At 46.1% G+C, this 71794-nt stretch overlaps 1 protein-coding gene across 1 annotated transcript; it reads left to right on the top strand.

The window, feature by feature from the left end:
- The first annotated feature begins 27111 nt into the window (after window positions 1-27111).
- HIVEP3 (HIVEP zinc finger 3) lies at window positions 27112-49427 on the top strand. Its single transcript, XM_036746583.1, has 3 exons — window positions 27112-32742; window positions 43528-43673; window positions 49055-49427. The coding sequence occupies exons 1-3, from the start codon at window positions 27523-27525 to the stop codon at window positions 49242-49244; spliced, it is 5556 nt and encodes a 1851-aa protein (XP_036602478.1). The 5' UTR covers window positions 27112-27522; the 3' UTR covers window positions 49245-49427.
- Window positions 49428-71794: the final 22367 nt, after the last annotated feature.

A 71794-nucleotide genomic window follows, 5' to 3' on the forward strand; every position in this document is an offset into this window, starting at 1 on the left:
GGGAAAACTCAGGCAGGTCCCTACCTTTTTTCCACTGTCTTGGTGGGCCTCTCACCATAAACCCATCTTGAGAAAGGTATTACAGCTGCCTGATGCCCGCCATTGGATATCCTTCCCTAGGCATGATTTAATCAACTTAGATCTAGAAGGAACCATGGAGGCTAGCTAGTCCAACGGATGAGGAAACCGAAGCTTGGGAGGTAAAGTGACTTACCTTGGGTCACACAGGTAGCAGGTGTTAAAAGCGAGGATTTGAACCCAGTCAACAAACATTTAGCTCCCACTATGTGCCAGGAAACATGTTAAGGTCTGGAGATACAAAGAGAGGCAAAAACACCAAAACGAAGTAATCAGTCCCTGCCCTCAAGGAGCTCCCAGTCTAATGGGGGAGAACAACATGCAAACAGCCACATACAAGCAAGCTATAGACAAGACAAATTGGGGATAATCAACAGAGGGAAGGGGCTAGCATTAGGGGGATCAGGAAAAGCTCCCTGTAAAAGGCAGAATTTTATCTGGTATTTGGAAGAAGCTAGGAAGAGCAGGAGGTGAAGGTAAGGGAAAGGGTTCCAGGTGTGGGGAATGGCCAGTGGAAATTCCCGGATGCCCAGAGGCAGAAAATCATGGGTTATAGGGTACAGAGTGTAAGCTATAAGACTGGGAACATAGAAGGGGCCTGGGTTATAATGGGCTTTAAATGTCACAACAAAGGTTTCCCTAGTTGTTCCCAGAGGTGAGTCACTAGAGCTGATTGAATAAGGGCTTAACATGGTCAGCCTGAAAGCTGAGTGGAGGATGAACTGGAGTGGGGAGAGACCTGAGGCAGGGAGGCCAACCTGGGCCTTCTCCCTCCAGAGCCAGAGATGGTTCCTTCCCTAACAAGACCTCCCATTTCTGCCTTACCTAATGCTTTACAAGGGCACCATTGATACCGGCAGCCCCCAACTGGAAGCTAAAGCTGACCGGAGCTGTCCAGCAATGCTTTCCTTCTCTAATTAGAGAGGAGAGGGTTAAGAGAAGTCTGGAGCAGCAGGAGCCCAGAGTGCCTAGCACAATGCTATGCACATAGCAGGCACCACTGTATACTTGGTTGATTATGACTACAACTTGCCCCACAGCATTCCAGACAACAGCAAACACCCCTATGTATCACAGTGACAACAGGAGCAGAGGAACCTCAGGATCAAAGTCAGTTCAGTTCCCCTCAACAGTCATTTTTTAACTGAGTGCCAAGCATTGTGCCCTCACTGTATCTAGAAAGGGATTTATGGTTTTCATTCATAGAGAGAACTCCTAAGTGAGAAACTCACTCTACCAGTGTAGGTCACCATCTTCTTGGCAACTCATAGTCTTAGAGAGTTCCCTAGAGACTGGAGAAGGTAAGTGACTTACCCAGGGTCAAACAAGCCATTCTGTGTCAAAGGCAGAACTTGAATGTGGCTCTTTCTAGCTTGGAGGCCATCTTGCTATCGGCTAAGTAACACTGCCCCCTGGAGATACAAAGCCAAAGCCAAAAGCATCCCTACCACCAAGGAGCTTACATTCTACTGGGCAGAAACACTGCATTGAGGGAAAAGTAACCACAGAATAAGGAATTGCAAAGTACAGTGATCCCTTCCACATCACTGGGGTTAGGAGCCTGGTGCCTCCAGCCATCTGGAACACCCATGTAAACTTTTTTGGCCTTCCCTTTGTACCGAAGAAGAAGTCTGAGTTTTTTCTTTTTCTTTATGGGTTGTTTCCAGTACCTTATTGTAAAATTTGGGCTTATATGATATAATACTGTACATATACTTTATGCATTTCTGAGTTTCTAAACTTTTTCTTTGTTGTCTGGTGGCCTTCGCGTGTCATCTGTGGCTTCTGTAAAACTCCCTCAAAATTCCCATTTAATTTCTCATGCTGACCCATAATATATCAAAACTGCGATGGGGAAAGTCATGATGTGGAAGGGGTAACTGTAATTTGAGATGGGCTGAGGATAGCACTGACCCCAGAGGGGATCAGGAAAAGGCTCACCTAGGAAGAGGCAGAGGATTCCAAAAGGCAAAGGTGAGGAAAGAGGATATTCCAGGCTTGGGAGACAGCCAGGGCAAGGTAGAGGCAGAATACTGTATATGGTAGAGTTTAAAGAGTCTCGTTGTTGTCGCTCTTCAGTTGTTTCTGATTCTTTGTGACCCCATTTGGGGGTTTCTTGGCAAAGACACTGGAGAGGTTTGCCATTTCTTTCTCCAGCTCATTTTACAGATGAGGAAACTGAGGCAAATAGGGTGAAGTGACTTGCCCAGGGTCACACAGCCAGTAAGTGTCTGAGGCTGGATCTGAACTTAGGAAGATGAGTCTTCTTGACTCCAGGTCTGGTGCACTAGCTGTGCACTATGGTGCCACAGCTTCCCCAAAGAGCTGTGAGGAATCATTCAAATTCCACTTCTATTTTACATATGGGAAAACTGAGAGAAAGGGACTTGGTGTCCTCCTGGCTTACATGCCTAACATAAATGCTTACGTTACTTACTGGGGTCTTCCTGCTGCATGCCCTGGCCTTCTCAAATTGGGATTTTTTTGGTTGTCTTTTTTGCAGGGGGGTAGACAGGGCAATTGGGGTTAAGTGACTTGCCCAAGGTCACACAGCTAGGAAGTGTGTCAAGTGTCTGAGGTTGGATTTGAACTCAAGTCCTTCTGGCTCCAGGGCCAGTGCTCTATTCACTGCGCCACCTAGCTGCCCCTCGATTGTTTTTTACAACGGGGGTATCCCTGGTTACGAACAAGCCAGGGGATGAGGAGTGTGTGAAAGCAGCACTGAACCCCAAACATGGGTGACTGGGCAGCTGCCAGGGCCCTGGCTCCTCTCAAGGTCCGGCCCACAGCCCCAAGGCTCCTAAATTTGCCTTCCTCTTGGTCTAATCTGAGGCTTCCTGAATGCTTTGTCTCTGGGTCTTTCTGACTCTTGAGCTCAGAGATCTGCTGACCCCAAGCCCTGATCCCTCTTATGGTTCTTTGGCTCCCACTGGATGCTCTGGCAAATGGCCCCTGTTCCCCTTCTCCTTTCCTTCCTGTCACCAATACTCCACATCATGAGGGTGTATTTTATTTACAAGGGAAAAGAGACTATACATTCAGAAACGGCTGGCATTTATATGGCACTGCAAGGTTGGCAAAGAGCTTTGCAAATGTGATCCCGTTTGATCCTCAGAATGAGCCTAGGAGGTGGGTGCTCTTATTATCCCCATTTTACACTTGAGGATACTGAGGCAGGCAAAGGTGAAGTGATGTGGAGTGACTTGCCCAGGGTCACACAGCTAAGTAAGTGTCTGAAGCTGGATTTGAACTCAGGGCTTTCTGACTCCAGGTCTAGTGTTCTATCCATTGCACAAGTATAAGTTAATGAAACACGCAAATAAAAAGAAAACTGCTCGTCCAAGACCAGATGTTATTTAACTTCTAAACTGGTCTGTGTAGTTACTGTTTTCCAGGCCTAGCTCAGGGGAGGGTTCGTTGCCAACAGGTAGATCATGGCATTATTAGACATGCTGCAGGCCAGCTGACTTTGTTGTTCCTCACGTTCACTATGTGCTACAACAAAACAAAACAGAAAAACCTCTGTCTGCCTCACTTTACCTCACTGTAAAATGGGCATCATCACAGTACCTACCTCCTAAGGTTGTTAGGAGGATCAAATGGGATAATAGTTGCAAAGCACTTAGCACAGTGCCTGGCACATAGGCACTTAATAAATGCTTCCTTCCTTCCTTTCTCCCTTCCTCTCTCCCTCCCTCCCTCCCTTCCTTCCCTTTTTCTGTACCTTCCTTCCTTCCCTTTTCTTTGTTTCTTCCTCCCTCCCCTCCCTCCCTCCCTTCCTTCCTTTCTTCCTTCCTTCCTTCCTTCTTTCCTTCCTTCCTTCCTTCCTTCTTTCCTACACAAAATCTCCTCTCTCCATACCCTTGCCCTAGGCTATACCCCCTATCTCAAATGCCCCACCTCATCCCCTCTGCTTCTTGGAATACTTGGTTGCCTTTAAGACTCAGCTCAAGCATCACCTCCTAAAATGAAGACTTTCCCATTTCACCTCCCCCAGCCACTAGGGCCTTTTCCTCCCAATATTTACCATGTGTATTTGGCAAATAACCCATATATTTGTTCATGTCTCCCCTGACAGAATATAAATTCCTTGAGCTCAAAGCCTGTTTCATTTTTGTTTTATGTGCCTGGAACGTCTAATGGTACTTAGTAGGTGCTTAATAAATGCTTATTGACTGTTTAGGAGACTGCTTGGTACAGTGGGAGAGAGTGCTGCATTTGGAGTCAGAGGGGCAGAGTTTGAATCCCTGCTGTGTGACCTTGGATAAGTCATTCCCCTCTCTGTGGGCCTCAGTATCCTCCTTGTAAAATGGGATAGGGGTTAGACTAGATTGATGGCCTCTAGTTCCCTTCCACCTCTCAATCTATAACTGATTGATGGACTGATGGATAAGTATAAGTTTTATGGCATTTGGGTTAAATATTAAAAGCTATGAGAAATTCCCTAGGCAGGGGTACATGCTGTTATGGGGATTTCAGGTTTTCACTCCTAAACCCACTGCTTCTTAATGGTATGGCCAAGTCACTTGATTCCTGCCAGGTGCCCCCCAGCTCCCATCTTTCAGGGGTATTGTGAGGAAAGGACTTTGTAAACTGGAAAACACTCTGGAAATAGGAACAACAGTTAGTTATTAACACTTTTGTTCTAAATCCCTGCTCCCATTAATGATATTTTGTGAACTCATGGGTCTTCCCTTTACCAATGGAGATCATAGCCCCCTATGCCTTCCCATCCAGTGGGATCTTTATATATATTTTAACCTAAAGAAATCAGTCTCTAATGGTAGAATTCTTCATTTCATGGGGGGTCTTTGGAAGGCGGTTGAGGAGGGAGTGGGAGTTGTAGTTCTTCAACCCTCTCTAAACTCCTCCTCTAATATCTCATCATGGTGTGGAGGTGACCCTGATTCTCAAAGGCTTGGCCAGTGGACCATAAACCTTGGCTGAAAAGGCTTTAAGTATGGGCCTGGTGGGGCTGTGAATGAATGAATGAATGAATGAATGAATGAATGAATGGAGTTATTCATTAATTCAGGGTGAGGATTATTATCCTCAACTGATAATGGAGAAGTTAAATAAATGAATGAAAAAACATTCGTCCGTTCATTCATCCATCCATTCTTTCATTCATTTGGCCTCAAGGTTATCATCTTTATTTGATGGTAGAGAAACTGAATAAATAAATGAATGGATATAAAAAGTATCATTCATTCATTCTTTCTTTCATACATTCAGGATGGGGGGGGTCATTATTCCCATTTGATGATGGAGAAGCTGGGTTGTGGAGAAGCACAAATGTGCCTGCCCAGGGTCACATAGCTGATGAGGAGTTGAAGCCAGACTAGGAATGCCCCTCTCCCCACCCTACCCCCACCTGTCTCTTGACTTCCAGGCCAGAGCTGGGTCCCCTCCATAGCTTGTTCTCTGACATCTTGGGCACAGGAAATGAACTTGGGTTTGGTCCACTCCGCTGAGGGGTTGGATGTCTGCCCACGAGGCCAGGGATAATTCTCTGCCTGGGACCGTGGCTGAGACTTGTTCTCCAAGATCAACAGACCTTCCCCACCCCCGCTTCTTTTTTTTTCTTGCAGGAGGGAAGGCAGGACAATTGGGGTTAAGTGACTTGCCCAAGGTCACACAGCTAGTAAGCATGTCAAGTGTCTCAGGTCAGATTTGAACTCAGGTCCTCCTGACTCCAGGGCCAGTGGTCTCTACTCATTGTGCCACCTAGCTACCCCACCCTCCCTGCCCCCACTTCTGCCATCCACTAAGGTATATGCCCCTCCCACAAAGCTCCAGTGTGGACCAATGTGCAGCACACACACACACACACACACACACACACACACTCTCTCACACACATACGTGCGAGCACGTGCGCGTGTGCGAACATGCTCACACAATGTCAGAACAAGGCATGCCTACCCTCTCTCTAGCAGGTCAATGATAGGAATCCTCACTTTGGACCTAAAGAAAGGGTAGTAAAGGGTTAAGTAATGTGTAATCAGACTTGCCCAAGGTCACACAGCCAGTATGTGTCAGAGGCAGCATTTAAACCCAGGTCTTTCTAGGCTCTCCTTCCAGCCGGCCATCCTGCTTATTGTTATTATCACCTCGAAGGCCCCTCCTTACTCCAGTATTCTGAGACTTGCTGTAGTAGAGATCCTTGTCCCATGTCTTTGCACAGATGTCAATGTTGACTCTTGACAAATGGGCAGTCTCTTGACAAATGGCCCCACCCTCTGTCCTGACTCAGAGGAGCAGTTTCTCCTGACTCGGCCAGACCATTTCTCATAGCAGAAATAGCACCTCATTCGCCTTCCCAGCCAAGGTCTATTCGTGACCTTGCTCAGCTTGCTGGTTGGTCACTTGGGAGTGTGGGTTGGAAGGGAGGTGACAGGGAGGGACTCCCTTATAAACAGGCCAGAGGGAGAAGTCTCCTCTATGGCCTCCACCTGGCTCTCCAGGAGATGGGGCAGACACTACATCGTAGGCACCATGGGCAGTGGACTCATGAGTTTGATGAGCTGTGCTAGCTGAGTATGGTGCAAAGGGAAAACATGAGAGGTAAGAATCAGAGGATCCTAATCCTAGTAACACTTAAGGGAGGAAGTGAGTCTAACTACCCTCATTTTACAAATAAAGAAACTGAGACCCAGAGAGAGGGAAAGGTTTTGTCCAAGGACACACTGATAGGAAGTGGTGCAGCTGCACATTGAACCAAGGCCCTTGGAGGCTCTCCTGGTATTTACCTGATCCTTTGATGTTGTCAGACCCCAACCCCAGACTCCTGAATATAAACTGAGTTTCCACTCCCTTGTGATTCATTCTCAAGTCTTTATCTTAAAAGTGGAACTGTAAACTGTATCTGACTTGCAGCTGGGTTCCTCTGTTCTTACTGCCTTCTGCCCCACCCTACTTCACTTTCTTGTTTTCTATAGCAGTGATTTCAAAATGCATGGTCAGTAAGGTGTACTGGGAACAGCTCTGGCTCTGGAACTGGAGGACCTGGGTTTGAACATCAATTTATCTGCTTCCTGGAGTCAGGAAGATTTGGGTTGGGATCGTACCTTTGACACTTACTGGCTGTGTGATCCCAAGGGAGTCATTTAATCTGTCTGAGCTTCAGTTTCTTATTTGTAGAAAGGGGATGATGAGAACACCTCCCATACATAGTCCTTGTCCTAAGAATCTACTCAGATGATGTAGATAAAGGGCTTTGCAGGGGTCAGTTATTATAATTATCGTCATCACCATCATCAGTACCATCATCCTTATAAATGTCATTCTCATCTTTTTCAATGGAGTTCAAATGGAAATGGTCCTGGGACAAGTTACTATCCTGCTATTATTTGTGTTTGTCTAATGTGTGCAGGTGGATAAAATAAATGCTTTTTGTCATTGAAGTAAAGATAGAAGGTTATCTTCTCTCTGCAGGCTCACTGAAAGCACCAGGGAAAAATCTTTAGTAGCAGCCAGAGTGATAAGAGTGATGTGACCCTCCTCCCGTGCCCATAGAAATTGGATCCCCTTGACTGGGTCTCTATATTTTGAAAGCTTTTCATTTCATATAGTTTGGAGATTGAGTATTTGGCATAGTGACATCTGTTTTTTAAAAAAATCATTTAAACATTTTTGTGCATAAAAGTTTTGACAGGAGATTGGGGGCTATATTTCTATCTGTGATAATGGTCTGTTTCCTACACAATTTATTGGTTGAGTTCTCTGAGATGTTTTGAAGCTTTCTGTAATATAGGGGTTCAATGGCTATTAGTTTGTGAAGGATAGTGAAGTTCTGCTTTATAACTCTAGGCTCCAGGCAGTAATTCTAGCCAGATCAGGGAGAGGAAGAGAACGAGCATTTATTAAGCTTCTACTATATGCCAGGCACTGTGCTTACAACAACCCTGGGAAGTAGGTGCTATTATTATCCTCATTTTGCAGTTGAGGAAACTGAGGCAGGCAGTGGTTAAGTGATTTACACAGAGTCACTCAGCTAGTGTTTGATAAGTATTCAGTAGGTGCTACATTTTTGCATTCCCAGCCTAAAGTACTTTCTCCTTCCCATGGACGTTTATTGCACACTTTTCACAACTCTCATGAAATTATCATGTCCTATTTCATCTTCTAGTTATTAGCATCTGTGAATTATCTAGCCAAGGCAGAGAGAAGTAGTCAGGTATTATGGGTCCAGCCAGACAAGAAATCCAGAATCCAAAGATGCCAGGCAGGAGCAATGAAGGTCTGGGATAGGCAACGGAATGGAGGGCTGAATACCAAAGAAGAGGGTGGGCAATCTAGGAATAGGAACTGGGGCCAAAATAAATCACCCCAGAGGAGAGTTCTCTTAGTAATTAACTGGCCAGATCAAGATGGCCACATGGAAGAAAGGCTCCAGCCAAACCTAGCTCCCTCTAGAGTCCCTCAGACACAATGGAAGACAATACCAAATGAAGCAGAGAATCCAGTATGGGAGATGAACTAAGAAAAAGGCCTTTGATGTAATCCCCTATACATACAAAAAGACCAAACAGCAGACCACTGGAAGTTCTGGTTTAGAGCCAATGCCAAGATACTCCTATCTGTCCTTCATAGTCCCTTTTATAGCCCCACTCGTGGACAGGAGAGATCAGCTCCTGGCTTCTCCAACCAGTCGCAGGACTTTACCCTAGTGGTGAACAGTATGAAAAGAAAAGAATGGAACAAACAGAGCTCAGAAATGAAATGATGCAACAAAACATATTAGAACCATATAATAATATCTAGCATTTTCACAGTATTTTAAGATTTGCAAATCACTTTATAAATATTATTTGATTCTCCTAACAATACTTTGAGGTAGGTTCTGTTATTATCCTTATTTTACAAATGAAGAAACAAGAGAAGAGAAATTATGTGACTTCCCCGGGGGTCACATAGTTAGTAAGTTTCCATGACTGTATTTAAACTTAGTTCTTCTCGGTTGTAAGTATACGACTCTATCTACTGTGCCACCTAGAAGAACCCATATGGTACCTAATGTGAGAAACAACTGACCAACAAAACAGGATAGGAAGAGAGAATATAATCACTGGGCTCCCTGAAAGCCATGTAAGACAAAAAACCTGGCTACCATAGTAGAAATTATAAAAGAAAATCACCCAGAACTACTGGACATAAAGAGTAAAGTGAAAGCAAGACAGAGCTCACAGGTGGCCACCTGAAAGTAATGAGAAAAGAAACTTTGGAGGCAGGTGCTCCTTCTGGGCTCCTTGCTTAGCCTCGGAGGGGCGGGCAGCAGAGCCTAACAGGGAAGGTGGGTGATGTACTGCTGGCCGGCCCAGGGGCCAAGGGTGCTGGGAGAGGAACTGACACCTCAGTCCTTCTGCCCACACAACCCAGCACCAAGGAGCCCACAGGATGTACCCTATTAATGCATGCTGATGGGTTGATTTAAATCAATAAAAATGAGAAGCATTCATTATCACTGCAGGAGATTGTCCAGGGAAGGCTATAAACAAACCTGAGAGGCAGACAGGGCAGAGTTGGCCCACAGTTGGGCTGGAAATGAGGAAAAGCAGCATCGCAAGGGAAACAGACATCAGAGGTCCATCAGTCCTAGGGAATCTTTAGACATCATCCCTGACAGGCACACCAGCGAAGTGAAACTCACTGCTTCTCAAGGCAATCTGCTCCATGTTTAAAGAACTATAATGGTTAGGAAGTTTTTCCTTATGTTTGCTGTCTGCAACTTGTACCCACTGTTCCTATTTCTGCCCTTTCAGGCCAATCAGAAAAACTAGCCAGTAAGTCAATAAACAAGTATTTATCACACGTACTGTGTGAGGCATTGGAAACACAAAGACAAAAATAAACCAGTGCCACAGGACTTCTTACAGTCTAACCTGTTCTTCCTGACAACCCTTCAATGAAGACAGTTACAGGTAGGATTATAAGCAAGATAATCCATCTCCGAACTCTGTACATTTTGCTGAGTATCCCACATGCCTAGAAATGCTTTCCGTCCTTATCTCTTCCTCCTGGCTTCCTTGGCTTCACATAGAGTTCCGCCTTCTACAAGAAGTCTCTCTTAGTCTCTCAATTCTACTGCCTTCCCTCTATCGATTTTCTCCAATTAAGTGACTTGGGAGACATGAAAGAAAGGCTCCAGCCAAACCTAGCTCCCTCTAGAGCCCCTCAGACACAATGGAAGACAATACCAAATGAAGCAGAGAATCCAGTATGGGAGATGAACTAAGAAAAAGGCCTTTGATGTAATCCCCTATACATACAAAAAGACCAAACAACAGACCACTGGAAGTTCTGGATTAGAGCCAATGCCAAGTTGCCCCTATCCATCCTTCATAGTCCGTTTTATAGCCCCATTTGTGGAAGGGGGCAGGACATAGGGAATATGACAGTTTATCTTGTGTATCCCTTGTTTATACATTTGTGTTTTGTTGTCTCCACCATTAGACTGGGAGCCCTTTAAGGGCAGGGATTGCTTTTCGCCTTTCTTTGTAGCCTCAGTGCTTGGCATCATGCCTGGCACATAGTAAGTGCTTAATAAATGCTTGTTACCTGACTGATTCTATAGAGTTGGTAAGAAAAGCCATTTAGACCAGCCTTTCATTTTGCAGATGAGGAAACTGAGGCCCACAGAAGTTAAGTGACTTGACCAAGGTCATTCAGGTGTTAAATGACAGAGCCAATATTTTTAACTCACATCTTCTCTCTCTGAAGTTCTTTCCACTACACTCCTCCTTTTTAGAAAACCCAACGAGGAGCCATGGGTGAAAGAAGTCGCAGAGGGGCAGATATTGGCCCAGTGTACATACAGCAGTGGTGTGGGAGGGATTGGGTGGCCAAAGGAGGAAATGCCAAGTTACTCCCCCTGGCTGACCCCTATGTTCCTGTGGATTGGGCCACTTCTTCCTAAGCATTCCTCTGTCTTACCCTTTGGGCATGATGTTCTCTCTAGTCATTCCCTCAGGAAGGAGGGTTTCCCTTTCCCTCACAACCCCCTGGGAAGACAATGAGAAGGAGAAATGGTTGAGGGGTCACTTCTCATAGCCTCTCCAGCTCATCATAGCCTCTCCCCCAAGTAGCCCATTTGTCTAAGATCTGAATCCAAGCTTTCCTACTATTCTGGGATGTTATGTAAAATGAATCAATAATTCTCTTTTTGGTTCATTCTGAGGGTCCATGCCAGGAAATGCCCTCATATCCAAAAGAATCTCTTTCCTCTCTCTCTCTCTCTCTCTCTCTCTCTCTCTCTCTCTCTCTCTCTCTCTCTCTCTCTCTCTCTCTCTCTGTGTGTGTGTGTGTGTGTGTGTGTGTGTGTGTGTGTCTCTGTATCTTTCTGTCTCTCTCTCTCTCTCCCTTCGTTGGCTACATATTTCTTCTCCCTTTGGCACATTTGCGCGATACACATAGACAGTAATGCAATGGTTAACCACATTTATCTTAAGAGAAATCAGCTTTAAAACAATAGCAAAACAGAAAGCTCACAAACTCTTAGGAAATAAAGATTGGGGAACAGGATCATCAACAGAGAAAAGAAGAAGGAGGAGGAGGAAGAAAAGCATGGAGGAAGTGAGGAATCACCCATTCTGTTCTCAGCAGGAACAGTTCCAACAACCCTGAGTCTGTTTCAAGTGGTTTCTTCATAGCCTGGTCCTTGCCTTGGTGACTCAGTGTATGCTCATCATAGCTCCTGGGCTGGCCCTTCTCATGCTGAGCTGATCCAGTGGCAGCTGTGTCCGCTCCCTTCCCCCAACCCACCATCCTCTCTTGTCCTGCTCCACCATGATCCTCCTTGCTCATTCTCCCCCATTAGGACTGGAAGGCCACATCAGTCCTAAGGTAGAACTCACCCTCTGGCAGGGGGTGGAGGGTGGGGTTAAGGATAGGAACACAGGGAGGGTTTCAGTCCTTACCAGCATCCATATATCCTCGGCAATCTTAAGGTGTTACATTAGGAAAGGTTTCTTAACAGTTAAAAGTACCCCCAAGGTGGAATGGACTGCTGGAGAAGTAATGAGTTTCCCCATCACTGAGATCTTCAAGTGGAGGCTGGCTGACTGCTTCCCAGGAGCATTTTAAAGAGAATCCTTGCTTAGGGACTAGAGGTTGGACTATGCAGTGTTTCTTAAAGTGTGGGTTACAACCTACAGTTTAAGAAGCATTGAAGGGGTCACAGTGGAAAAAGTTTAAGAAACCCTGGAGGCCCTCTGAGGTCATTTCTACCTCCTTAAAGAGAATTTCCACTAGTGTGCCATTTCATATAAAATTACTTTGAGATATGTACATATATATATGTGTATGTGTGTGTATATATGTATGTGTGTATTTATGCGTGTATACAGACACACACATATACATACACACACCAATGATATGGGTCACGTCTTTTGTCTTTTGCCAAATGTACGCTTGCCAAAAAGGTTATTTTAGAAGAAGCAATACAAGGATACTCTCAAGGTCTCTTAAAGAACTTTGGAATTGATTGTATGACATGGGAGACACTACAGGTCCGCTCAGCATGGTGTGACCGCATCAGAGAAGGTGCTGTGCTCTATGAACAAAGCAGAATCGAAACAGCTCAAAGGAAATGTGAGATGTGCAGATTTAGAGAATCCGACCGAAATGTCCATGTGGACTATTTGTGTCCGACCTGTGGTAGAGCATTCCGAGCTTGTGTTGGTCTGATCAGCTGCAGACTGGACACACTGTAACTTGACTCTAACATAGTGGGGTCATTTTGGTCCTTATTGAGAAGGAAGGACAACAACCAACCAACCAACCAATATGCACCAATATTGATACATGTATGTATGTATATATTAATATCAATGTATGTACAAATAAACCCACATGTATACATGTACATATCCATGTATATGTGCACATGTGCTTATATGTGTGTATATATGTATTTGCTTGTATGTGAATATGCTGTTTCCCCATTTGGATGCAAACATCTTGAGGACAGGGACCATCTTGCTTTTGTGTTTGTGCCCCCAGCACCTCACACATGGTAAGTGTTTAATAACTGCTGGTCGATTGATGGGTTGATTGATCCCATGTGTTATGGGCAGATGTTCTATAATGTTCTAGACAGAGCCTGTGTGTGAGAAGAGCTGGTCTAGTGTGTTTGCAGATACACTGCTGTCTGCTTTAATACATGGCAGCTGGTAATGGTGATTACATCATTATTATGATTGCAGGGTTGGAACTACATTGTTGAGACCACAGGTCTTCCCCAGTCCTTGCCATAGTGTGAGTCTGTGGAAAGCAGCGGGGTGAAGGGAGAGCCTTCCTTCCTCACTCCCTGCACCTCTAGGAGGTCAGTCAGTCCATTAGAATGGGATGCACCCCTGAAGGAGCCTCCAGGGATTCTCTGTGCACATCATTCTTGCAGTAGAGGGAGTGGTATGGTGGTGGATAAGAACACTGGACTTGAAGTCATAAAGACTTGAATTCAAATCCTCTCTCTGATCCATGCTGGATGTGTGATCTTGGGGAAGTCATTTATCCTCCCACTGTCCCAGGCAACTCTCAGACTCTGAGTTTAGGGAAGGGGGTTGATGGGAAAACTGCAAATTGTAGAGAAGGTGCTGACTTGTACTGGGAGAGGAAGTTCTTCATAGGAATCTCCCTACTCTGATGAAATCACAAGTCTGGTTAAAAAAAATTAAACATTAAAAAAAACACTTGACTAACAATGTTGTAAGAAACAAATGCAAAAGTATCTGCAAAGTTCAAAGGACTATGTGCATCCCATGGGGAAGAGTAAGGGGTACATAACAGAGGAGGTAAGGTTCCATCTTGTGCAATGTGTCTGTGCCTGTTAGCCCATTACAAAGTATGAAGAGGTTTCCCTGATGGAATTGAAAGGACAGCTTGCCTTTGGTGGGTCAAAGGTTGCCCATGTCCCTGGTGACTTTTAAAAAGCTAAACTTGCCAGCCCTGGACACACAATCAAAGTAGTTGAGGCAGGGAGCAGCTTTATGGAGCATGACACCAGTGTCCCTACCTAAGGGCAGCAAGCAGTGATGGGATTTCTCTCTTCTCTCCCCCTACCATCAGTTATGGCTAAGCCATAGAGAGGAGCAGACCCAGGGAGCAGAGCTGAGACATGCCCAGCAGAAAGACTGTGCCCATCAGGGAGCAGCATGAAGGCTCCATAAGAAGGGAGGGGAGGAGCTCTGTCTTCAGCCCTTGGGGGTGATGCTCCCTGAAGCTGCTTCTGCTCCCAGGAATCAGTATTATGTCTTCCTAACTCCACACCAAGCTGCCATTGCTGATGGGGCTGAGGAACAAATCCCGTTCCTCCATGATGCCCTCCACATTCCCCAGAGCTGCCGGCCCCTGCTGCTTAACTTTTGTAAAGGCCACCAGCCAGTCCTCAACTAGCCAGTGGCACACTGCCCTTCCAGTTTCATTGAGAAGCCTCTTTGCACCTTGTAAAGGGATTGACACAGTATACACGTTGTAAGATCTGTTTTCTGCCCCTTATTTTCTGTGATCATTTTACCTGGGCTGAGCAGCACAGGGAAGCAATACCCCACACTGCGCACATTTGAACTACCCATCTATCCTATCCATAAGTCTGGTTGTGTTGAATCAAACCTGGAGTTGGTGCATGGAGATCTGGGCTAGAATCCTGCCTCCAACATGGAGTCAAGTTAAAACCAACCTTCATTAAGCACCTACAATGTACCAGATTCTTTGCTAAGCACTTTACAAATATTATTTATAACCCTGAGAGGTAGGTGCCTTTTGTTGTTGTTCAGTTGTTTCACTTGTATCCAACTCTCTGTGACCCCATTTGGGGTTTTCTTGGCAGAGATACTGGACTGGTTTGCCATTTCCTTCTCCAGATCATTTTACAGATGAAGGAAACTGAGGCAAAGAAGGTCAAGTGACTTGCCCAGGGTCACACTGCTAGTAAGTATCTGAGGCCAGATGTGAATTCAGGAAGAGGAGTCTTCCCAACTCCAGGCCCTGTACTCTATCTACTATGCCACCTAGGTGCTCATTTTACAGTTGAGAAAACTGAGGCAGACAGAGGGTAAGTGAGGTGTCACCCAGCTAGTGTCTGAAGCTGAACTGGAACTCAGATCTTCTTGACTCAAGGCTCAGTGATGGATCCACTGCCCCACCCAGAGGCCTATGTAAATAGTACTGTAAATAGCTCTGATGGCAGTTTCCCTCCCTTGAGTTTTCTCCCTCCCAGGTCTTGAGTACTGCCCACGCAAACGCTAGCACAGACCTAACTTCCAAAAGAGAAAATCTACTTTTTTAATGAGACAAAAAAAGTCATTGGGTCATAGGGTTAGAGTTGGAAGGAACCTCACAGGCCATCTAATCCAGCTCCTTATTTTCAGACCCAGGGCCATTAAACGACCTTCTCCAGGTCACAGGTCATCAGTAGAAGGACACAAGCTTTTATTAAACGCTGAGCGCTTGACAAATATCATCTTAGTCAGTCCTCACAACACTACTGGGATGTAAGTGCTGTTATCATCTCTATTTTACAGATGAGGAAACTGAGGCAAACAGAGCCTAAGTGACTTGCCCAGAGTCACACAACCAGTAAGTATCTGAGTCAGACCCAGCTCTATCCAATGTGCCACCAGCTGCCTCTCTGCCAGAGCTAGGATTCAAACCCAGGGCCTCTGGCTCCAAAACCAGTGTTTTTACCACCCGGATATCCCTATTCTTCATCAGACCCACTGTCGATACTGGTTTTGGAACCTAATGGAAAGACAAGACTGGGCTGGAGCCCCTACTTTACCACTGAAATGGAAATAAAATCCCCTTTCCTCTGAGGCAAGTATTGTTCTGAAGCTGTTTTTGCCCTGGGCCCCTTTTTAGAGTAATATCATTAAATGCATAAAATAAAATCTATAGGATTACAAAGAAAGCCAGAGATGAGTGAAAACAAAGATGTCATTTTTTCCTATCCAGGTTCATGGACCTGCTGAAATCTGTTTGTGGAATCTTTGGCAGTTCTAAAACATAGCACTGGATCAGGCAGCTAGAGATTGACGTAGTACCCAGAGCCTGGGCTTGGAGTTAGGAAGACCTGAGTTCAAAAGCTACCTCAGACACCTTCTAGCTGTGTGATTTTGACAACATCCTCTCACTTCTCTCAGCCTTAGGAGTGTGGACTCATTGGCCTTGAAGGACCCTTCTGGATGTAAATCTGGGACCTCGGGTCCTTGTAGCCCAGAAGTCCATGTGTAAAGGAATTCAATCAGGCTTCATCACTACTGGCTCTGGGGCCTTTGTCAAGTCTGCAGGGAGTCCAGAAATAGCAGAACACTTCCCGGCTGGCTTGAAGAAGGAGGGGCATCACCACCAAAGTAGCAGGCACTGCTGAGTTGCCATGGGAATGCCCTTTTGGAAACAAGAATTTGCTTTAGGTTTGGTATTCACTATGTGACCAGAGGCAAGTCCCTGCCCCTTCTGCTCCTCATCGACTGAGCTGCAAGTGCCCTTTAGAGGGCATCAAGTCCTAACCTCTCATTTTACAAAATGACAAAGCTGAGACCCTAGTGACTTGTCCAAGTTGCAAAGAGAAGATTTGAGCCTGAGTCCTCAGACTCCAGGTCCAGTACATGTGCGATTGTGCCATGCTGCCTCAGTTTCCCCATCTGTCAAATGAAGGAATAGGACAAGATCTGGGTCTCTTAACCTTTCTTGAATCCCAGATCTCTTTGGCAGTCTGGTGAAACCTATTGTATATGTAGAGCCTATATCAAATTGCATGCCGTCTTGGGATGGGGGAGGGGAGAGATGGGGAGACAATTTGGAACACAAATTTTGGAAACTAAAAATAAATAAATTAATTAATTAATAAAAAATAAGGAAACCTTTTAAATGCATAAAATAAAATACAGAGGAAACCAATAATACTTAAATGCAGTTATCAAAATATTTTTAAAACAAGTTCAAGGACCTCAGGTTGAGAACCCCTAAACTAGATAATTTTAATTCCCATTCAACTCTGATATTTGGTGACTGTGATAACCCTGACCTGAAAGTTACTACTGCAAAGAGAGACATTTGGACTCTTTTCAGGGAATGCCCAGTGAGAAGCTCAGTGTCAAGGGGAACAGCAGAAAGAGGGCCTTGCCCATGTCCCTGGTTATACAGTTTCTTTTCCCCTAGACTCTCTCTCCCAAAAGTCTTTCCTAGATTTTCTGGGACAATCCCAGTTTCAACAGCAACAACGACAAAATGGACACAAAGCTTTGCAAAAGAAAGATCCTTTGTCAGACCCATGCGGGCACTGGGATTTGGTACAGTAGAAAGAGGATTTGGGTGGGGTTGGAATCAGGAAGGTCTGGGTTGGAATCCTGGCTCAGCAGCTTCTTTTCTATGTGGCTCTGAGTAAACAACTTCCCCCTCTGGGCTTTGACATGTTGAGGGTAATACTCAATGACCTCCCAGGGCCCTTCTAGCTCTGGCATCATGATTCCGTCACCGCATTCTTGAGTCTTGTCAGCCAATTGGTTCTCTGATTTGCCACACTATGAAGTCAAATTCAAAATTATTTCTCAAGTCCTTACTCCATGTCTAAGTGAACAGGGGGTAGACTAGGGACGGGGAATGGGAAGGAAGAAAGCAGATCTGGTTCCTACCCCCTAAGGCAGGGACTCTTCACCTTTAGGTATCATGGTCAATATGGAAGAACCTATGGATTCCTGAGAATTCTGTTTTTAAATAATTGAAGGAAATGGTAAATTTCAATTAAAGGTTAATAAAAATAATGATGCCATTTCTTTCCTAATCCAAGTTCAGAGACCCCCTGAAATTTATCAATAGCAAGTAGCCCTAGGACCCCAAATTAAGAATCCCTGCGGCAAAGACTTAGAGTCTAGATGGGGAGAAGACTTAAACACCCTCAAATAGGTCTATGTTTTTTTTAATGAAGCCAAGGTCTCCTGTCCTAAGGACAACAGCTCAGGGTCACCAAGTCACTAGGCTCATATTTTAGAGGGATCTGAGATGATTCTAATAACCACAGCAGAAATAATAAAAATGTTTTCACATATTCATTTATTATAATAAATTAATATATCATCTATTAGATATTCACATATTATAATAAATATATTATATATTATGATAAATTAATAGATTCAATGTTTATTAGATATTCATGTATGTACATATATTTATATATAATATTTTATTTAACTGCAAGAAGCACTTATTTTATCTACACATGTAATAATCTGTTGTTGTTCAGTCATTTCAGCTGTGCCCGACTCTGTGTGACCCCATATTGGTTTTCTTAGCAAAGATATTGGAGTGGTTTGTCAATTCCTTCTCCAGCTCATCTTATAGATGAGGAAACTGAGGCAAAGAGGTTTAAGCGCCTTGCCCAGAGTCACACAACTAGTAAGTATGTGAGGCTGGATTTGAACTCAAGTATTCCTGACTCCACTCTCTGTGTTTTGTCCACTGTACCACCTAGCTATATAAACTGGATAATCACATGAACCAAGACCTTTTCGATTTAAAATTCATCAAAAAATGAGAACTTTCATTTTAAGATAATAATGATAAAATATAGTAACAGCTGACATTTATAAAATGCTTTAAGGTTTGCAAAGCACTAGATACAGATTATTTTTTTGATCCTCACAATCACCCTGGGAGGTAGGGGTATTATTCCCATTTTCCAGAAAAGGAAATTGAGGCTGAGAAGAGGTAAAATAACTTGCCCCAAATCACATGGCTGGTGAGTGTCTAACACAGGATTTGAACTCCAGTCCCTCATGATGCCAAAGCCGGTGTACGTTCCACATGTGTGGTCTGAGGACAGCTGGTGGTCCCCCAAGCCTTTTCAAGGGATGTGTGAGGTCAGAACTGTTACATAATAATACTAAGATGTTCCTTTTATTTTCTAATACTGTAAATATTGACAGATAAAACCCACATAAGCAAAAACTCTTGGCGGGGGCGGGGGGGTTGATCAACAATAATTTTTTAAGAATGTTGTTTGTGACCCGAGATGCAACGCCTTGAGAATACCTGACTCCTCCCCAGCCTTGCTGCCTGACTTTCTTTCCACAGCTCCAAAGCTAGCCAGTGTCGTCCCTTCTTGGCTCCTGGCTGGGGAGAGAGCCTGAGTATTCCCTACGTTCTGACTGAGGCTGGCCTCTGAAAGTGTTCCCTGCTCCCTGGGGGAGTTGTCATCTGCAGTTCAGGACCACTAACAGCAAGGCCTGAGCTGCCCCATTCTGAAGCTCAGATCTAGAAGAGATCGAGATCATCCAGACCGAGCATTTTCCCAGACATTATCTCATCCTAGCAACCCTAAGAGGCCAGTTGTGCAGGGCTTAGCCTCATTTGAAAGATGAAGAAACCATCAGAGCGAGGAGGTCACTTGACTATGGTCACATAGCTAGTCAGCATGCAGGGAATAGGGCTGGGGCATCCCCGACCTCCAGCACGGGGCCGTGTCTAATTCACTCTAGTGAATTATGAAACATGTTAGCAAATGCAAGAGTGTAGATCCAGGAACCTCTGGGGCCATCTGGTCCAACCCTCTCGTTTTAGAGGTGATGAAACTGAAGCTTGGGCGGGGGGTGGGGATGGTGGAATGTAGTTTGCTCAAGGTGGTTCCTAGCAGAAGAGCTGGGATTCAAACCCAAATCCTTGGACTCTAAATGCAGGGCTGTTTCCCCTGGACCACAGATATTTCAGTACCAAGATAGTTTCCAAGTGCTGAGGAGAGCCTGGTATAATTGGAGTTAGGTTTGATTAATCAGGGAAGATTTCCTGGGCAGGATGTAGGAGGGGGAGGGAAAAGCATCACTGTACCACATGAATGTAAGAGTGGTTTGCGTATGCCTGTATGGGTACATGTTGTCTCCTCCATTAGAATGTAAGCTTCCTGGGGCAGGAATGCTTTGGTTTTGTCTTTGCATTCTCAGTGCCAGGCACAGTGAGACCTTAGTCAAGTCATTTAACTTTTGGTTTCTGTTAAGAGAGAAAGAGAGAGAGAGAGAGAGAGAGAGAGAGAGAGAGAGAGAGACCCTCCAGGTTCTCAAGTGCAGCCCTTTGACTGAATCCAAACTTCACAGAAGAAATTCCCTTAATAAAAGGACTTATTCTGTGAAACTTATACTCAGTCAAAAGGCTATACCCAAGGACCTAGAACACCACATGTGGCCTTGAGGCCACAGGTTCCCCACTCCTGAGATGGACAAATAGAGATAGAAAGATAGAGGTACATGAACAGAGATATTGATAGATGACAGAGATAGACAGATAAATAGAGATATAGAAGATGGATATATATATATATTTAGATATAGATAAATGATAAAGGTAGATGGATAAATATGGGTATGTAGAGAGGTATACATATATAGAGAGAGGTGCATAGATTATGAGATGGATATATATTTAGACAGATATAAATGATAGAGGTAGCAGGATAGACACATATAGAGATAAAGAGAAAGGCAGAGACTTTAGGCATATAGATAGGTGATAACTGGATAGAGACTTCGAGAGAGGGGATGGAGAGATAAGGAGATTGGATAGACAGGCGGATAAAGAAGTTTTTAAGCACTTGCCATGTGCCAGGCATTTATCTCTAAAATGGGGGTACTAATGCTTTTGAGAAAGCGCCTGACAATCGTTAAAGCCATAGAAATGTTTCATTTACATGACTGTCATCCAGAAGGGCATGTAGCCAGTGGGGCCAGGGCTTGGGGTAGAACCTCGATCCAAGAGTTGGGTGCCCTGCATAGAGACCCTGCTGTGTCTTTGGAGGTCGCACTTGTTTTAGCTTCTCTAGTAAGTGATGGTGTTGTTTTCACAGGTGGACCTAACCTTGCTGCTGGCAGAGAATGCACACGTCCAGGAGCCCAGGAAATACATCTTGCTGTAAGCCATCTCAGTTTTTCTTCACTGCTGCCAAGCCAAAGGGTTACTCTGTCCTCTGGCCCGAGCAGGGAAAAGAGAGGAGTTGGGGTTTCTCCTCTAGGATTCTTTCTGCTCAGCCTAAGAGTTGTGGCCAGCATTGTTCCAAAGTCTTCCTAGTTATGTTCCCTCCCCCCACCAAATCAGGGCCAGGTAGTTAAGGCCTTTCCCCAGCTGTCTCCATGTTCTGTGTAACAAAATTATAGAGATGAGGGCTGCAAAAAAGATGTCTTTATCAGGGTCTCCCAATAGTGATTTTGATTGTTTTCTCCCCATTTTGAATTATAAGACATACCTGTTAGTGAGGAGAAAAAAGTGCTCCTATGTATGACAATCAACCCATCAACACTCAGTCAATGAGCATTGATCAAAAGCCTTCTATGTGCCAGGTACTTAGCTCAGCACTAGACAGACCTGTGAGGGGCAGGGTCCTCAAGTGTGGCCTTTTGACTTGAGTCCAAGTTTTATAGAACAAATCCTTTCATTAAGGAGATTTGTTTTGTGAAGTTTAGATTTGGTCAAAGGGATGCACTTGAGGACCAAGAGGGCCACATGTGGCCTCAAGGTCACAGGTTCCCCAACCCTGCCCTAGACCAATCTGTGAGGGGCTGGAAGGCCAGTGTGTGAGAGGACTCACAATTGAGAGACAAGGTGGCTACATGTGAATAAAAGGACAGTCAACTGACAATCAGTCAAGAACCTCTTATTAAGCACCTACTATGTGTCAGGCACTGTGCTAGGCACTAGACATACCAGTGAGGTATAGGAAGGACATGTGTATGATCAGACACACTTTTGAGGGTCATATGTATGAGAAGACAAGAAGGTCTTCAAACCTCACCCTTCTCCCATATGCCCAATTATTACATTCTATCCAATCCATTTATAAACCATGTTAATATGCCATGCACTGTGCTAGACCAGCTGGAACACCAAGGCAAAATGTCATCTCAGCCACCTGCCCATCAGCTCTCCATCTTCAGTCACAGATCCATGCTTACTCTCTTTTCAGCTGTGTGGATAAATGTTTATTCTTGTGAGTACACATTTATTGTCATTGAGTCATTTCAATCACATCCTACTCTTTGTGACCCTATTTGGGCTTTTCTTGGCCAAAATACTGGAGTGGCTTGCCATTTCCTTCTCCAGCTCATTTTACAGATGAGAAAACTGAGGCAAACGGGGTGAAGTGTCTTGTCCTGGATCACACAGCTAGTAAGTGTCTGAGGCCTGATTTGAACTCAGGTCTTCCTCATTCCAAGTCGAGTGCTCTATTCACTATGCCACCTAGTTACCCTAGATTAAAATGTAGTTGGGAAATGTTTACAAAATTTGAACTCACAAAGATGAGTTTTCCTAACTTTAGGCTCAGCACTCTATCCAATGGGCCACCTAGCTGGCCTATGAATACATATATATGTACATGACTGGGAGACCTTTCCTTATAGTAATTCTTCATCTGTGATCTTTTTTTAATTGATAACTATATTTCAATATAATTGGTTTCCTTTGTCATCCTATGTATTTTATTTTATGCATTGAAAACCATTTTTGAGAAGTGGTTCATATGCTTTACCAGACTTCCTGAGAGAGCTGGGACACAGAGAAGATTAAGGATCCCTGTTTCCTGCAGATCATCTCTCAAGGTGAAGGTCAGTGTGGTTGGAGCCACTCACTTCAGTGTCTATAGAAATGAGACAGAACAGCTTCAGTTTGTTGAAGGTCTGAATGAAGCCCCCAGCTCTGGCCACTGTCCTGGGTGGTAATGTCTCCATTTAGGGGAGTGCACTTTGGCAGCTTGAACTAGGTGTGAGTGCCCCCATTAAATATAAGTAAATTCCCTTTGTGAATGTTGGTACTCTGACGCCCTCCATAAGATGGCCTCCGTGACCCCCCGGCGGATGATGCCAGTCACATTTCCATGGGCAGTGTGCTATAGACACTTCGCCTCACTCCTTAACCCCCCACACATACATACACCTGAGAACCCACAGGATGGAGCCAATGAAGCCACTTCTGGAGACACAGAAAACCCTGGAGAGACTTCCTGAGACATGATGCCTGCTCCCACACATGGGGAGAGACTTGCTCCTATTTCTGGCTCTTTGTCTCATAATCCAATTCGCTTAAAACTGTACTCAGCAGAATAATGGCACCTTGTCCTGTCCATCAGCTATTCTAGAAATTCTTACAGACCTAAGTAGATTGTTGGAACATATTAGAGCTAAAAAGGGCCTTGGGATAGAGAGTGTCAGAGCTAGAAGAGACTAGATATAGACAGGGCAATTTTGGGTTTAACCAGATCAAGACTCGAGCAATGGGAGGACCATGAAAGGTAGGTCCTGTAGGTAATATCCCCATTTTACAGATGAGGGAATTGAGGCTCAAAGTTTTATGACTAGATTATGGTCCCATATCTAATGAATGACAGAGGTGGGATTTTGGTTCTCTCCTCACTCCATGACCTTCCTCCTTTCTGCCCTATCAGGATTCCTGCTACATCAGGACCCCGCAAGGTGACCAGGATAGCGAATACTACACCCTAACCCTCCTGAGGAAAGAGGCACAATTCAAGTTGTGATCCTCTGAGATTACCTTACATTTACACTATATCTTATAGGTACATAGTTATTTACATATTGTGTCTCCAATTAGGGTATAAGTTCCTTGACAACAGGTACCATCTTTTGGCCTTTTTTGTATCCCCAGTGCCTAGAACAGTGCTCAATAAATGCTGCCTTCCACCCCTCCCCTCCCCTAGATAGTAGTAATGACAATAGTGCACATGTCTAGATCTGTAGAGGAATGGATGGAGGCTACCCATCCCCCTCTCCACTACTTCCACCTCACCTACACATGGTATGGTTTGCCCTTTTCTTTCTTCACAACCACACTTGGAGGATGAGAGTATAAGAAACACATCCATTTTACAGATGAAGAAACTGACTCAGTGATCACATTGCAATAAGAACCTGGGTTTGAAGGACAATAACTAAGATCCTGAAGTGGCACCAAGAGCATCAAAATGTCATCTTTATTTCCACTAACTTTTGGGTTCCTGTGTATTTTGCTTTATACACTTAACAATATTGCTCCAAGAAGGGGTCCGTGGGCTTCCCCAGGATGCCTGAGGGGATCATGGCACACACAAGAAGGGTGAGATCCCTTATTTTAAGGAGCAATTGGAGATGAAATGACCCTCCTGATCATGTGACCAATCTGTATCAGGGGTGAGACTTGAAACCAAGTATCCCAGTCTTTGAATTCAGCAGAGGTCTCTAACCAGTAAGCCACGCTTTCTCTCAAGCACGGTTACTATTGTAACATTTTTTCAGGTGATTTTGCATGTGCTGCTTCATTGCTGGGGGTTAATGATGTTCCCTGGAAGAGAAGAGGCTAGAATTCTCTATGTAGATGGCAGCTAGGTGGCTCAGTGGATAGGGTACTGGACCTGGGATCAGGAAGACGAGTTCAAATCTGGCTTCAGACCCTTAGTAGTTGTGTGATCCTGGGCAAGTCACTTAGCCTCTGTTTGCCTCAATGTTCCCTCTATTAAATGGACATAAATAACAGTACCTGCCTCCCAGGATTAAATGTGGGGATTGAATGAGGCAATATCATCACCATCATCAATCATTACCTGGTCTTCAGCATCATGACAAGGCGCCATTCCAGGGGACCAAAAGACAAATGTTATTGAGGACCTCGATTGCAATACTGACTCTGCCTCCTCCTAGCTGTGTGACCCTGGGCAAGTCACTTAACCTGTTTGCCTCAGTGTTGCCACTCTAAAATGGGGATAATAACAGTACCTCCCTCCCAGGATCAAATGTAATATTGATTCTACTTCCTCCTCGCTGTGTGACCTTGGGCCAGTCCCTTCCCCTCAGGTCTTAGCATCCTGGTCTGTAGAATGAAGGGGTTGGACTCAGATGTTCTCTGAGGCAGTCTCTTCCAAACTGAAATCCTAAGCTCCCATGGATCTGGGTGTTGCGGCTCATGTGCCACACTCTCCTCCTCCAGGCTGGCTGCCTTATTCCTTCCCCTGTGCCTGCTTCTGTGTAAAGAATCTTCCAGCCCTCTCTTGAGCCTGATGGTAACAGCTCCCGTCCTCTTCATCCTCACAGAGTCCTTCAGGCATGCGGTCTCCAACTGCCCCCGGCCCAGAGGAACCAAAGGCAGGGACCAGGTCGTGACCCATGGGCGTAAGTTCCATCTATCCATCAGTCGATCAATCAGTAAGCATTTCTTGAGTGCCAGTAATGAGCCAGATGCTGTGCTGAGGGCTGGACAGATAAGTGCCAAGGATGAAGCCAGCCCTGCTCTCAGTGAGCTTATAGTCTGTCAGAGGAGATAATGTGTACATGTAAAACACACAGACTACATAGAAAGAAAACCAAAACAAAGTAAGCACAAGCTACAAATACATGGTAGTTTGTAGGGGGAGGGAGGGCACTGGCAGCTGGGGAGGCCAGGAAAGGTTTCACATAGAAGGTGGCATTGGAGAAAAAAGACGTGCTGTAAGGTGGAGGGGAGGAGGGAGGGCCTTCCAAGCATGGAGAACTGTTAGGGCAAAGATCTAGGGGGAGAAGATGGGATGAATGGAGGGAACAGCACTGGGCTGGATAATAGAGTGCCAGATGTGGAGTGATGGTCAATGGGGCTGGAAAGGAAAGGAAAGCTGACCCCCCAGCATGCCATACTCTTGTCAGTGAAGCTCTCATTGCATGCTGCTCTGGGCGGCTGACTGCTCCCTTCCCCACCCATATGCCAGGCCCTCATCAGGGTAGCCCTGAGCCCTGCCTCTTATAAAGCCATGCCTGTGGGGCTTCCTCTGCCACGAGCTCTGCTGATGAGAGCAGGACTCTAAACTTTAGAAAAATAGGGTTCCAAATCTGGCCAACTGGCTCACCCTGAGACTCACCCCAGCTCTGCTCCTACTGAGCTGTGTGATCTTGGTCAAGTCTCTTCACATATCTGAGTCTGTTTCCCCATCTCTATAATGAGGAGGATGGATTTTTCAGTCTTTTGTGTGCCTCTCAGTCTCGATTCACAGATCCTAAGGCTCCTTGGGGGTTCTAGGAGTCTGGGGGTGAGATTAGGGGGACGTGTGGGGGCAAAGCCACCATTATAATAATGGCAGCTCTGGTTTCTATAGTGCTTTAAGATTGGCAAAGCACTTTTCCTATGTTATCTCTTGCAATCCTTACAATAATCCTGTGGGGTGGGTGCTATTATTATCCCCATTTTTCAAATATAGAAACTGAGGCTAAGAGGTTAAGGGATTTGGCCAGGATCACACAGCCAGTAAGTATCTTATGCAGAAGTGAACCCTGGCTAACTCCACCTGGACCAATGGGTGGGAAGGAAGACAGTGTGGTGGTTTTCATTGTCCCCAACTCTCCCAGCAATGTATAAGTCACTCATGTCAAAGCCAGTGGGGGCTGGGAGGAGAGGAAGGGATTTTGGCAGGAGAAGGCAGACAATTGAGGGTTTCCTATTGTATTTGTGATGGTTGTGGTGGACAACAGTTTATAAAAACAAAGTCATAACTTCCAGACTCTTTTACAGATGCTACAATAACTTCTTTTTTCCTTCCCCCCACCCTCCTTCTCTCTCTGGTGTGTTTGTTTGTGTGTCTATGTGTATGTATTATGTCCATGTCCCTAAATGTATTTGTGAATATTGTGATGTGTGTGTGTCTTTGTGTGTGCTGTGCATGGCATGTGTATATGTATACCTTTGGCATATGTGACATGATGGGTATGTGTTTTGTGTGATGTGTTATATCTATATGGTATGCATTTCCTCGGTGTGATGTATGTGTGGTACATGGTTCTGTATATGTGGTATGTATGATACGTGTGGTGGAATGTCTGCATGGGATCTGGGTGTGATGTGTGTCTGGATATGTTTGTGTCTGTGGAATATACATGTGCATACATGTTTGCCTGTGTACATTGTGGATCCTATGATTCCAGAAGAGTGTGACTTCTTGTCCAAGACCACCAGGTTCCAATACCAACCTAAAGGGAAAGGACCCAAAGGGACCAGCCCTCACCATTCAGTATTATTTTGCTCATCCTGTGGGAAAGAGCCACACTCAATGACATGAGCTGGACTGTCCTGCATTTGCAAAGGCTTGCCAACAACCAAGAGACAGACATGTCGTGGGCTGCCTCCTGACTCTGAGGGTGCTGCCGTCACCAGAAACAAGATGGCCAGACTCAAACCGTTAACAAAGCTCACGTCAAAACTCTTTGGACTCACAGTTCTAGGCTATTGCCAGGCACTGAAGTAGCCTCACCAGTGGGTACTATTTTTTTTGACTCTCATGCATTTTTTAGTCCAATAGAAGCCAGCAACACTTCAGTAAAAGATCATCTGGAACCACCTCTGGCTTCCCACTTCTTCTCCAATGCAGGCAGAGCCAGGGCCTGTGGGCCATTTGTAAATGAAGCCTGGTCCACCCTTCCCCAAGTAGCATCATCCCCAGCCTCTGATAAGGCCATGGATCCTGAGCAAAGTGTCAAGAGTGCACAGACATCGGAGGGCAGTCCCAGAAAGCGGCTGCCCAAAGGAGAAGCCGTGCAAGCCAGTGGCCCCTCCACAGCTCCAGCCTCGGCTCCAACCCTGGCTCCAGCCTCGGCTCCCTCCCTGGCTCCAGCCCCGATTCCGGCTCCAGCCCCGGCTCCAGCTCCATTCCAGGGCAGCTCTACTTCCTCCCCAGCCACGCCCCTCCATGAGCTCCTTTCCCAGCAGCAGCAGCACTTTTCGGGGCCTCCTCTGGTTCTGAGGGAGGGGTCTCAGGAGAAAACGGGACACCAGAAGCCCCCGAAGAGATCTACTGTGGAAGGCCCAGCCCACATCTCCCAGCTCCCTCAACACCCTCTGTCACCAGCATTTATGTCGCCGCCGGGAAAGCCTGAGCATCTCCTGGAAGGGCCCACGTGGCAGCTAGTTGAGCCAATAAGGCCGGGCCCCTCTGGGGCTTTTGTATCTCCGGGGCTCCATTCTCAGAGCCAGCTCCTTCCTGCCCACCCGACCATCATCCCTCCTGAGGAGCTGCAGTCCATCCCCAAAGTCTACATCCCACGCGCCTCCCACATCTCTATGAAGCAGGCCGAGGAACCGCCGAAGAAGGAGAAGAAACCTCAGAAGCCCGGCAAGTACATCTGTCAATACTGCAGCCGCCCCTGTGCTAAGCCCAGTGTGCTTCAAAAGCACATCCGCTCTCACACAGGTGAGCGGCCCTACCCTTGCATCCCTTGCGGCTTCTCCTTCAAAACCAAAAGCAATTTGTACAAGCATAGGAAGTCCCACGCACACCGGATCAAAGCAGGGCTGGCTTCGGGAATCGGGGCTGAGATGTACCCTCCGGGGCTGGAGATGGAAAGAATCGGTGGGGAGGAATTCGAGGAGCCCACCGAAGGAGAGAGCACCGACTCCGAGGAGGAAACGGGGGCCACGTCCAGCCAGCCTGCCGACCTGTCTCCCAGACAAAAGCACACCCTCCTTGGCAGCAGCAGCCTCTACGGTGCGGGCAGCCATGGCCCGGGCCACGAACGCTGTTCCTCGTCCCATTCCGGCACATCGCAGTCTCTCGAGGAGAACCCCCAGTTTGCAGAACCTTTATCGTCCTCATCGGAGCTTTCTGTGAGCCACAAAGCGGAGGACACACACACCATCAAGCAGAAACTCGCCCTGAGGCTCAGCGAAAGGAAGAAAGTAATGGACGAGCAGGCCTTCCTGAGCCCTGGGAGCAAGGGGAGCACAGAGTCGGGCTACTTCTCCCGTTCCGAGAGTGCGGAGCAGCAGATCAGCCCTCCCAATACCAATGCCAAGTCCTATGCCGAGATCATCTTTGGCAAATGCGGGCGGATCGGACAGAGGACGGCGATGCTGACTGCCGCTGCCACCCAGCCACTCCTGCCCCTGTCTGCTGAGGACAAACCCAGCCTGGGCCCCATCTCCGTGCCTCGGACACAGGTCATCGAACACATCACGAAGCTGATCACAATTAACGAAGCAGTCGTAGACACCAGCGAGATAGACAGCGTGAAGCCCAGGAGGAGCTCTCTGTCCCGGCGGAGTAGCATCGAGTCCCCCAAGTCCGGGATCTTCCGAGACCCGTTTCAGCTGGACCCATCCAAAACTCTACTCTCCCACGGTGAGAAAGGCAAGGCGGAACAATCTCTCCTCTCCCTCCAGCAGCTGCCCGCCAGCTCCACTGAGCCCGCGCCCCTCCTGAGGAGCCACTCCATGCCTTCTGCCACCTGCACCATCAGCTCCCCGCACACCTTCAGAGGCAGCTACTCCTTCGACGACCACATCAGTGAGGCGGACACCCTGAGCCGCAGCCAAGTCTTCACATCCCACCCCCGCACGTTGAAACGCCAGCCCGCCTTTGAGCTCCCTTTGGGAGGGGAGTATAGCTCAGAGGACATCGGGTTAGGCCCTAAGGACACGGCCTCCAAACCCTCCGAAGAAAAAGAAGCAAAGGAAATCGAACTCACCAAAAAGTCTCGGAAAGGCTCCAAAGCAAAAGGGGTAACTTTCGAGTGTAACATCTGTGGGGCTCGGTACAAGAAACGGGATAATTATGAGGCCCATAAAAAGTACTACTGCTCAGAACTTCAGCTCTCCAAGCCTGCTTCCACAGGTGCCCATTCATCCTCAGAAGCAGAAAAGAGCCAAGGGGAACCTGAGTCTTGGTCTCAGATGATGCACTATAAGTTGGGAACCAGTTTAGAACTTACACCACTGAGGAAGAGAAGGAAAGAAAAGAGCCTTGGGGATGAGGAAGACCCCCCCTCCTTTGAGTCGACCAAAAGTCACTCCTCTGTGGGGCCTGGGAGCCAGTTTGCTAACCCAGCTCCCTCAGAAGCTGCTTTGAACCTCCCCCAGGAGCCCACCAAGCCACCAGCAGAGCCAGCTCCATCGGTGCCACCCCTGGAGGGGACCATGGCCTTCCACCCAAGGACTCCCAAAGCAGCGGCAAGTTCCGAGTCTGGGAAAGAGAGAAGAAAAATCTCCACAGAAATTTCGGTCATCCAGCACACCAGCTCCTTTGAAAAATCTGACCCTCCGGAGCAGCCGAGCCACCAGGAAGGAGAAGACAAGACTTTGTCCCAATTCTCATCACAGCCAGCTGTCACTCCACATGGCCGCTCTTCTCACTCCCTGCAGCCAAGGTTAGTCCGCCAGCCTAACATCCAGGTTCCTGAAATCTTGGTGACTGAGGAGCCTGACAGAGCAGACACAGAACCTGAGCCCCCTCCAAAAGAACCCGAAAAGACTGAGGAATTTCAGTGGCCCCAGCGGAGCCAGACACTTGCTCAGCTCCCCGCGGAAAAGCTGCCCCCTAAGAAAAAAAGGCTGAGGCTGGCAGAGATGGCCCAGTCCTCAGGGGAGTCCAGTTTTGAGTCGGTCTCCCTGACCCGAAGCCCTAGCCTGGAAAGCAGTGTGTCGCACACTTCGAGCCACTCAGCATCCTTTGAAAGGGAAGACCATGGGAAGACAGAGGCTCCTGGTCCTTCCTCAGAAACCCACTCCAAGTCTTTCGGCACCCACATGTTGACTGTTCCAAGCTACCCTCACCACTCCAGAGAAATGCGGAGGTCGGCCTCTGAGCAGTCCCCCAACGTGCCACATCCTTCTCAAATATCTGAGACACGCAGCAAGTCATTCGACTATGGGAGTTTGTCTCTGGCTCCGCCTCCCACACCAGGAATTCCCACCTCCTCGGCCCCCCCGGAAAGAAGAAAATGCTTTCTGGTGAGACAGGCTTCCCTGAGTCGGCATCCAGAGCATGAGCCAGAGATACCTCCTAAGGGTAGACCGGAAACAGAGGAGCCGTTGCCTTCATCCAGTAAATCTTCCTCTAAAAGTTTGCTTCATCAGCCTTCCTTTTCCTCCACCTGCTCAGCTTCTACCACCACCACTTCCTCCTCTTCCTCTTCCTCCTCTGCCTATGGTGGGTACCTCAGTGCTAAGAGCCAGCAGAAGGACAGTCCCCAGCTGGTGTCCAGCCCACCTTACACCGAAGCTCTACAAGTGTTCCATCCGCCCATTCCCCAGCTCTCCCTGCATGAAAAACCATACCTGCCACCTCCAGTCTCCCTTTTCTCTTTTCAACACTTCCTCCAGCCACCAGGACAGTCATCAGAGCTATTCTCCACTCCGGCTATGCCAGAGATCTTCTCTGCCCCATACTCCATGCCTCCCCTTCCCCCATCCTTATTTCAGACTCCACCAATTCCCCTCCAGCAAGCTGTCCTTCATCCAGGACAGCTTCATATGCCTCACCAGCTTATCCCTCATCCAGCAGATCTTCCCTTCCGTCAGCACCCTTCATTTCTCCCCATGCCCCATCCCAGCTCCTCCTCACTCTCTCCAGGCTTCTTTCTGCCTCTACAATCTCAGTTTTCCCTTCATCTGCCTGGGGAGGTTGGCACCCATCTGCCCCCAGTGAAATCTAGCCTGTCCCCTCTTACGGGGCCCTCTGGCCTCTCCCCCAGCACAGAATATGGCACCGACGTCCGGTTGCACCCAGTGACACGTGCCACCAGCCCTCCAGTATCGACGTCAGCCCCACAGCTGGCCGTTCCTTCCTGCCCAGATCCTGCCGTTTCTCTGGTTGTTCCTGTCCGAATCCAGACCGACATGCCCTCCTACGGAAGTGTGATGTATACAACCCTTTCTCAGATTTTGGTCACTCAGTCCCAGTGCAGCCCGTCCTCCCTCGTGCTCCCCAAGTTCGATGACTACCAGGCCAAAGGGACATTGGTCTGTGGTGTAGAAGCTCCTGGAGTGGGTCTTGAGCTGGCCCAGATCAGTGAGGAGCAAAGAAGGGGGTTCCCAACACCATACCTGAGGGTGCCTCTTCCATTAGCAGAGAGGAAAGGTTCTTCTCTGTCCTCAGAAAGCATCTTGGGCTTGGAGGGAAGCCCATCCACTGCAGGAGGCAGCAAACGGGTGCTGTCCCCTGCTGGCAGCCTGGAACTCACCACAGAGACCCAACAGCAGAAGAGGGTGAAGGAGGAGGAAGGCTCCAAAGCTGAAGAGAAGCTAGAGCTGCTTAGGCCAGCTAGTGCCATCCTTGCCAGTGCCGAAGCCAGCAAGAGGCAAGAGAGAACCCAGTTTGGGGGCCCCAGCCAAGGCCGAGGGGAGGAAGAGATGCTTCCTAGCTCATCGTTGGCTCAGCCTCTTCCCAAGGAAAGCCCTCCCTCTCAGTACTCGGGGCTGCCTCATTCAGGAGCTCCAGGCCTGGAAGCATCAAAACAGCTACCTGGAAAGCCATCCCGACGGCAGTCACCACTGCAGGGAGTGAAGAAGGAAGACTCCAAGGACTTGCCTGACCATCCACCGAAGACTCCTCCCACCTCCTCCTCCGCTTCTCCCAGGATAGCAAAATCCCGGGAAGGTACAGACACCAAGAAGGTACTACAGTTCCCCAGCCTCCATACGACCACTAATGTCAGTTGGTGCTATTTAAACTACATTAAGCCAAATCCCGTCCAGCAGGCAGACAGGAGGTCCTCTGTTTATGCTGGTTGGTGTATAAGTCTGTACAACCCCAACCTGCCTGGGGTGTCCACTAAAGCAGCTCTGTCCCTCCTGAGGTCCAAGCAGAAGGTCAGCAAAGAGACGTACACCATGGCCATGGCTCCACATCCTGAGACAGGAAGGCTTGTCCCGTCCAGCTCCCGAAAGCCCCGAATGACAGAGGTAAGAACCATCATGGTTGTTTCTATCATCTCTCACTAGCCTGATAATTATGTAAAGTCATCGCCCTATGGGGGCTCAGGACAGGAAAAAGAATACTATAGAATGTCAAAACTGTAAGGCTCTGTAGAAAACATCAGACCTACTCCCTTCATGCTATAGGTGGAGATACTGAGGCCCAGAAAAAGGATCTGCCAAAGGTCATTACATGGTTAATAAGTGACAAAGCCAGGTCTTCTGACCCCACTCTGGGATTTTTCTCTTTCTACAAAGATGTGACCTAAAGAGCAAAGGCTCTTGTACTTATTCGTTAAAAGGGACCTTAAATAGCACTTAGTCCAACATGCCTCCCCCCAACCCCAGGGCCCCTGAAGCATCATGTATCAATGAGTTCCCACTGTAAATTTTCTCTCCTGATAGCTTAGCATGGACACCATAGAAGTTTATGATACTGCTCTGGATACATATGCATATGCATCCTAGCAAAGCTGGCTCTCAAGTAGTTTTCTATAAAAGAAAACACTGTTTCTCCATAGGTTACCATTATACAAGTAGAGATGCATTGTGGGGCAGGGTGGATGGTAGGGGAGACAGGATATGACTCCCCCAGCAGACTAAGTGGAAAGTTTGGCTAATGGGCCTGTTTTGTAGTGGTTTCAAAATTCTTAGCACTTTCCTGAATCCTAGATCATACCCTTTCTCATCAATGCTTTTGCTGTCTTTTTTCCTCCCTAATCCTCCTGTTACCAACCCCACTTTGCCCCACCTATCCCCTAGGATCATTGAAGTATTTTCTATTCCCAGAAACTCTTAACCTTCATCCTCATCGCCTCTGGTATTTGGTTCTCCTTCTAATAGAGCTGGCTTCTGTTTTCTTAGGTGGGGCCACCATCTGACACGTGGTGTAACTAACTCCAAGCTGAGAATTCCTTAACAGTGAGGCTCTAGGTTCTGTAAAATGAACTCATTTCCTACTTCACAAATTCTGTATGCTCAGAGTTCTGTTACTTGAGTTAGCGGCTTTGCTCCGGAAAGTGATGAGATTGCTATAAGGGATGAGGCCATTGGAAGGTCTGCTGAGTTGGCTGAATCAGCCGACTAAGTAAATAGGGAACTACTGTTTGAGGAAAGCAGCCCTGTTTGGGTGGATGGGGTCCTTCCTCCTCCTCCTCTAAGTTGTTAGAAAAAAAGGGAACCTCCAAAGGTTCCCAAGGTTAGAGGACATGCCTTAGCTTTTCTCCAAGGCAGACATAAATTCCTGACCCTGAGATTAAATCCTGGCTAGTCCACTTACTAGCTATGTGACTTTGGGCAAGTAATTAGACCTCTCTTAGACTTGATTTCCTCCTGTAAATGTCAGGGCTGAATTTGATGCCCTCTGAGACTCCTTCTAGCTCAAAATCTATAATCCTATGATTCCTTCAGTGCAAATCCAGGTGATGGATCATGGATCATAGGGAGAGAGGGAGGGAGGGGGCAGAGAGAGAGGAGAAAGAGAGAGAGAGAGAGAGAAGAGAGACAGAGAGTAGGGAGGGAGGGAGAGAGAGGGGGGAGGCAGAGAGAGAAAGAAGAGAGAGGAAAAGGGGGGACAACTATTTATTAATTGCCTACTACATACCAGTCACATACTAAGTGCTTTACAAATTGTATCTCATTTGATCCCCACAATAGCCTTGGGAGGTAGGCACTATTATTTCTCCCTATTTTACAGCTGAGGAAACTGAGGCTGAGGGAAGTTAAGTGATTTAAGGTTGTGCAGGTCATAAGCTCAAGAAAATTTGAACCCAGCTCCTCTGACTCAAGAGCCGGGGCTCTTTTCACTATGCCATGGACATAGGCATACTTAGTGCTCTACTCTCTGAACCCTATGTTCCCTTTCTTCCTTGCTCATGGAGTGTATCTTGGTCAGGGCCCTAGCCCTAGCCAGAGAGCTGCCTTTGGGAAATACAGCTGCAGGCCTTGCATGCTGTTTGCTAAGTGGCTGGTCTTAAGAATGCCCTTGTCACATTGCAGGGGTCCCTAACTCTTACCAGCAGGGGCCACATTGTTCACTTTTCTGGGGAAAGTGACTAAGTGGAGTTGTTGGGTTTTGCCAATATGGGTTATTCCCCAGTTACTTTTGAACTGACAGAAAACTGAGGGGCTGGCATCCAATTGAAGAAAATTAAACAAGAGCGAGCTAATTTAGTACTATTTGATTTGGCAAATGCCCCTTTGTTATTCCAAGATGAACTATATCCAGCAAGATTTCTTTGGGAACCTTACCTTTCAAAACTACCTCATCCTCATCCCCTTCATTGATTCACCAGACTGTCCAGTGCCAGGAATGTCCCTGGTGAGTGGAGCCAGGACTTAGAGTAGCCAAAGTTGGTAGCTGCCTCAAAAACAATACACATGGACAGTGCAATGAAGGACATTTGCAAAAATCTGACTTTAGACTATTTTTTTTACTTTAAAAATCTGTTTATTTTGAAAAACATATTATGTCTCCTTCCCATTGCCCCCCTCCTCACCCTGAGCATCGAATGATAAAATAAATAAATGAAGTAAATAAATAAAACCCTTATAATCAGCCCAGCTGAACAAATTCCTACATTAGGCATATCCCAAAATGTGTCCTTCATTCTTCATTTTAAATCTGTAGCCTCTCTGGCCTGGAAAGGTTGGTATTGTTTCATCGTTAATTCTCAGACTCATGGCTTATCATTGCATGGCTCAGAGTTTTCTCAAGTCTTTCAAAGTAGGGTTTTTTGGTGGGGGGTAACGTCATAATCTCACTCTGAGTCAGTATCTTAGAGGTCTTCCCAGTTTGCTCAGAAATTGTCCATTTCGTCATTTTTTATGGTGCAATAGTAGCTCATTATATTTATATACCACATTTTTTTAGCCATTTCCCAATAGGTGGGCACCCTAATAGTTTTCAATTTTTGGCTCCTACAAAAAAGAGCTACTATAAATATTTCTGTACGCATGGGTTTTTTTCCTGCTTTCTTTGATCTCTGCAGCATAGGCCTCATAGTGGTATCTGTGGGTCAAAGTCACAAGGACTTTTGGGGTACAGTTCTAAATTACTTTCCAAAATGGCTAGACTTGTCACAGTTCCACCAGCTTTGTCACAGTAGTGTGCCTGGTTTCCCACAGCCCCTCCAACATTTATCATTTTCCTCTTTTGTCGTCTTTGCCAATCTGATCGGTGTGGGGTGGAACCTCAGAGTGGCTTTAATTTTCATTTTTCAAATGATGAGAGAACAAATGCACCTATTTTAATTCCAGAAAATTCCACTCTCTGTGGTCTTCCCATAGGGGTTTATATTACAGTAAGTCAACTTGCTATATATCACAGCAAAGACCTAGACTCTCCAATGTGGAACAACCCAGGGGAGTGCAATGTCAGAACCTGCCAGGAGGCACAGAAATGCATTTTCCCTTGCCCTACCAGTCAGGAACAAATGCTCGCAGCAGCCCCTGGCCTAGCTCTAACTATCCATATGGGGACTATTCACAGATGAGCCCCTTCCTTTCTGTTTTCCATGAGCATCTCCCTCCTTTTTGTAAGAGCTTTGGAAGGTGACATCCACTCTTTGACACCCATGCAACTGCCTTTGAACACCATCACAAGGAATTCACAAGTCAGCATCACATTGTTCCCATGTCCCAGTGGCCAGACCATTCATTATAACCCATTTTTAACAAAGAATAAGCCTTGGGACTGCTAGGTGGTGCAGTGAGTAGAGCACCAGCCCTGGAGTCAGGAAGACCTGAGTTCAAATCAGGCCTCAGACACTTGACACTCTTACTAGCTGTGTGGCCTTGGGCAAGTCGCTTAACCCCAATTGCCTTGCCTTCCCCCCCTCCAAAAAAAAGAAAGAAAGAATAAAGGATGAGCCTATAGAGTTAGAAAACATGGGAAGCCTCTTGGATTATATTGTGATGAAACTGTATGTATTTGTATCTTAAAAGCTATATTCAAAAGGGCATTCTAAGGTAAAAACATGCCAGGAGAGCCACCACCTCACTCCTATTGCCCCTTAGTCTTATCACAGGTATGACTAATTATAATCTAGGTAGGTGGAAACTCCCTAATCTTTTTTGATGTGCTCCCTTTTTCTGTTCCCAGTTCCTTGGCTCTCTCTTCTGGACACTGGTTTCAGGAGAGAATTCATTCCTGATTGTGCCTTTCCTGAGTTCCCCCAGTTTGTCACTACCCCCTATCCACTCCAGTGTGGTAGCCAGAAGTGGATATGATACTCCAGGTGTGGTCCAACTGGGGTGCAGGGCAGTGAGACTATCACTTCCCTCTTTCTGGAGCACATGTTTCTGGGAAGGCAGTCCAAGACTGCATCCCAAGAGACATGGCAACCAGAATCAAGGGGGCGATGGCCCCATTGTCCTCTGCCCAGGTCAGATCACAGCTAGAGTCCTAAGGCATGCCCCATTTCATATGCCCAGACTGTCAGGTGAAGGAAATAAAGGGTATTTAGCTGGGAGAAAAGAGGATAGAGTAGAGAAATGATGGCTTTCGTCAAGTGTTTGAAGGTTAGCCACATGAAAGAGGAATCAGGATTGTTCTTCTTGGACTCCTCCAGGGCACAATTAGGAACAGTAGGTGCGAGTTATGTTGTAGCTACTTTGGGACTGACACGAGGAAAAAACTCCAAACAAGTAGGGTTGTCTCAGGTTAGCCTGGGCTGCCTGAGGAGGTAGTGAACTCCCTGTCACTGGAGGTCTTCAAGTGGAAGGTGGATGACCACTTACTGGGGATGTCCTAGAGAGGATTCCTATTCACTGGTAGGAGGTGGGCATGGCAAACTCATTCTTGGATCCTTTTCAATTCAGATTCAGTGTTTCTGTGGCGGAGTTCCTGATGTAAAACCCCAGGAAGATGCCTATCCTGCCCTAGAGTGTTCTTTTTTCCTTTTCTTTTTTCCTTTCTTTTTCCTTTTCTCCTTCCCTTCCTCTTCTCCTCTCCTCCTCCTCCTCCCCCTCTTCTCCTCTTCTTTCCCTCTTTCTCTTCCTCCCTCTCCTCTTCCTTCTCCTCTCCCTCTTCTTCTCTTCCTCCTTCCCTCCCTCTCCTCTTTCTCCTCCTCCCCCTCCCCTTCCTCCTCTACCTCACCATCTCCTCCTCTTCCTCTCCCTTTCCTCTTCCTTGTCCTTCCCATCTTCTTCTCTTCTTCTCCTCCTCCTCCCCTCTCTCTCTTCCTCCTTCTCCTCCTCCTTGATAGAATGCCGCCATCTTGCCCATCAGCAGCCACACTCAGGCCCCAATTGCTAATTGGCATGGGAGCTTCTTACCTGGCCTTTTTTTTTACTTCTCCTTAGTCTAACTCACAGTATGGGGCTCACCACACCAGTGCCAGACTTAGTGCAAAGCCCCCAATCAGTTTTAGTCTTACTGAGGCTCGGAATTCCCAAACTCAAGTGACCCACCAGCCTCAGCCTCCTCTTGTAGCAAGGACTACAGGTGTGTGCTACCAGCCCCAGCCCCTTGAGTTTCCATATAGATCTGTAGGGATAGATAGATTTGTTTTTATCCTGTAATGGACTGGAATGGAAGTGGACCTCATTTAAGGTGTCCAGAGGCAGAGCAATAGACACTGGACCTGGGACACTCCGAGCTGCCCCTCGCCCTTCTTGATGCACCCTTCTGCATCTGATCCTGACTCTAAAGAGGTCTCTGAGGATCTGTGTGAGTGAGTCTGAGTAGAGGAAGATGCCAGATCCCAGAACCAATGATTTCTTCTTCATTCAAAGCCATACCTCTCACAGCATGTTAGGAACAGACACAGGTATCGTCCATCAAGTCACAGAATTTTAGCTGAGCAGTGACAGTCCCCTTGTACACCACTCCTAACAAGTGGTTGTCATCCATCTTCTACTTCCAGAGACCTCACTGCGTCCTGATGTAGCCCACAACACTGCTATACAGCTCTATTGTTAGAAAGGTAGGGTTTTACCCCTTATGGTAAACTGAAATCTGCTTCTGTAACTTCCATGCATTGCTCCCAGTTCTACCTTCTTGTTATCAGACAGAACAAGTCCAGTCTTTTACCCAACCAACAGTGATTATGTCACTCTCTCAGCCTTCTCTTCTCTGGGCTAAGTGTCTCCAATTGCTTTACCTGGTACTCATCATGGCATGGGATCTCTAGTCTTCTTGCCATCCTGGTTGCCTTCCTCTGGACATCCTCTAGCTTGTCCTATAATGTATCATCCAGAGCTGAACAGGGCACTTGAGCTATGACCTGACCAGGCCAGAAGAAGTGGGCTGAGCACTTCTCTCATTCTAGATGTGAGGCCGCCTAAGGGCCACCTAAGGTCATGTTCACTTTTTTGGTTGCCATGCGCCACTGGGAACTTTTGTAAACTTATGGTCCACCCAGACCTACTGATCTCTTTTCAGTGTGCTCCTCCCTAGTCCTACTTGGGCATCTCCACCATCTTAGTCTTCTGCAGTTGATTTTTTGAACTCATACCACATTTGATGATTTTTTTTCTCAGCCCATCACTCTTGCCCGTCAGACTCTTTTTTTAGGTCCCCGTTCCACTGTTCACTTTTCTAGTCCCTCCCAGCTTCACGCCATCTCCAGATCTGAGAAGCATTCCATCAATATGCTTTCATTTAAGTCATTGACAAAGACATTAAACTAAACAAGGCTAGGAATAGGACCCTAGGGCACTGCTCTGTTTTGCTCCTTCGAGGCTGGCAAAGATCCATTAACCTCCACTCCAAGGTTTCGGTTACACAGCTAGTTGCAAATCCATTGTATGTTATTCTCGTCTATCCCATGTCTCCCCATCTTCTCCACAATAATATAAGAGGAATTATAATAATGATGATGATGATAATAAAAAGTGGCATGCCTTGCTAAAATCTATGTACAGCATTCTCCTGATTTACCATTCTTAAAACTCAGTTAAAAAGAGAAATAAGGTGAATCCGGCATGCCCACCTCTTGATGAACCCATAGTGATCCTCATATCCTTTTCTAAGTGTTCATAAGTCAAACATCCAATCCAGTCCAACCAGCATTATCAAATTCTTGCTGTGTACAAAGTGCGGTGCTATGTTCCCAGGTTAAAAAGACAAAATTTTAAAAAGCCTTGCCTGCCCTCGAGGGGCTTACATTCTTCTAGAATGTAAACCAGCTCTTTTAACATACTCATAAACAGCCATCAACAGTTTACTACACTAATCATTCATCAGTGTACCGGTTGAGGAAGTGAATCATGTGAGGACCACATGCCGTGACTGTCCTGGCTACAGAGGCTGACCACTAGCTGATTATAACTGTGTTCTTCAGCCCTTGCTTTCCAAAAGTCTACCCAATGGAACTTTCCTAATAGATGGTAGGTGAAATTCAGGCTCTCGTGGTATGCTTCACCCTTATCTTGATCTTCGCCCTATGGAAGCTCATGTTAGCCAGCTCTACTAGAGAAAAGACCAAATGGAAACCAAGAATCAGTCTAGCTGACCTCACCTGTTAGGTACAGACTCTGTGGATGCTGAATTATACCCACCTAGATCATAAGCTGGTTGGCACCATATTTGCACATCCTTCAAGATACTAAGGCAAGGATTCTTAGCCTAGGGTCCATGAACTTTTTTTTAAAAGAATATTTTGATAAATGTGTTTCAATATAACTGATCTCCTTTGTAATACTGTGGATTTTATTTTATATATTTGAAAACTCAGTTCTGAAAAGGGGCCCCTAGTCTTCACCAAACTGCCATAAAGGATCCATGACACAAAAAAAGTTAAGAACCCCTACTCTAGGGATATAATAGAAAGAATATGGGCTTTGGAGTCTAAAGATCTGTCTGCATTTAAGTCCCAGATGTGCTACTTCCCATCCATCTGACCATGAGCAGGTGATTTTACCTCTCTGAACCTCAATTTCTTCATCTGTCAGATGAAGATACTGGTATTTATATTACCAGCTTTGTAGAGCTGTTATATGAAAAGTCCTTTGTAAGCCAGGCTATTACTAATATTGGTAAGAAATGTAATAATATTTGGTAATTAAGATTGATGATAATAATAATTATATTAAGTCTTCTTACACTTTGGTTCTTGAAGGCTAGGCCAGTGAAGCATAACCTTTGACAGGTCCCTCTGAGCTAGAGCAGCTTTATTAAGCATGACGGCCAACAGATTATGCACCTTTTGCTCAAGGACCTGCTTAGATCTGAAGAAGCCCAGTCCAACCCAACAATCATTGTCTTTTACACGTGACTATATGCAAGACACTGTGCTAGGAATGGGAATACAAAGACAAATGAAAAATAGTTCCTGCCCTCAGAGAGTTTACATTCTACTGGAGGGTTAATTGCCCCATGATCAGTTTTCTTTGGCACCATCCACTCGTGAAGACCCTATGGAAGGCATGGAGGGGCTTCAGTCTTCATCAGTGCAGGGGAAACCCACCCTGATGAAACCACAGACCTGGATTCACTTAGAAAGTAAGCTCCTTGAGGGCAGGGCTTGTGTCACTTTCATATCCTTAGCACTTGGAGCAGTGCTCGGCACATAGAGAGTACTTAATAAATGCTTTTTCATTCATTCATCGTATCATGAAGTCCATATTATTTTTATTACCTACTTTATGATATCGAGGATCTGTGATTTCATTGGTGTGGGCACTCCTTTCACCTGCCCTAGATTTAAGATAGATAGTCTTTGAGTGATGCTGTAAATTCTCCACTCTTTACCCCACCTGGTGATGAACGCTGCTTCCCTTAGCTAAGCTGGAACTTGGAAAACAGACACACATTCCATCTTGAGACCCTTATTTGAGCTTGTCCGTCTTGGAAAGACAGCCTTTCAAGTTCTGTACTGATAGAGTCTTTAAGAACCCAGGGTCATCTCTCAGCCAGTCAGTCAACAAGCATTTGTTAAGCACCTACTATGTGCCAGACACTGTGCTAAGCGTTACATAGTGAGCGTTTGTATACCGCTTTAAGGGTTTGCCAAGCACTTAACAGATATCTCATTTTATCCTGACAACAGCTCTGAGAGGCAGGTTCCTGTCTCACTTTTGTATCCTTAACATTTGGAACAGGGGTATTTCCATCATCCCCATTTTACAGAAGAGGCAGACAGAGGTTAAGTCACTTGCCCATAATGACAGCCACTAAGTGTGTGAGGCCAGATTTTACCATTTATACGACATAAAATAGTTAGGAAGGAATTGTATGTCCTTTATCACATTGGATCCTCACAGCAACCATGTGAGGTTAAATAGGATGAGGAAGATAGAAGTTAAGTGACTAGTAGGTGTCTGAGACAGCATTTGAACTCCAGTCTTCCTGACTCCAGGCCCAGGGGTCTATCCAGTGTTTCACCTAGTGTTTACTCCTTTCCCACACTGAGACCAGTCTACATCTGAGGCAACTAGGTTCTTGCCCCATTCCCACCTGACCTTCTGACAGCCTCCATAGAGATATACAAACTTCCTCCCTCAATATTCTGCCCAACTCTGAGTTACTTTGGTTTTCGTTGTGGTTCAGTTGTTTCAGTCATGTCTGACTCTTTGTGACCCCATTTGAGGTTTTCTTGGCAAAGATATTGGAGCAGTTTGCCATTTCCTTCTCCAGCTCATTTTACAGATGAGGAAACTGAGGCAGAGAGGGTTAAGTGACTTGCCCAAGGTCATACAACTAGTGTCTGAGGCCAGATTTGAACTCAGGAGGAAGAGTCTTCCTGAGTCCAGGACTGGTGGTCTGTGCACTGTGGCGCCACCTAGCTGCCCATTGCTGGTTACTCTGGTTACAGGTATTGTAATAGTTTCACCCCCCACCCCCAACCACCAATTTCCTATGGTTGTTTGTAAAAGTGGGATTTCAGACAAATCTTTGAGTCATTTCTCACCCCCCTGTCACCGACTTACCTGAGGCTCTACAAACTCAGGACTAGCCTCTGGGGACCTTTAGCCTGCCCCAGCAGATGCAAACCAGAGGGCCCCCACACTAGAATCCTGCTGGCTGCCCTGATGAGGTATTAGATAAATATGTCAATGGATTCATGATAGGTGACCCAATGGATAGATAGTATTCTGAACTTGGTGTCAAGAATAATGGAGTTCAAATTCCACCGCAGATAGGGCTCCTTCTCCCAGAATTAAATACAACCTCCATGGGAGGAGTGGGTTCACACAGTAGTTGTGACCATGTTCCCAAGACAACTCACATGTCCTTTCTCTCCCATGTGTAGCATCTCCCCTAAGCTCCAGGGGTCTTCAGCACAGTTCAGCTATTTAACCTGGAGAAGAGAAGACAGGGGAGAAGGTCATGAAAGCCATCTTTGGGTGTCTGCTGGGTAGTTGTATAGAAGAGCTCTTAGCATTTTTCTGCTTGGCCTGTGTGGTAGCTGTGTGACCCTGGGAAAGTCAACTTAACCTCACTCAGCCTCTGTTTCATCATCTGTAAAATGGGGATTATAATAGCACCTACCTCCTTGTGGGGGCCAAATGAGACAATATATATGAAGCACTTTGTAAACATTTAAGTGCTGTGATAGTCATGATGATGGTGATGATGATGAAGGTTTCTCAGAATGTTTTCTAACTCCACCAACAGAAGTTCATGTGTTTATGTGTGCCAAGAGCTAATCTGGGGCTGACTTCCTAATTCACATTATGCCATTTGCCTTTCTCAGAGATGCCAAATGTAACTGATCTACAACCCTGGGCTTCCTTTACATTCCATAGTTTTTGCATCTCTGATTGAATAAGTGAATGGTGTCTGCACCTGGAAATGTAACCCTTTTTGTTATTTCTCCGGCGGAACAGGCCCATCTCCCTTCGATGGTCTCCAGTGAGGGTCGGAAAGACCCAGCTCGAGCCAAGAAGGAAGAAGACAAGAGAGGGAAGGCTGAGGAGGATGCCCCTGCCTCCAAAAGAGGGGAGCCAGCGAGGATCAAGATCTTCGAAGGAGGGTAAGAATCTAATTTTGTCCTGAGGCTCTTCCTGTTGAAGGCAGATGGCCCTCTGTCTTTGTTGTTGATGGGGTATGGGGAGCAGGAGCTCAGGCCTGAGTCTGACTAAGAAGGTTCCTTGTGGAACTGGTATTCAGAAATGCTTTTCGGATGACACTGGCACTTGGCTGCTGCTGCTGCCGCCATATGCTTCCTGGGCTTCATGTGTTGGCTTTCAGCAGGTCTCAAGAGAGCTTCCTCTTGGGCTGTGTGGGACCCCCATGGCCATGGCCATGGCCATAGAGGGACAAGCTGCCTTGTTATCACCCATAAATTAGGGGGAAGGGTGGTGCCAGCCTTCTGGATGGTTTGAGGTGAAAGAGGTAGGCTTGGTCTGAATGACCATTTCCATGAGAGTGGCTCCCTTAGCCAGTCAAAGAATAATAACCCTCCGGTTTCCCCAGTGGCAACTTTGGAATACCTTGAGAAGAGATTTCCAATACCCAAATTCTGTTTGGGGGACACTGTCCATTCTCCCATGGGATTGTCTAACATTTGTGACGCTGTAAATGTGACAATCCAAATGTCTCAAAATGCAGGTCTTGCTTGGGAAGGCATGCCCACCCAGAAGGGATTTGATAATGTTTTCTATTAGCCAAGTCCCATGTACATGGTTGTAAGTATGTGTTTATCACTTAAGGCAGAAATTCTTAACCTAGGGTATGGTTACAAAGAATATTTGGTAAATAACTATATTATCCTTTGGAAATTAATTAATCATTTGTTTATTTCTTATCTGCCTATGCATGAGTAAACTCTAGATTTTATTACCTATAATATTGAATAGGGAATATGGGAAGGTTTATTGAAAGCCAGATGGTACAGGGTGTCCCTGAGTTGGCCCCTGTTGGGACACATAGTACCTGGTACCATTAACCCTCCTTGCCCATCCCAGTATGCATAAGTTACCTCAGGTCTAGATCAAAGGACTGACCCCACAATGACAGACTCATCTCAGTGGACTCTAATTTGTTTGCTTTATTAGTATTTACCAAGTGCAGATTCCAGATACCAGGAGGGAAGGATACAACTCATAATGTAGCACCGCGCACTTGGTCAATCATTACGATAGAACAAAGAGGGGTGAGGGGGTGAGGTTCAGGAGCTAAAGTTCACTCATGTCATTGTCAGAAGGTCACAGACATCTCTTCCTGAGGACATTCATGCCTTACTTTATTTAGGCCCAATACTCTTCTTCTCCATTGCTGCTGGGTAGAGTACCCTCATGTCTTGGAAGAATGATATCATTTTAGCATTTTCAAAGAATGCAATGCAACTATTTACCACAGCATGGCTATTTAGTAGCCATCTATTTTTCTCTACGTTTGTTTGAAGAGCCACATGGGAGATGCTCAGAATTGCTCCAAGTGGCTCAGAGGTACCTCCCCTGGCTTTTGAGGTCTTTGAGGTGGGAAGACATCCTGAGTGGCAGTTAGGGTGGGATGAGATCCCAGCATGCCTGTGTCCCAACCTTCATGTATCAGTGTCTTTAAATTGACAGAAGGCAAGAGAGCTGTCTGTTGGTAGTTGTGGGGCTACCAAGGGAGATCCTGGCCTGAAGTCCTATATCCTTGTGGATATGACTAGAGATGTCTTTTGTCTGCCTAGAGTACTCACCCCTCCAGGCTGTTATTGTCTTTATTCTGCCCCCGACCTCCTTCCCCAAACTCTCCTTCCACAAATCCTGTGATCTTGGGCTTCCCCAGTTCTCTCTGACTTCTTTTTCTCCCCAGTCTTTGCTAGTTCCTCCACTCCTGCCATAGACACCCTCTAAGGCCACCTGCTTCTTTTCTAGCCACTCTCTGGGAATCCAGTTCCCTTGTTTTACCCTCGGCTTCTACAGTTTCTGCTGCCCCTTCAATGGACCTCTTTCCCAGTCTCCATCTTCACCTCTGATTACTCCCTTGCTTTCTGGTTCCTCCTCCCCAGATGGCTACAGGGTATCTCAATGCAGATGTCCTGCCATCCCCAGAACATAAAGCAATGGAAAGCACGCTCAGCCTGGAGCCAGGTAACCTGGGCTCGAATCTCAGCTCCACCATTTTCTGACTGTGTGGCGTGGAACAAGCCATTTGATTTCTCTGGCCTCAGTTTCCTCCTTATAAAGTAAAGCTAATGATATCTGTCCCTCAGGGGGATACTGTGAAGAAAGTGCTTTGTCAGCCTTATAGCATGGCAGAAATGTGAGGTGTTGCTCTTCTCTCCTCCCAACTAGCGAGTACCCCTTCCAAATGGCCTCTGGGGTCCCTTCCAGCTAGAGATTATGACCTTGTGGTCCTGATTCCATGTTATCATCAGTAGCCCTAACCTTCTCCCCGTTAGCTAGACTTTCAACCTTGGAATCTCTTCTGATTTCTTTTCTTGTTATCACTTTACTCCCCTATCTAGTTAATCCCTGAGTTCTGCCAACTCTTTCTCAGGCCCTGTCCTCTTTTTCCTAATCCACACTTACTCCCTAGACCATTTACTTCTTCCTCGTCTCCCAGGATCTTCTCTCTCTTGATGCTGCTAGACTTATCCTCCTCAAACACAGTTTTCTGCATCTCATTCCTCTGTCGTCAAAAATTTACCATGGGCGGCATTTCTTGTTCCTCAGAAGAAGAAAAATCTAAAGTCCTCAGCCTTATTTTCAAACCTAGATTCCAACTGGGGTGACCTCCAACCTTATTTCTGGTAGGACACGCCCAGTCAAGCCACATCTGCTTGCATCTTCAATACTGAAGCTGCTCTCTGCCACTTGGTCACCCTCCTTTCTAAAGCTGGCACGGAGCAGTGCCCCTTGTCTAGGACTGACCCCTTGAAATGATTCTCTTTACTTTTGCCTCCTTTCACACTTTCTATACCTAGATCACATGATTAATTTATACTTCTTGCTTTTTGCAAAGGGGCCCTTTGGTTTGGGAGAGTGAGTCGTTCAGTCGGCCAATGAGCATTTATTAAAAGCTCACTATGTTCCAGGTCCTGTGATAAGTATTGGGCATAGAAATATAGAAAGCAAAATATTCTCTGCCCTCTGGGAGCTTACCTTCTAATGGGGGAACACAACACATTGAAGGGGAGCTGAAAAGTGTTGGGGGTAAGGGAAGAGGATACATGGGATCATGTTAGCTAAGTCCAGAGAAGGAGGGATGGAAGGTCTGGGACCCTTCCCCAAAATGGAGGTTCCAGGAAGAACTCACCAATGGGAGAATGAGCCCAGATAAGGACAGCAAGTCTGAGTATATGTTCTTTCTTAGTTTCCTCAACTATAAACTGGGGATGATAATAGCACTTTCCTCCAAAAGTTGTTGTAAGGATCAAGTAGGAAAATATTTACAAAGCACTTAGTACAATGCCTGGCACATAGGAGACACTGTATAAGTGCTAGCTATTCTTATTATTACTTGGTAAATGTTGTTGACCCAGTGTCTAGTTGGTTGAGAGAGATAGTTCATGTTGCTTCTAGAGAGGGTAGTAACCTATTATAGTCAGTGATTGTTATAAGCTTTTGAAACCCTTCTTGTAAGGGATGGGAGGGATACAAAATGCTATTCAACAAACCAAGTCATGACCTATTGGATAAAATGCTCTTCAACAAACCAAGTCGTGACCCATTGGCCCACCTCCAGTGCGCCACTCCCACACTCTATATGTCAGCAGAGGGCTCATGAGTCAATGTCTGTGATAACGTAGCTCCCAAACCCCTGATGTAATCTTAGCCTACACTAACACAGCTTCCTGGAATAAAGAGTAATAGCATCACTTCCTTCTGTCCTGCTCACACCTCACTTGTGTACAGTTGTGGGCACCATGTTTTTAGGAAGGACACTGGTAAGCTGGAAAGTATTCAGAGAACAGAAATTTAAAAAGACCAAGGACCTTAAATCCCTCAAGTATGAGAATAAGTTAAAGAACTAGGGAGTTTTAGCCTGAAGAAGAGAAAGCTCAGAGGAAATCTGATAGCTAGGTAGATGTCTTAAAGTCTTCTAAGGGTTGTCAGATGGAAAGGGATGCAATTTGTTCTGTTTGGCCCCAGGCAGGGAGGTTACAAATAGGCCAATTTAGGCTAGATATCAGAAAAAAACTTCCTAACAGTGAGAATTTCTTTAAGTAGAAAGGCTGCCTTGGGAGGTGGGGAATTTCCCATCATTGGAGGTCTTCAAAGAGAAGCCAGGTAACCTTTTGCCAGTCATTATGGAAAAGATTCTTATTTAGTTACAGACTAAACTAGGTGCTTCCAACTTTAAAAATTCTGTAATTTTCTGCTATACAATCTGTAAAGGAGCAACATGGCCTTGATTAAACATTGCTCTTAGTTCAATCAATCCCTCATTCTACAGTATCTCAGAAAAGGGTGGTGTCTCTAAGTATTTAAAAGACTTTTGTGCAGAAGAGCACTTAGGCTTGTTCTCCTTGGCCCCAGAGGATGGGAGGCAGGATGCAGGAGTCCTGAGATGGCAGATTAAGGTTGGATATTCCAAGATACCAAGATGTGGAATGGGATGCCTTGGGAGGCAGGGAGTTCCCTCTAGCTCTTGTTGGGTGTGCTGTAAAAGGGATTTTTGTTCATATAGAGGTTGGCCTAGGGTGCCACTTTGGTCCCACCATGATTCTGTAATTCTGGGTGGGCCCTGAAGAACATGGTAGGATAAAGCAGCTCAACCTGTGGTGAGGCAAGGAGAGAAGGAGAAGAGGAGCCTGCCCCTTATTGCTAGTCTAGCAACTAGGCAATGTGGCTTCCGTAAGACTAGATTTGCACTTGGGGTTCGCTCTACTGTGTTCTAGATTGTCTGCCAGAAATGATGGGGCATGTCATTTCCCATCTCAAGAGCTCAGATTTCTCATCTGTAAAGTGGAGAGGGAGAGGAGGGGAAGACTAGACAGTCTCTAAGATTTCTTCTAGCTTGAGATAATAGGACCCTATGAAAGACAGGGAAGTGTGAGAGGAGAGATGGATGGGAAGTTTTGTTCCCTCTTTCTTTTTTCTTTCCAGTTAGAAAACTAAGTCTGCCATGTAGAAATCCTTCCCCAACTTGTAATTGCAGCTTACTCCCTCCTTTCCCCACACTGAGACCAGTCTAGATCTGTGGCAACTAGGTTCTTGGCCAAATCCCACCTTTGAGCTTATCCTGGCTTCCATAGAAATGTACAAACTCCCTCCCTCAATTATCTTCCCAATTCTAAGGACTTTTCCAAACTCGTTAGTTACTTTATTACAGGTATAGTAATAGCTGCCCACCCCCCTACCTCTTCCCTCTAGTTATTTGTAAAGGTGGGGTCTCAGATAAATATGTCTCAGACAAGAGTCTGTGAGTCAACTCTCATCCTTGGTCGCTGACTTACCTGTGGCTCTACTAACTCAGGACCAGCCCCTGGGGACCTTCAGCCTGCTACAACAGATGCAGACCAGAGGGCCCCTACACCAAGATCCTGCTCTCCCGAGAATACAAAGACCATGATGGCTCTGTCCTGGAACAAGGCATACTTAACTCACATCACATACGAAGAAGGGACAGGAAACCCACGGCGGCAGGGGTGGTGCCCCACAGGTGACAAGACTCTACTAAGTTTGCTTTCCCTATAGTGTGGGATTGTAGTACCTTGGAGAACCTCTAGAGCCACAAGAGTGATAACCAGCAAAGGGTGGTACCCATCTGCTGGCTTCTGTGGTCAGGCACTGACCTGCTGGACTCTGCTGATAGGTGAAGTTCTTATCCACGGGCAGCTGTGTGTGGTACTTTTGCCACAGCTAAGGGCTTAACAGTGCCCTAAGTGTGTGCCCAAAGGCCCTGCCACATCAACATCTGAAGCTCTGAGAACGGCGGCCTTGGAAAGAGGCAGATGTCACTATAGAGTGAATAATGATTCCATACCGACAATGTATTTGACAGTGCCTAATGGCTGTGTTCAAAGCAAGAGGACATGGAATTTCATAACTGAAGAGTTTACTTGGCACTTGATAAAGGTTATTCCTTAGCAAAGATACTCTCCAAAATAAAAACACTGGATTTCAAATATTCTATTTAAGCTGATTTTTTATAATTCCATAATGTCTTTCTTTCTTCCAACTAACTTAAAAGGCTTTCCAGGACTAGCCTTAAACTCATACATACCTGTATCAGGTGACAGAGTGTCAGGGTCCCATGGCCTCTGACTGGCCCAAAGAAGAAGGTCTTAGAAGGTGCTATAGAGGATATAGCCATTGCTGAAGTTGTGATGCAGAGTCGGCATCACCCTATCCATACTGTACTCTTTCCCTAAGACCTCAAGCATCTTATAGTAAAGTCCAATGCCTAAGACTTTTCCCAGGGACACACAAAACAGAAGTGAGTTCAAGGAAAGCCTCATGCAGATAACCAGGCTCCCCAGGGATGCATTGCTCTGCCATGATAGGAATCACCCAAGTCTCTTGCTTTCACTTCTGTGAACCCTCTTGACTTTATATCCAAAATACAAGAGCCACTTTAGGAATATCAACTCAGGGACCTGAGCTATCTCTGCTTTTATAAACTGCCTAGAGTTAGCCTTGGAGTGGAAGAGGCTGGTGCCCTCATTACAGCTATTAGCAGCAGTGGCTGACTTCCTGCTCACACCCAAACTTCCCTCTTTTCCTGATTATAGCAACATTCAGTGAACAGGTCAATGCAAATGTCTATACAGAATAAGAATGTGTCATTGATTCCCAAGCTGTGACAATGACAGTAAGTAGTAGTTCATTGGTATAGACTCCTGGAGACAGTAAAGACAGTCACCAAGCAAAATTTTTCTGTTACATTAAATTCAGAGAAATGTGTTATGTGAATCAATTTCCCTAGGCAGGCCTAAGTTAGGATCCTAGGTGCTTTGGTTAATTGTAAGTTACAAGAAACCTTCACATCTCTTCAAAAATCTCCTGACCACTGCAATACCTCAATGGTCACCGGTTGGAAGTCCCTTTCACAAGGGGTACTAGGAGATGTAGAATAGCCAGGCAAGATGGTGACCAAACAGAAGTTCCTCCTTCAGAGACATCTGGGAAGTGTAGTCTAAAAAATCGGAAGGCAGGATGGCAGCCAGCTCAAGTCCCTTCAAAAGAGGCTCTTGTGAGGGGTAGTCCAGAGAAAGAAGATCCAGTGTCTGCAGGGGAAGCAGATGGAACTGTGGTAATCAGGAACAATGTCAGTAAATGAAGCTAAAGTACTAGGGAAGCCCAAACACTGGGGGAACAGTGAGCAGACTACAGAGAGTCAGTTCCAAGCAGCCCAACTTGGAGCTGATCGCCATTGGGTCTGAAATTTTTAGGCTGAGCTGCTCATCTGATTGGCTAGTCTTGGTTTTCTGGATCTGTCAACTCTACCCCTTCTGTAGGATTATAGCTACACAGCTGTGTACCTCCCTGCTCCAGCCTTCTTCCTAGTGTCCGTTGGAACTGGAGCATAGGGGATTGAATGTTGCCTATATAGCCCCCAGACCAGTATTGGAAAGTAGAACTAGAAGGACATTGGGAAAAGGAGGAGAGGAGAAGGACATAGAATTGTTGTAGCAGAACTCTGGCACGGGGAGGAGTGTCATCCTTACTTACCCTGGAAGTAGGAGGTAAAATTCATACATACCATCTACCCTGAGGCAGTCAGGAGGTACAGTCGATAGAGAGCTTGACTTGGACTGAGGGAGACCCAAGTTCAAATCTAGCCTCAGACTCTTACTTAGCTTAGCGTCCTGGGTAAGTCTTCTAACCTCTGTCTGACTCAGTTTCCTCATCTATAAAATAGGAATTAATAACCTACCTCCCAGTGTTGTTGTGTGGGTAAAATGAGATAAGTATAAAGCACTTTGCAAACTTAAAGCAGTATATAAACATCAGCTGTTGTTATTGTTGTGGTTGTTACTGTTGTAAGGAAGCAGTAGACTTTGGACTTGGCCGTCAGTGAACAGGGTAGTCCAGATGTCTCATATAAGCTTGTGTCCTCAGTCTGAGTTGAGTCAAGAAGCAAGTCCATGAAGCTGGGAGCCCATTAGGAAAAATAATCCAGTCCTTTTGGCAGTAGAGAAGGGTGTGGCGTGGGGAAGAATTGGAACTTTCTTCATCAAAATAGTGACCACTATCAAGATGGCCTCCTTGGCCTTGTGAGGTGACAGGTCTATGATCAAGTCCTCAGAAAAAAGAAGCCCAGGGGATTTCCAAGGGGTAGGAAGGAGCTGGAGCCACTCAACTTGTTTTCCAAAGGTATCCTGAACCCTCCAACATGGCTGGCTTCCCACTAGTCATGGCAGAATATTTTGGTAGAATATTTTGTGTCCCACCTTCATTTCTTTCCTACTTCTGCCCCTTCCCTCCTCCTCTCCCCCCACCCCAGTCTGGAATGTTCCTCCCCCTCACCTCTGTCTCTGAAACCCTAGCTCCCCGAAAGACTTAACTCAAGTCCCACCTCCTCTGGGAAGTGTTTCCTGATCTCCTTATGGTTCATACATCTAGACCTGAAAGTGAGTTCAACCCTCTCTTTTGGTAACCGAAGCCTAAAGAGCTTAGTTAAGTGACTTCCCCAAGGTCACACCAGTGTTAAGTGTCAGTGGAGCCCGGGTCCTCTGATTAGCACTGGCCCTCTTTCCACTGCACCAAGCTGCCTCCTAGTGTTCTCTGGCCCCTACAAAAAGTTCCTTTGTATTTGCTTTGTATATATTTGTATTTACTTATTTGCATATATGTCAATTCTCTCCAGTAGAGTGTAAGCCCCCTGAGGGCAGGAACTGTTTTGTTTTTGTCTTTCTGTGTCCCCAGCACCAAGCACAGAGCCTGACAGTATTAGGTGCTTAATAAATGCTTTGAATTGAATGGAACTGAGCTGAACTGACTTGAGTTGAATTGACAGCCAGCTGTGTCCCTGGGGTATGAGTGGAGTTACCTGTGGAAGACCTTCCAAGTCTAGGAGTTGGTTCCCTCTTGCTGATAGGGACTTGAGGGGCAGTCAGCCTAGCCCCTGCATTCCTGCAGCAGGACCTCAGGGAGGTCAGAGACAGTTGGGCGGCTGGCCAGTTCTCATTTTGGGGGAAAGCTCGCAGGGGTGGCCCCTCCCGGGGGCCTCCAGCTTCCTGGTGGAGGTCTCTGCTCATCAGTTCTGCTTTCTGAGGAAGGGCTTAACTTTCAAGTTGAGCTGGCTAAAGAACAGGGCCCAGCAGACTGACAGCGGCTTAGCTCCTCTGGAGACTGAAGATACTTTAAATTGGAATGGCCACTGTGAACACAGACTGGGATGGTGCTCTTTCCATGAGACATTGCTCTGCTTCTGGGATTGGCTTGACTACCACTGGTTACTCCCCACACCTCCCAGATAGCTGGGTTGTACTTTATCTCTTACATTTTCTCTCTGCAAAGATAGCCCAGTCACTGTCTCAGAGGCCTTGGTTTCAAAGAAGACCAAGCTTTTAGGTTTGGGGGAGTGCCAAGAGAGACAGTGGTGTGAGAAACGTGGTTTTGGGGATCACTGGACTTCCTAGGGAGGGCCAAAGTCCTGAGGAAGAACCCTGTGATAATCCCTAGGGAAGGCTGTACAGACCACAGGACTCCCAGAGGAAGACCAAGTGGTAGCCATCCCTTAATCCGTGGGGATCACAGGGCCTCCTAGGGGTCAGACCCTAAGGAAGACCCAAGCGATGGCCCCTTAGGATGGCCCCTTAGGTGGTAAGATCGCAAGGCTCCCGAGACAGGGCCGGAAGTCCTAAGTGATGTCCCCTTAAAAAGGCCGTGCAGACCACAGGGTTCCCCAAGGGAATCTAGAGTGGTAGCCCTCTTAACACCACAGGGAGGATCACAGGACACCCCAAGACAAGATCCAGGAGTAAGCCTGGCGAGCTTCTGCTGCCTGTTGCTTCCCTTCACTTGACCCTAGGAAAATCCATGTGATTTGCCCATTCACACCCAAAGAACTCAGGACCAGAGTGGGCAGAGGAAGGTATTTTAGCAGGTGTAGTGCTCACAGGAACACTCACACTGATACAGCTGCAGGAGCAGGGGTAACCATTCCCTCCACTCCTGCTAGAGTCATGGTTAGTTTACAATCTTTGTTTTTTTACATAGTTTTCCTAGGTTATACAGTTTATATAAATAGGATAATAAGGATACAGAAGCAAAAGTTAAGTTAATTAGATTTTCCTTGTATTAAACTACATTCTTTTACTTCCCCTACTTTCCCTCTTTAACATATGCAAATGATGCAAATCAGTAGGCCTGGATTCTTGACCAAGACCAGACCCTAGATAAGCTTGAACAGGTTCAAGTGGGTTTGGCCTCTCTAATTCCCTAGACTGCCTTCTCAAAAAGTATGCACATGCGTACAAGCCTCTGACCTCTCACCTGACCGACCTTGAGGCCTGGTCTCTGCTAAAGCTGGGGTGGGGGAGGGCAGGGAAGCACACCTTTGGTTCTGTGGAAACAAAACTCCTCCTCCCGTTTCTTACAATTTCCCCCTCTTCTTTTATTCAAATTTTTGTTACCACATTTTTAATATTCCCTTACCCTCTTTCTCATCTGAATTTTTTTCCTTAATCATCACCCCCTTAAATACGGGAAGGATTGATCAATGCAACTGTCCGTTCTGGCCAAGGGTTTGTAAACTCCTGGAGAGATTGCTAACTGACCCTTGGCTGTGGTGGAGTTTCTTGATGTACAGTTCATGACTTCAAATGTCAAAGACTCTCTTGACCTGAAAGATTACCTCATAATCACATTGCTGCTGCTCAGTTTCCTCTCTACAGGACATAGGCCAGAGCCATAATAACGCAAACCCTACCTTGGCTCAGTGAGTAAGAAAGTTCTAGGGCTCAGGTTCCGGGGAGAGCCAGGTCTGGGCCAAGAAGTCAGGCAACTCATCTTCCTGAATGGCCCGGACAGGAAAGGGTCATAAGAGGACAGGTTGTATGTAGCCCCAGGTGCTACTCTCAAAACTACCTATTTTCATCTTTGAAGGTTGTTACCCAGCCCTGCAAAGTTATATTCTTAGGCTGGAGCTGGGCCACTAGGGCCTTCGGAGCTGTATCCCTCTTGACTTTGTCTGCAAGAAAGTCTTTGGTGGCCACAGGAAGGATAAGGGGAGAGAGAGGGAAAGAGCAAGCATTTATTAAGTGCCTGCCATAAGCCATGCCCTGTTCTAAGAATTTTAAATATCTCATTTGAGCTGTCATTATTCCCACTTGATAGTTGAAAAAAATGAGGTAGGAAGAGATTAAATGACTTACCTAGGATCACATGGCTAGTAAGTATCTGAAGCTAGAGTTGAACTCAGATCTTCCTGACTCCAGGTCCCACACACTACTCTAGAGGCCACAGATTCCTCTATTCCTCTTCCTCCTCCTCCTTCTTCTTCTTTGTCTTTGTCTTCTTCATCTTTGTCTTCTTCTTCTTGCAATCAGGGTTAAATGACTTACCCAAGGTCACACAGCTAGTGTCTGAGGCCATATTGAACTCAGGTACTCCTGACTCCAGGGCCAGTGCTCTATCTACTGTGCCACCTGACTGCCTCTCCTCTAATCCTTCTTGAAGAAAGATAAGGAGAATGATTCAGTCCTTCCATGGTCACTAGAAAAAGATGACCACTAAAAAGAAGAAACACCCTTTCTGAATGCTGTAGTCTGTGCAGACAAGATGACAATCTACCTTATGAAAGTCTTCCCTATCTGTGAAATGAAGGGATTGTACCTAGTGGCCTCTGAGGCCCTTCTCAAAGAGATGCCTTTGCAGATCAAAGGGGGAAATTAGGACAAGTGGGATCTGGAAGTAGGATGAACATGAGTGATATCCAACTAAATGTAGATATCTGGGAAGTCGATTCTCTAGGAGAGGACATTGGAGCAGTTAAGGTACAGAGAGTTGGGCTTAAAGCAAAGTCAAATTTTAGTTTGGTGTGCAGAAAAGCTTTTCGATAATTAGTCCTATCCCAAAGTGAAATGGGTTGTCTCAATGGGTAGATGATTCCCTCCCGGGAGAGTTCTTCATATAAAGCCTAGATGATGGCTCTCTGGGGGTATTATAGGGAGGAAATTCTTATTCAGGCACAGATTGGATTGGATATTCTCTGAGAATGTGGTATAAATACTCCACCATGGAGTCTTGTGGCATGGGTTGGATGACCACCTGTTGAGGATGCTGTAGTTCAGATCTCTTTTTTGTGTATGGGTTGGTCACAGTGATTTCTGAGGTCCCCTCCAACTCTCAAATCTTGTGATTTTGTTTCTATAAAATCTGTCTCCCTCCAATTCCCTCCCAGAGCCCTCTGGGACCAAGCAGGGCAGGTCAGATTCCTTTTCCATGTGACAACCCCTCAAAACCTTGGAGAGAGTTGTTATATTATCTCCACCCAACCCTCCATCCCTTACCTTAACATTGACCCTGACCTTCTCTAAGAGAAATGTCTCCAGTTCTTTCCTCCTATGCCATGGTTTCTAGTGTCCATTACCATCCTATGACAGTTCTCAGCATCCTTCCTAAAGTGTGGTTCCCAGAACTGAACCCAGTCGTTCTCTAGCCACAGATTGACCAGAGCAGAGGGCAGGTAAATTATCACCACCCTTGCTCTGGACACTGTCTTCCTATTGAGATTGGGACCACCTAGGATCACATGAGCATTTGGGGCTCTCTTCCCTGTCCATTCCAGGGAGAATAGCATTTTTCTAGCATTGGAAATACATGTATATATGGAGAAGGCATACTTTAAATGCATCTGTATCCCACTCTCTGTGGCACTCAAAGTGGTTTTCCTTCCATTTCTTCATCCCAGATGTAGAATGGAGAGAACCAGATGAAATGACTGCTTACCAGAAGAGTTGGCCCAGGCCAGTGGAGGGACCTCCCTGTTAGAACTGGCTGCTAAGCCAGAATCTAGATCCAGTTTCTTGAATCGCCTAACTTGTAAATAATCTGTTCCTTCATCGTAGAATCATAAATTGAGAGCTGGAAGGGACCTAAATGTCCATCTGGTCCAATCTTCCCATTTTATTGATGGGGATAAAGGATTCTCCATAGGGGAAGTGACCTGTCTAAAGTCACACAGGCACTCAATCAAGATCTTCAAACCTGAGTCTCCTCTAACTCCATACCAGGACTCTTCCCACGATCCTTGTCTGAGATTTACCTTGAGGGAGTGCACAAAAGTTTAGGGGAAGCTGTTTCCAAGGAGAGGAGAGGAAGCCCTTGAAACATTAGTTGGGAGCAGGAGAGGAAGAGGTCAGCTAGGAGGTTGCCTTTCCCCATCTATCCAATCCTCCTCCCTCTCCAGGTAACTAAAGAGAACAGTGGCTAAATCCAGCACAGTGTAGTGGGAGAAATCCTTAGTACGTGGATCGGAGTTTTGGCTCTGCCATTCATTGTCAAATCGTATCGTCTCACTGGCCTCAGTTTCCTCAGGACTTCCTGAGCTCAGGATCCAGGTCTAACAGTAGATAGGAGTTTTGAGTTTATAGCTGACAGTCACTGGCTTCCTGTCTTGGCTGCACCAGGGGCCTTCCCAGGAGCCTTGAGTATATCCAGTTTGTGGGGTGAGGAGGGGAAAGCCATGACCTTCTCAGGCCAGCTACATCTGGCTTCCCTCAAGTTGGAGCAAATGGCCATTCTTCCTGTCCTCCTTGCTGTAGAAACCCGAGAGCCTCTGATGTATATGTGGGAAATCAGGGAAAGGGGAAAGGGAGAGGAGGGGTGACTGCTGAGAACAGTGTGGAGTTTGTATTTTTCGCTTCTCACCAACCGCACTCTGTGTACTAGCAGGGAAAACCCCCTTGGTCCTAGAGTTTGAACACTGGCTTCAGGTGACATTTACCAGCCATAAACATCTCTGAGCCTCAGCTTTCCTGTCTGTCAAATGGGGGAGCACAGTCCCTCAATCTCAGAGCTGTGATAAAGAAAGACTCTAGGAGACAGGCCTGGTTAATAATCATTATTGTTCTACATGTAGTCTCATCTCTGCAGCCTTCTGGAGTCAGCACCCCTAGATGCTTCAGTTCTCTGTGGCTTGAGATTGTGGCCAGCCCATGACCCCCCCAACCCCCCACTTCTCACCTTCCTGTTTGGTTTCCTTTGCCAGTAGTGCTTGAGCAAGCCGGTGACAGATGGCTGGGTTGTCAGTGCTCCCACACCCTCCGAGTCAAGCCGGATTTCAGTCTTGAAAGCAGAAAGTTGTGGTCTCCCCCAGGGTTCCCTGGGGCCAGGCAGAGCTGGGAGGGGGGTGAAGGGAAGGAGGGGGGTTGGCAGGAGCCTGATTCAGTCCACATACTCTTCTTTCTAGTACAAATAATTAGAAACCTGGACCTGATTCAAGCTTTTGGTCTCTGTAGGAAGAGAGTGAAACACAGAGAGGCTCAGGATTCCAGGGCCCGTCCGCAGACACGCCTGGTGTGTTATAGAGGAAGGGCTGGCCTCTCTCTCTGTGTCTGTCTCTCTGCCTCTGACTCTGTGCAGGCCAGCCTGGCCAATCCAGAGAGAGAGAATGCTTCTTTCCAATGGGAAGGGGAGGGGGAGACTGGGACCACGAGATAAAAAAAGGATCCCACTGTCAGCAACAGCCTGGCTCTGACCTTAACCCCTTGGAGCCCTGACCCAGCCAGCTGGGCCCACCTGCCTCCTTCTGTGGGGTCTGGCCACTCACACTTGGAGATTGATCAGCTCTGAGCCCAGGCAGGAAGCCCAGCTGGAGCCACTGCCTCCGACAGTCAGGTCCTCAGCCATTTACTCCATTCTCAGACCCTTTGGACCCAAGTTCTATTCAATTTGATAAGTGTTTATTAAATGCTTACTATGTGCCAGGCACTATGCTAGGTGCTGGGGATATAAACACAAGAAAGGAAACAGTCCCTGCCCTCAGGGGACTTATATTCTCCTGAGGAAAAACAGCATGTATATGGATGAGTAAATACCAAATATAAGAATTGAGATTTGGCCTTGGTTTTATCGATACACCACTAGATTAGGAAACTCCTCCCAATGCAAAATGCCATTTTCCCTGCACTTAGAATCTTATAGAGTTACTAGAGCCCTGAGAAGTCACGTGACTTGCCCAGCTAGTATGTATCAGCAGCAGGACTTGAACCCACGTCTTCCTGACTCTGAGGCCAGCTTGCTATCCATTTCAACACACTATCTCTCTATACCAAATATTTACAACATAAATGCAGAATAAAGAATCTGAGCCTATAGCAGGGCCATGATTAAAAGAATATTGATTTCAAGTTGGAAAATGTGAGCTTAAGCCCTGCTTCTAATATTCACTAACTATGTTACGTTGGGCAAGTCACTCTCCTTCCTCATTCGTAAAATTGAGATAATAGTCTTCATCCTTGAGAATCAGCATACCACTCTGTAGGTTTAGAGACTCTTGGCCTCAATACTTTGCCCAAAGTAAGGACAGGAAGAGGTCAGGGCTGGCCCTTTTCTCTTTCACACATGAGCCCAAACTACCACTCACTAGGCCTTAAAAGGCCTAAGAGCTCATGCCCAAAGTAGCTTTGCTTATGCTACTTAATGTTCTCTCCTAGAACACCCTGTCCCTACCTCACCTTTTCTGCCAATCCAAACCTTTCCCATCCTTCAAGACCAAGTCACCTCTTTCAGGAAGGCTTCTTTGACTTTGCCAGCCCAGACTACTCTTTCCCCTCTCTAAATTCCTGGCATACTTGCATCAAGTAGTGGGGTTATATGGGGTAGCTTGATCCAGTGTTATTAGCTAACTGTTAGTGGAAAGGGGGCCAGCACTGGAGTCAGGGAGGCCTGAATTAAAGCCTTCTTCTTATGCTAAGATTAAAAATTGCAGAAGAGTTAATCCATCTGTATTGATAGTAGAAGTTTTCACACCAGAGTTCCTCAAATTGATGCAATCACAAGTCCAGATTTCTCTCCCCTTCCCTCCCCCAAAAATCTAATCCCTCAGGGTTGTTGGGAGGGATAGCACTTAGCAACCTTCAAAAATGGGAGCCACTGGTAATAACAAGGACATTTGCCTAGGACCTCCATTCTTGGTTTTCCTCCTCCTTGTAGGGAGGTCACCAGCTACAGGGAAGTCCTCAGAATTGAGAGCTGAATCAAAGGCCCCTGGATTTGGTCATTAGCCTTCTCAACCTCAGAGAGAACAGTTCCCCCTCCTTCATGCCTTTACTCATCTTTGCAGGGCTCCTTCTTTCTAGACTATGATACAGTACCCCAACCATTTATTAAGCACCTACTGAGTGTAAGGCACTGAATTAGGAACCTGAAGAGATATAAAATATATATGACACTGCTTTCATGGAGCTTGCAGTCTAATAAGGGGATAGGACACCCACACAACTAACTAGAATACACAAGATTACATAAGTGAGTTCAATAAGAGCAAATTTAGGGCTTAGTATAAGATTTCAATTTTAAAATGTTTTATTGATATATTTTGTTCTTATGTCACTTTTATTTCCTAATCTCTCTCTCCCATCTCCTTGCCAGAAAACCATCCTGTAGGACAAAGAATAAAAAATGAGGAGAAACAGTTCAGCCACACTAGCCAACACATACAACATATTTTGCAGTGTTCCATACCCGTAATCCCCCACCTCTGCAAAGAAGAGAGAGAAGTACATTTTTATGTCTCTTCTTTGAGGCCCAGCTTGGTCATTATAACTTCATAGCATTCAGTTTGATTTTATTATTTTTGTTCTTTCCAGTTACATTGTTGCAGTCATTTGTAAATATTGTTTTCCTGGTTCTGCTGACTTTCCTTTGCATCAGTTCATATAAATCTTTCCATGCTTCTCTGTATTCTTCAGCTATATGAGATTTTCAAGTGAATGCGGGATGGCCACTTGTCATCGATATTGTAGATGGGATTCCTGCTCAGGTACGAGTTGGACTAGATGCCCTTTGAGGTCCTATCCAACACTGATTCTGTGAATTGAACTGAAGTGTTTGACCTCCCTGGACTCCAGACCATTTGCCTGCCCAGACCGACAGTACCTGCTTGCTCCTTTCTGCCTTTGTCTCCCTCTCTGGATCTCTGGCCTGCCTAACCTGAGGTTTTTGCCATCCTCTTTCCTGTGTGTATGAACTCCCAGGCCTGCCCTCAGCCCTTGGCCTTTTGCCACCTGAGCCTCAGCCTGGTAGTCACTATTCATTCATTCATTATTCACTGTGCTCCTACTCTGTGCCAAGAAAGCCCTAGACTTGTTACTGCACCAGATAAAAAGAAGCATAAGATCCCTGCCCAAATGAAGAAATATATTGACACCACAGAGTCTAAATCAAGGCAGAATGTAATAGATTCCATGAGGGAAACACTATATGATATGCTGGAGTATAAGAGAGAGAGGAGAGAGGGAGAAGGCAGCAGGAGGAGGAAGAGGAGGAGGTGGAGAAGAGAGGGAGAGGGAGAGAGGTAGAGAGAGGGGAGAATATAGGGGAGAGAGAGAGAGAGAGAAGGCAGCAGGAGGAGGAGGAGAGAGGGAGGGGGAGAGGGAGAGGGACAGAGATCTCCTAGCTGTAGAGATCAGGGAAGGCTTCCTGTAAGAGATGGTATTTGATCTGGGTCTTGAAGAATAAATAGGATTGTGATAGGCAGAGATGACTATGGGGACTTTGCAGACAGAGAGAACAGTGTGAACAAAAGCTCAGAGGCAGGTAAAGAACGGTGTGTTTAGACAACAGCAAATTCCTGTTTGGGTTTAGCTAGATCAGGCAATTTCTATAAGAGTGCAAAAGGAGATTAGGTTGAAAATGTAGGTTGGGGTCCTAGAATGCCAAGTTAAGGACTTTGACCTTTATCCCGTAAGTAATGAGGATCCATTGAAGGCTTTTGAATAGGGAAGTGGCATCAAAGATAGAAGATTAACCAATTGACGTGTGAAGGCTATATAAGCGAAGAGACTGGAGGCATGAGGACCTCCAAGATAAGGCCATGGGGAGGGTCTAGATGGGTGCTACCAAGGGCCTGAATTAGTTTAGTAGCCAAGGACATAGGGAAGGATACATAGAGAGACCTTGCTCTCATCTTTCAGGTCCCAAGGCATTCTCCCTCCTTCCATGGGGTTTCATTATTTGTCTCACAGCATTCCTCTGTACCTCCACCTCTGCTCTTGTATTCAAGAGCTTCAGTATATAAAAACATCCTCTCCTCCCCGTTCAACCTCCTCTGCATATAGCCTCCATCTTCTCTCTGTTTCAACCACATCCATAGGAAGAAAGGAAACAAGCATTTATAAGTACCTACCATGTGCCAGGTGCACTTTATACATATTATATTATTCAATCCTTACAACCACCCCGCAATGGAGGTGCTATTATTATCCTCATTTTACAGTTGAGGAAACCGAGGCAGGCAGAGGTTAAGTGACTTGCCCTAGGTCACACAGCTAGTAACTGTCTGAGGTCAGGCTTGAACTTGGCTCTTCCCAACTCTAGGTATAGTAGTCTATCCACTGCACCACCAGCTTCCTCAAGGCAGCATGTCTTTGATCTCACTGTCATCCGTAACAGGTATGATTCAGAATTTGGAAATTCCTGTCTTCATGATATCCTATTCTTCTGTCTCCTTGTTCCTAAATCTCTTCCTCACTTTACCAATGTGTCTCCATGTTCAACTAAAGGAAAGGGGCATGTACTGAGACAGAAGATAACAAGGGATAGTGATTTTATCAGTGTAGGGAACACCCATGGGGGAAATGTCCCTCCACCAAGGCAGAGAAGCATCACTGAGCCTAAGCTGCCTAGGGCAAGGAGAGATTACATGGATTGCCCAGGCTCCGAGAATGAACTTGAACCTGGTTCTTCTGACTTGCTGGTGGCCCTTTCTTCCTTTCCACCTTACTCCCTTCCATGTACTCTGCAATCTAGTAGTCCTGGTCCTGGTCTTGTTTCCCTTACCGCCCCTCACACATGATGTTCCCTCTCCCAACTCTGAGCATTTTTACTGGGCATCCTTTACACATGGGATACTTTCCCTCCTCATTTCCACCTCCTGCTTCCCCGGCTTACTTCAAGTCTACACTAAAATACCACCTTCTGCAAGAAGCCTTTCCCAGTACCCCTCAATCTTGGTACCTTCCAATATCCTGCACATACCTTGTTTGTGTGTCTTTGTTTGCATGTTGTCAAGCCACTGGACTGTGGGCTCCTTGAGAGCAGGGACTGGGTTTTTTGTTTGTTTTTGGTTTTACCTTTCTTTGTGTCCCCAGCGTTTTGCACAGTGCCTGGCACATAGTGAAGATTTAATAAAATGCTAGTTGACTGAGTGACTGGGTGACTTTGAGTCTGGCCTGCTTCTCCGTTGCTTCCTGCTGCTTCTCAGATATAAACACTAACACACAAAATACACACATATGCGCGCACACACACACCCCTCTTGGCTTCCAGTCTTCATGTAAGGACAGGATAGAACAGAAATCTTTTCAATAGGAAATTGAAACCCAAGATAAGTGAGGCCACAGTAAGGGAGTACTAAGCTGCCTACCATGACTTCAGGTCAACAGGCCCAGTCAATCTGTAGCCCGTGATCCTGAAATCACTTGAGAATGTGGCTGCTGGACAGTTGGCTGCCATATTTGGGGCAGAGACTAGAAGAGTGGCTAGAAGACCAGAGACAGGAAAATGTCATCCTAATTTCTAAGAACAATAAGAAGGTGGCTAGCAAAACCCCATATCATCCCATAGGCCTTGAGACTATGTTTTCTTCCATGCCAGAGGCCATCCTCTGATCCTTTCAATATTTGGTAGATAATAAAGCAGCACCCAATTGTGCACTCTTACCCCCGGATCCCCTTCTCCTCTAGTGGCACATGTCTTTAGTGAGGGCTCTTATGCCTCTTCCCACATTCATATAGAGGACCTGGGTTTGAATCCTGCCTCTTCCTCTTGCTATTTAGCTTTGGAAAAGTTAAAATCTACTCTTCATTTCCCTCATCTATAAAATGAAGGGGTTGGATTAGATGGTCTGTGAGGTCCCTTCCAGCTCTACATCTGTGATCCCATAATCTTGGGTAGGCCCACTAGGTGTCTTTTCATGGTGCTTTAGCTTCCTGGCAAGAATCAAAATCACAGTGGGATCTGAGGCCATGTTAATAAAGGCATGATAGCCACAAAGGGGAGGTGATAATCTTATAGTTCTCTGTCCTGGTCTGTCCCCATCTGACTCTGTTCTTGGCATGATATTTTAGGGAGGATATTCACAGTCAATAGCATGTCCAGAGGAGGGCAACCAGGTTGAGGAAAGAACTGGAGACCATGCCATTATTGGAGGAGACTGGAGATGTTTAGTCTGGAGAAGAGAAGACAGTCAGATTTGCTTACTGACTTTATGTGAAGAGCTATTATGTGGAACAGGGATTAGGGTAGTTTGCCCCTGGCCCCAGAAAGTCAAAGGAAGAGCAATGAAGGAAGGAAGGAAGGAAGGAAGGAAGGAAGGAAGGAAGGAAGAAAGGAAGGAAGGAAGGAAGGAAGGAAGGAAGGAAGGAAGGAAGGAAGGAAGGAAGGAAGGAAGGAAGGAAGGAAGGAAGGAAGGAAGGAAGGAAGGAAAGGAAGGAAAGGAAAAAAAGAAGAAAAAGAAACAAAGAAAAGCATTTATAAAGCATCTCCTACGTGCCAGACACTGTATTAACTTCCAGAGATACAGATTTAGGCTTGATGCAAAGAAAAACTTCCTAATTAGATCTGTTCAAAAGTGAAACAGGCTGCCTGGAGAGATGGTGGGCTCTCATTTACTGGTGCTATTCAGAGACTGAGTGGGCCTCTTGTCAGGGATGCTGGAGAGAGAATTCTTGGTCAGGTCCAGGGTGGCCTAGAGCAGAGGTCCTTAGCCTGGGGTTGGGGAACTTGTATTTTTTAAAAACATTTTGTTCACTGCATTTTAATTTCCTTTGTAATTGTAGATGTTTTACTTCATGCATTTACAAACATGATTCTGAGGAGTCTGTGGGTTTTACCAGATTGTAGAATGGGTCTGTGAACCAGAAAAGGCTAAGAATTCTACATCTGGAGCGTTTCTGCCAGGGAAGGCCTCCTTGAAGAATCATTGAAAGATGGCACTCTTGTGGAAGTGTGGGCAGTCACTCACCAGCTCTGAGGTCCCTTTGTGAGTTTCCATTCTAGGATTCTAGGACTTAAGAGAAAATGCCCCTTATACGCTGGACTCTAAAGTACAGAGTAGATGACCACTTGTCAAGCAGGCTGGAGAAAGAATTCTTGGTCAGGTCAGAGTTTGGGCTAGCTAGGTGGCACAGTGGGCAGAGTGCAGGGGCTGGAGTCAGCAAGACCTGAGTTCAAATTCATTTTCAGACACTTACTAGCTGTGTGATCTTGGGCAAGTCACATATCCCTGTTTATCTCAGTTTCCTCATCTGTAAAATGAGCTGGAGAAGGAAATGGCAAACTGTTCCAGTATCTTTGCCAAGAAAACACCAAATGTGGTCATGGAGAATTAGACACCACTGAAATGACTGAACAACAGCAGGGGTTTGGGGTAGGTAACCGCTGAGGTCCCTTCCAAGCCTGGGATTTAGTGGGTCCGAGATGCCCTTTGCCTTCATTTCCCCCTCATTAAAGAGGGGAGCTGAAGGCAGACCTGCTTTGTGACAGCGGGTTTGGGAGGGAGCCAACTGTAACAACATAAAGGACCTCTTGCCTAAAGCTCAAAGCCCCCATGGGAAAGCTGGCCCTAGGAATGAGAACATGAAATCATAAGCACAGATCCTGGCCAGCCTTCGACTGTATATGACACAGGTGTTGAAGACATCAAATCTGTCTGGGCTGTGCTCAGCCTCGTGGCCTGCCCCGCACTGGACCTGATACACAAACTCTGAGAAGAGCTTGAAGGTCTGCATCAGGAGCATCTCTGCTGGGGAAGGCCTCCTTGAAGAATCACTGAAAGATGGCACTCCCGTGGAAGTGTGGGCAGCCACTCACCAGGCTTCCACCAATTCACCATGTGCCCTTGGGCTGGCTGCGTTATTTCCTCTCACTCTATGGCCCGAGGATGCTCTTATGAACTAGCTGTGTGACCTTAGGCAAGTGCGGGGATCCTCCTCCCTTCTCGTCTCCTTGTCCTCCAAATAGGCCATGAGTATTGCTGCCTGAATCCCTGTTCATCCTGTTGCATCACCCGGTCCCGGCTTTGCCACTGCTTTCCAGCGATACCTTTGGTTGGCAGGCGTAGGCAGACCTGAATTGGAAGAGAACCAACTGCCCCAGCATGAAGGACCTGTTACGTTATACCTTGTATCGCCTTGAATACAATTTAAGAAACGCTGATTAAAAGCCTGCTTCTGTGAGAGGCTCCTAAACTCACAGATGGAGGGACCTCCGAAGTCATATAAGCCAACCCCCTCGTTTTACAGATGGGGAAACTGAGGCTCACAGAGGTTAAATGACTTGCCCCAGGTCACACAAGGAGGGCAGCTAGGTCACACTGGGCCTAGAGTCAGGAAACCCTGAGTTCAAATCCAGCTCAGATGCTTACTAGCTATGTGACCCTGGTTTGTCCCAGTGTCCTCATCTGTAAAGTGGCAGTAATAGTCACACCTACCTCCCAGGGTTGTTGTGTATCAAATGAGATGATGCTTGTGAAGAACTCGGCATGTACTAAGTGCTGTATAAATGTTAGTTTATTGTTGGTGAACTGAGATCTCACAACTCCAAGTTCAACGGCAAAGGCAGCTAGGTGGCTCAGTGGACAGCGCTTCCAGCTTTGAGTCAGGAAGAATGTGTTCTCACTAGCTGTGTGACCCTGGGTTAAGTCACTTAAAGGCCTTTGTCTGCCTCAGTCTTACCATCTGTAAAATGGGGGTGATAATCATACCTACCCCCCGCCCCAGTGTTGCGAGGACCAAATGAGATAACATTCTACAGTGATAATACCTAGCACATAGTAAGTACTTATAAAATGCTCCCTTCCCTCTTTCCCCCACCCAAAACAAAAAGCAGCCCCTGCCCTTATGAAATTTATATTTCATGAGGAGCAAGGGCTTCAGAAGAAACTGGAACATATAGATGGAGAAGCACGTCTAATGGAACACATCGGGATGGCTCTTTATCTAGCTCAGCCCCCCATTAGCTGCCAGACTCCAGATTGTGGGAGGCCAATGTCACCTCTCACCTGTCCCCTCATGATCATGTTGACTCAGCTTCTCCTGTAGACATTTCTTCCCTTTGACCCTTTGAGGTAAATAATCCGTCTTCTGGCCTCTTGTCTCCAGAGTGGTCCCATATGATTCCCATCCCTTTCTATGCAGAAATTTCTCAGTTACAGGCACACCTCCCTTCCTCCCCCTCCTCTCATCCCAAACCAGGGATTCAATTTGGTTCAATTCAATAAAATTTGACCTAGTGCAATCTAATTGCTAATCTAGGTGCTTGTGATTAAAGATAAAAATAAAAAAAAATCTCTGCCTTCAAGCTAATATTCTGCTGGGGTGGGGGATGGGTGGGAGATAAAGACCAGGAGGAAGGTTCAGATTCAGTCCGCTTCATGGGCCTTTAACAGACCACAATCCCATTCCCAAGGGGAGTAGTACATACTCAAGGTTTCATGAACTTTATCTCTCAAGACTTTTCATGATGTCATTGTCGACTAGAATGCTCCGTGATAGATTATCTTCCTCCTCGACCCCTGATCCACAAACCAGAATTTGACTCAATCCAAAAAGCATTAATTATACACTTACAATGTACAAAGGAAAGCATAGTGTGGCTAAAGGGTTGGCCTTGAACTCAGAGAGACTGGTTGCTTCAAGCCTCTGATGCATAATTGCTATGAACCATAGGCAAGGGGTGGGGAAACTGAGGCCACAGGTTTTCCACCCCTGCAGACTTCTCAGTCCCCATCCCCCCACCCCACCTCCACTCCAGGCAATTCTCTGAGACTCTAAGTTACAAAGGCCAGTCTGCATCAGAAGAGGGTGTTTCCACACTGGGTGATCCTGTTATAGATGAAGGCACTAATCTGGACACTACCCTGACCCCCTCAAACACACAAGCATAGTTATGTCTCTGCTAGCCAAATCCTTGTACAACAGTCACACAATCTGAGACCTTAGGGTCATCTCCAGACCACAACAGGCCCTCAGAGGACCTTAGTGTAGCTTCACATTATTAATAACAACAACTCAAGTCTCTAAGGCTTTAAAAGTTTACAAACACCCCAGCCATCCTGCTTTCTTCAGCCTTTCTGTTATGAGAAGTGTCTGAATGTGATCAGACCAATGCAGAGTCCTCTGGATATTGGACTTTGGGAATCTTTGTAGCACACCGTCTCAATTGTGAACCCAACTCAGACCTCATGGCCTTCCCATGAACTGCTGTCGAGCATTTTAGCGCATAGGCACCTGAATTCAGTCCTTCACGTTGGTCTCTATTTGGTTTTATCTTAGTGGCAGACTAGAATCTGGCTCTTTTGGGATCCCAGCCATCTGTCATCTGACATGGTAGCTATTCCCCTCACGTTCATATTGAAAACTTAACATCTATTAATTTTGAATGAATTGTAAAAATGATTAAAGCAAAATAATTTTTAAGAAAAAAGTTTACAGACACTTTTCTTACCACCTCATCCCCCCCCAAAAAAACTCAACCCTGTAGGATAAAGGGACATATTTTTATCCCTATTTATAAATGAGGAAACTCAGGTGACATAATTCATGCAGGGGAACCCACCTGGTCTTTGGCTGGGCCAGAACATGAGTCCAGTTCTCTTGACTGGGCTCCAGGATTTTCCATGTCGTCCCAGAGAGGCCAAGTCATTTGTCCACTCCCTCAAGGGCACACAACTAATTAGTCTCAGATTAGCCTAATCTAGTGACTTTAGGACTGTGCATGATCTGTGGGTTTCTGCTCCTGCGACAGGGGGTGGGGGGCAGTTCATGCTTAGAGTAAATTGCTGGGATTGACTTCTGCCTGCAGTGTGGAACCTTGACCACTAGAGGTCACTGGTTTTTTGTATGGCTTTGTCCTCATACTGGGCGCTGTGGTCCAAAACCTAGGCTGGACGAAGGCTAGGCTTGTTGTGTGGGGGCAAGGAGGGTAGCCGTGTTTTCTAATTTAATCATTTTACCCCTTATGAGATTAGAAAGTCTCTTTAGAACTTGTTCCTTGAGCTCCATTTCTTTCCAATGTAAACTTGGCTGGGAGATGGACCCTCAGCCTAGGGGCAGTTGTCAGGTTCCTTGATTGGCTGTCTTAACCTAAAGGATATTGTCAAAGTCTTTTCCGGACCTCTGGGATAAAGGCCCTTGAGGTGTCCCAGTAGCAAGGTTGCTTTCTGCAATGAAAAGCAAAGTCCAACCTGACATCTAGGAGGCACAAATCTCTGCTGTCCCACTTAGTGGTGGGGGTGCCAAGGATTTGCCATGTTGGAGGCAAGAAGCCAGGCGACCTGTCAACAAGCCTCACATCTGGAAGGGAGGAAGCAGCCTCATGTCCCAGAGGATGCCTCCCTCAGACAAGTGTGCCCTCTATACAAAGATCCTCTAAACAAGCTGTTTTCTACATCTCACTCACAAGTAAAGACATCTTAGCCCCAGGCTGGGAGCAGCAAGGAAGGTGACAAGATGGCCCTGGTGGACCAGTGAATAGGATGTGAACTTCATGATCCAACCTGACCTTCAGGGCTCCTGAAGTTGGGTTGACTGAGCCTATCAATCAATTGGGTCATTCCACAAGCTATTAAAGACCTACAATGTTCCAGGTAAAGTAGGGATATAAAGACAAAATGAATCAGTCCCTGCCCCTAAGGAGTTTATATTCTATGGAGAAGACAAAATATATGCATAATAAATACAAGGTAATAGGAGAGGGAGGACGATACTGGCTGGGGAGGGGAAGGGTAGGGGGAGTGACAGGGATCAGGAAGTGGCAATGGGGAACAAGGAGACTTTCCCTCCAGGACCAGTATATCCGGGGGAATAAGAGAAGATGAAACCAGTGCTGGAAAGAATGGCCAGGGGAGTCTTGTCATCTTGGAGATTAACTTTGTCTCCAGGTTTTTGCTACTACAAAAATATTTTGGAACAATTGGCATAATCGATAGCTCATAGGACAAGTCAGGAAGACTTGAGTTTGAATTCTGCTTCAGTCACCAACTAACCCTCTCTAACCCATAACACCCCCATTGCCTCATCTTCTTGTCCCTGGACTAACACACCCAGGGCAAGTAACCCCTGGGCAAGCCCCCTAACCTGTCAGTTTCTTTATCTGTAAAATGGGGATGGTGATAACAGTTTTGTTTTTGTTGTTCAGTCATGTCTGACTCTTTGTGACCCGGTGACCATACTGTCCATAAGTTTTCTTGGAAATGATACTGGAGTGGTTTGCCATTTTCTTCTCCAGTAGATTAAAGCAAACAGAAAGTAAGTGACTTGTATAGGGTCAGATAGCTAGTAGAGTGTCTGAGGCCAGATTTCAACTCAGGTCTTTGGGACTCCAGGCCCAGTGTTCTATCCGCTGAGCCACCTAGCTGTCTCCAATAATAATAATAGGACCTGGTTCATAGGGTCATGGTGAGATTCAAATGAGATAGCCTATGTAAAGCCTTTTATGAACCATTAAGGCACTATATAAATAATAAATGTGTGTGTGTGCATGTGCGTGCGTGCGTGTGTGTGTGTGTGTGTGGCTTTTCCGTATTGGTTATCATCTGTATCATCAGGCATCAGTAATTGGCTCCAAGTCCCCCATTCCTCTTTGGGAAGGGTAAAGGGAGTAGGTCAGTAAGCAGTGCCAAGGTGCCCACCAGCAGGACCTTCTGGGCCAAGCTCAGAATCACAGAACCTCAGACTTGGAAGGGACCTCTTGTAAGGATGGCATCCTCTCAGGCAGTGGCCTGTCACAGCATGTGCTAGGCACATTTTACCAGACAAAAACAGAAACTCTCTCTCTGCCCTCAAGGAGTTTATATGCAACTGGAGTAAATAATTTTACATGTGTAAATAAATGAAATATAAAGCAAAAGCTAATTAGATTTGGGATAAAGAAAGGCATGTAGTAAGTGGCACCTCAATCAATCAACAAGCATTTATTAAGCACCTACTATGTGCCAGGCATTGTGCTAGCCTCTAGGGATAAAAGCACAAAAATGAGACCCACAAAAAGTTCTCTTCCCCAGGACACTTCTGGGTGTGTTAGTCCAGGGACAAGAAGATGAGGCAATGGGGGTGTTATGGGTTAGAGAGAACCTTCCCTGTAAGGCAGGGGAAGTTGGAGAGACAAACATGAGCCCATGGGATGAGATAAAAGTCATAAGAGCAGTTGCAAGAGATGTGTCCTACAGGCAGATCAGCATGGCTTGATCAAGCTAGATCAAGTAATGGGTGGTTGCTGAAGCCTCCCAAGCCTTCCCCTAGTTTATTAGGTGCCCCAACTCTAAACACTCACATTCCCACCTGTTCCCACCCCAGTCCTCTGGACTACCTCACCCAGAAGGCTCTTTGGGAAGAGGACTCTCAGGTGGGTCCCGTCTTAGACTCGCTAAGGATGGAGGGTGGTGGAGCTGAGAATGCTGAGGAATCAGATGGTCAGATTGGATTGCTAGAGGAATTGTCAATGGGAATATTGATCCCCTCAGAGGGTGATTGTGAAGGATGGGAAGGGCCTTTCTAACAAGCTGATCTGAGATGAAGTCTCAGCTGACCTTCACATTCCAGAAACAGAACCCTTAGAATGCTCATTGGCCTGAGCAGTTAGGCACTCTATGAAGTGAAGAGGAATTAAGAAGCCTCTTGATGAGGAGGAAAGAGGAGAGAGTATAAAATCTGCCTTGAAGCTTAACATGTTGAAAAAAAAACAACTAAGATCTTGGCAACTGGTCCCATCACTTCCCGGCAAATCGAGGGAGAAAAAATGAAAGCATTGTCAGATTTTATATTCTTGGGCTCAGAGATCACTGCAGATGGCAACGGCATCCATGAGATAAAAAGACGCTTGCTCCTTGGAAGGAAAGCTATGGCAAATCTGGGCAGCATACTAAAAAGCAGAGACATCACCTTGCTAACAAAGGTCTACATAGTCAAAGCTTTGGCTTTTCCAACAACATATGTCTGTGAGAGCTGGACTATAAGAAAGCTGAGCACTTCAGAATTGATACTTTTGAACTGTGGTTCTGGAGAAGACTTTTGAGAGTCCCTTGGACAGCAAAGGGAACAAA

Source organism: Trichosurus vulpecula, chromosome 2, assembly GCF_011100635.1.
Source record: "Trichosurus vulpecula isolate mTriVul1 chromosome 2, mTriVul1.pri, whole genome shotgun sequence".
Lineage (NCBI taxonomy): Eukaryota > Metazoa > Chordata > Mammalia > Diprotodontia > Phalangeridae > Trichosurus > Trichosurus vulpecula.

Bases quoted from the DNA above. Each gene is read 5' to 3' on its own strand.
- HIVEP3 (XM_036746583.1), top strand. From the start codon at position 27,523: ATGGATCCTGAGCAAAGTGTCAAGAGTGCACAGACATCGGAGGGCAGT. The intron at 32,743-43,527 runs GTAAGAACCATC...CCGGCGGAACAG, and splicing joins GAAAGCCCCGAATGACAGAG to GCCCATCTCCCTTCGATGGT. The intron at 43,674-49,054 runs GTAAGAATCTAA...CTACTAACTCAG, and splicing joins ATCAAGATCTTCGAAGGAGG to GACCAGCCCCTGGGGACCTT.